Source organism: Aythya fuligula, chromosome 2 (assembly GCF_009819795.1).
Source record: "Aythya fuligula isolate bAytFul2 chromosome 2, bAytFul2.pri, whole genome shotgun sequence".
Lineage (NCBI taxonomy): Eukaryota > Metazoa > Chordata > Aves > Anseriformes > Anatidae > Aythya > Aythya fuligula.
The window spans coordinates 76666421-76738509 of record NC_045560.1 but is presented as its reverse complement, the minus strand read 5'-3'; positions in this window follow the sequence as shown (position 1 = coordinate 76738509).

Sequence of the window (72089 nt, the reverse complement as noted above, 5' to 3'; positions counted from 1 at the left end):
CTAAGGGATGGTGCTCTAGAATCAGAGGGACTGTGTGCTAGTGAGGTCCTTCTGTCTGCTCCACAAGGTACTGCATGCAACAAGGTGCGTTTGAAGTGCTTCGACACAAACGCATACAGTATGAGGAATAAAGTGGACAAGCTACAAGTCTTGACCCAGTTCCACAGCTACCACATCACTGGCATAAGTGAAACTTGGTGGGATGAGTCCTGTGACTGGTGTGTCACCTCAGGAGGGACAGGCAGGGCAGGCGAGGTGGGGGGGTAGTGATATACGTGAAGCAGAGGCTGAACTGTGTGGAACTTGAAGTTGGTGATGGCAAAGTTGAGAGCCTCTGGGTAAGGATTAAGGGACAAACAAATAAAGAGGATGTCATTGTGGGAGTCTACTACAGACCACCTGGCCAGGACTACAGTGTTGATGAATTATTCTTGCAGAACTAAGAGATGCCTCTAAATCAACTACACTTGTCCTTATGCGGGATTTCAACTTGCCAGACATTAACTGGGATCAGTACACAGCATACACAAGCAAGTCCAGGAGGTTCATAAAGCACCTCGGTGATAAGTTCTTGGTGCAGGTACTAAGGGAGCCAACTAGGGAAGGTTTCTTCCTAGATCTGTTGCTGGAGAACAGAGGGGGTCTTTTGGGAACGTGGTAATTGGTGACCACCTTGGTTTACATGACCATGAAATGGTTGAGTTTAAAATTTTTGGTGACAGAAGGAAAACTGCCACCAAAACTTCAGCCCTGGATACAGAGATAGCAGACTTCAGGCTGCTCAGGGAAATAGTTAGCAAGGTACCCTGGGAAACTGCTCTTGAAAGCATTGATGTCCAGCAGTGCTGGTCAGTCTTTAAGCATTGCCTCCTAAAAGCACAGAATCAGGCAATTCCAAAATACTGGAAGTTAATCAGGTGGCGCAGAAGGCCTGCCTGGCTGACCAGGGATCTTCTGCTGGAGCTTAAGTGGAAAAAGAAAGTGTACGGATGATGGAAGCAAGGTCAGGCAATGTGGACGGAATACAGGGGTGCTGTTCAAGTTTGTAGGGAGAAAATTCTTGCAGCCAAAGCCCAATTAGAGTTGAAGCTGGCCAGGTCTGTGGGAGACAATAAAAAGATATATATTTTTAAAATATGTGAACAGAAAATGGAGGACCAAAGAAAACATAGGTCCACTACTAGATGGGGAAGGTCACCTCACAGACAAGGACATAGGCAAAGCAGAGGTGTTTAAAGCCTTCTTTGCCTCCGTCTTCAACACTGATGATGGGCTTCAGGACCCTGGGTGCCCTGAGCTGGAGGACCATGATGGTGAGAATGATAAACTCCCAACTGACCCTGAATGTGTGCAGGATTTGCCGCTCCACCTGGATCCATACAAGTCCATGGGTCCAGATGGGATTCATTCCAGGGTGCTTAGAGAGCTGACTGATGTCATCACAGGATCATTGTTCTCTCAATTATTTTTGGTCTTGGGAATCTGGAGAGGTCGCAGTAGACTGGAAGCTGGCAAATGTTGTACCAATTTTCAAGACGTGCAAGAAAGAAGACCCTGACCCTTGTCAGTCTCACGTCAGTGCCTGGGGGACAATGCAGTCATTGGTCCCAGCCAACATGGGTTCACAAGGGGTAGGTCCTGTTTGACTAACTTAATTTCCTTTTATGATACGATCACCCATCTAGTTGATCAAGGGAAACCAGCTGATGTGATCTTTTTGGACTTCAGTAAAGCTTTTGACACAGTTTCCCATAGGACCCTACTGGACAAAATGTACAGCATACAGCTAAACAAAAACCTCATACAATGGGTGAGCAATTGGCTGATTGGCAGGGCTCAAAGCGTTGTGGTAAATGGGGCCACATCAGGATGGCGGACTGTCTCTAGTGGGGTTCCCCAAGGCTACATATTAAGACCAGTCCTCTTCAATGTCTTTATAAATGATTTGGATATAGGACTAGAAGTTGTTTTGAGCAAATTTGCTGATGATATTAAACATGGAGGAGCTGTAGACTCAGCTGAGGGTGGAAAGGCCTTGAAGAGAGATCTGGACAGATTGGAGAGCTGGGCAATCACCAACTACATGAAGTTTTAACAAGAGCAAGTACCTGGGATGGGAAAACCCTGGCTATATGTACAGACTGGGCAATGAGACACTGCAGAACAGTCCTGCAGAGAGGGATTTGGGGATTGTGGTTGCTAGCAAGCTGAATATGAACCAGCAGTATGCGCTGGCAGCCAGGAGGGCCAACTGTATCCTGGGGTGCATCAAACACGGCATTGCTAGTTGGTCAAGGGAAGAGATTGTTCCACTCTACTCTGCACTGGTGAGGCCTCACCTCTCCCCTACTTCTAGGGTTTATGTGGAAAGATTAAGCAGATAAACAGGACATAATTACATGTAATTATGCATGGATATAGAACAAAGCAAGGGAGAAGGAGGAGAGGAAAACCATCTTGAATCTGTTTATGTATTTGTGGAGGAATATTGGAGGTTTTCTACTCTTATGACTGAATTTGGCAGAATGGATGTTTCCCACTTACAAAAGAATAAGTACATACTGGCCTTGGCTATAAAACATGATCCAAAAGATCTTAAAGGAAGCTTGAGTAACTCTGAAGTTGACAGCTAGAGGGCTGAATCAATTCTTACAGGGTCTGAAGATGTTCTCACAGAAATCCTCGATCATTCTCACCACAAGTTTTTACATTAAACTATAATCTGTTCTGAAGTGCACTTTTTTCCTTTTCCTTATTTGAGTGATGTCACAGTACGACTGCCATGTATCAGCTCTGAAAGGTCATGGTAACTGAGGGAGATTACTAGTGACCAGAAAAAGAAAAACGACACGTCTTGAAGTAGGTGAGGAGGATAACTGAGGAAACTATAGGCTGGTCAGTATCACATCAGTCTCTGTGAAGGTGGTGGATCAAAATTCTCTTTGAATTTATTTCTGAACATATGAAGGGCAAAAGGTGGCTGGGAACAGACAGCATGGGTTTAACAAGGGAGAATCATGCACAACCAACCTTGTTTCTTCCTGTGATGAGATTACAGATCCTGTGGACAAGGGGAGAGCAGTGGATGTCATTTATCTTTATTTCAAAAAGTCTTTTGATAAGGTTTTCCATAGGATATTTACATCCAATGAGATTAAATAAGTACTTGGTAAATGGATGATAGGGTGGTGAAAATTAGCCTAAATTGTCAGGCTCAAAAGGTTATGATCAACCATACAAATTCCATATTTCAGGCATTTACTAGTAACATCCTTCAGGAATTAATAACAGGGAAAACTTCTCAAATCTCTCTGTATTTATATAGATATATCTGTCAATCTATACAGATATCTATAAATATAGATTTTGATATCATCTGTCTCTCTCCCTGTCTCTCTATATATGTGATTTACTGTCCCCCATGAACTTGTATATGTCCATAAAGGTACATAGATATAGAAAGATATAGATAGATACATCTTTATGGATATCTCTAGATACAGATATACAGCCAGCAATGTGTCCTTGCAGCTAGGAAGGCTAACTGCATAGTGTTTATCTGCATTTATGTAGCCAGGTTCTTACCTATTTTTGGCACTCATGAGACCCCATCTAAAGTATTGTGCCCTTGTTTGGACTCCCCAGTACAAGAAAGACATTGCCCTACTGGAGTGAGTCCAGGGAAGGGCTACTGAGATGACAGGTGATGGAGCTGGAGTACTTGACATATGATGAGACTGAGAGAATGGGTTTGTTCAGTCTGGGGAAAAGAAGATCAGAGGGGGTCTTACTGCTATCTACAGGTGCCGATGTAGAAAAGTGTAGAAAAGATGAGCCAGAGTCTTGAAGGTGTGCAGTAATGTGATAAGCAAAAAGCAATTTCCATCTTGATTTAGAAAAAAATATATATTTCTCTATGAGAACAACTTAATAAGTTGCCCAGAAAAGTGGAGGAATCTCCCTTGTTATCTGAGGCTCACCTTGACCACACACTGGATAATCTAATCTAAAACCTTCTTTTTAAGAGGGAGTTGAAGAATGTCCTCTCCAAGAGGTTCCCTTCCCTGAAGAGGTTCCTTTCCAAACCAGATTTTTGTGCAGTTCTAGGATTTTAAGTTGGAACATGAGAAATTCCACCTAAATAAAGGAGAAAAAAAAAAAAAAGTTAAATAACAGATCAGGTGTCCATAGAATCTGTGGGATCTCCATCCTCAGACATGTTCAAAATTACAACCCTAATCACTAGCTCTGACTGGACTTAATTTGAGCAGGGTGTTGGACTAGATGACATCCAGATGCCCTCCCACACTAAATAAATCTGTGATTCTATTGCTCTTCACATGAAGATCACTTATTGTGTTACCAATTTTTCCTCCCCAGCTTTCCATAACTGTCCAGTCTGAAACCAGAGCTACTGAGATTTCTAGACATTTACAGTGTAGCTACGGCTGTGCAGTTTGAGTGTGTATGAATAGCACAGTGATGCACTTCACAGGCAAATACAATGCAATTTGATATTGACTTTTTGTTCCCCGTTCCATAAAAATACTAATGTAACTGAAGAAAATTAAGGTAATAATATGTATCACAAAGTGATAAAAAATATTAAATTAAGGAGGTGAAGAAAATTGCTTTCAATCGTTATCAGTAGAATTGGCAATTAAGCTTGACATGTCTTGCAGTTTGAACACAAATTGCCAAACAAAACAGAATTAATTGCTCAATTCCTTAATAAAGTATACAAATACAAGGTCAATATGTTTCTATGTTTATTAATGTTTGTAAGAATTATATATTTGTTACTGTCTAATATATGAGATTTTTCATTTTACAATAAAAAGGGGAAGAGTCAGGTTAAAGTTGTGGACAATAATGTAGAAATAAATAATAAAGCTTTATATTGTCATCATTTTCAGTTTCTTCCTTTGTAGTCATACCAGATTCTTCAGGAATGGCCTGTTTATGTTTATACAACACAGAGAAGCAAATCAAAGGCTGCAGCATTTTTACATCTTATTTACAAAGTAGCCCTAATATAAAAATGTTGTTACAAAATGACACTCATACCTAATAATCTCAGCATTAAATTATTGAAGAAAAAAAAAAAAAAAAAGTTTAGCTAGCTTAATAGCAGCCTGTCCAACTGCAAGAAGACAAGCTCAAAATTGTTTTTTTTTTTTTTTTTTCTCTCCCCCCCCCCCCCCCCATCCACAATACTATATTACAGCACCCTGCAGTCAGTAAAGTATGTCTTACTGTGAATAGTTATTGATCTTCTTTCCTCTGAGACCCTACCAAGTCAAAACTGTAGCTTCCTAAAATGTACTGGAGTGGTACTTTAAAAAGGGCCACAAAGTTAAGAAGAAAATTGCTCTTAGTGTTTAGCAGGAAAAAAAATAATGACATTAGAATAGACCTATATATTTTTCAAGATTTTCAAGCTTATTCAGCTCATCAGTGAGCAGTGATACCACCTTCTCCCCCTGCTCCCTGTCCCCCATCAAGAGTAAACCTGACCTAATATCCTAAATTCTGAAAAAGGTGCAAAGGTAAAAGAAACTTGGTTATAGGGAAAAGTTCAGTTTTCCCAAGTTTTGGAAAGGAAAAGATCTCTTCTGTCTTAACAGAGAATTAGATAGAAATTGCTGTCATCCCACTTATTCCTCTTGCTTTAACATCAAAAATGTGATTTGACTGCACTTGGGAAAATGGAACTTTTTTGCCAAGATGCACAAAATAGATTTTGTTGATGATCAGAAAGTGTATCTGAGGTGAGGCTTGAGAGGGACAAGTTGAGTTAACAGGCTTAACAACCCACTGAGACAGTCATTACTCTGTTGCCCACAGACAGTGTCATCAGTTTCTGTGGAAAAATCCTTTTAGATTCGTTCAGCTGTAGCAAGTATAAGGATTAATTAGAGGGACATGCATGATCTACCTTTATCTCAAACAATAATCTCTGTCCTTTTAACTCCATAGTTCAGTGGACAAAACGGTGCATCTACTAAAGCTCCTTCTACTTTGAATGCTGCTGTGACCTGTCTTCATTCCCTCAGATCACCATCTGCTCTGAGCTTAGAGAATGCTATAGTATTGTGTAATCTTGGTATTAAAAGTGAAATCAAAATTTCCTTTTAGTATCAAGTTGCCTTTTTATTGTTATAAACAATTTAGTCATTGCAGGTAAATTATCTTAAGCATCATTCCACATGCATTGACTTTTAAAACAGATCATAGATAACAATAATCTTCAGTCTACAGGAAGAGTCCTGAAACCTAGTATAATTGAATTGTCTCTACAGTAGCAATTAGATTGTAAATGTCTTTGCAAGTCCAGTGCAACTCTAAGCTAAGCATGCAGATGTTTTGCCAAGTTTTTGCCAGATTTCCATTGTGAGACTAAAAATTCAAATATTCTATTTTAACTGCTAATAGTATAGAGTTATATATTGCTCTGTCATTACAATGCACTAAGGTAATACTTGCAGATTCTCAGCAGAACTCAGAACTCTACCATGTGAGAAAAGGTGCAAATGTGAAGCAAAAAGAATAACAACTATCACAACTATCTGATAGTTTGTCTTTTTTGACAAGATGCAAGAGATGGCTCAATGAGAGCACTTGGAAGCTGGGAATATAGAGGTGAAAGAAAAGACTGTGAAACAAATATACTTCACACAATCAGTGAAGCATAGTCTTAACCTTGTCTCCTGTGTAGTAGTGCTAAATGGTTTTGAAGGTGTCACTGCAGTAGAGAATTTTAAGGAAGGACCTGAGGCAGGATAGCATACTTTTGTGTTATACATCTGTATGGAGGGGAAAGTGCTTAGGATTCTATGACAGAGAAACTTCTGCTATATCTTAAAGCTGGAAGCACTTCTGGGGCTAGGGCTAAATTTTGAAATGTGTAAGGTATAAAAACAAGATGCAAAATCTGACGTAGAGGAAGTCAATGGTAATTTCTCTATTTAGTACATTTGGAATCAGGATTTTCCTGCAAAGGTTTTACATGATATGAAGGCAAATGGGGAATACGTGAAGAAGGTGAAGTAATCTGAATAATTAGATGGAAATAAAATTTCTGAAGTCATTCACAATTCTGCTTTTAAGTGAGCAATATTCTCTTACAAAAAAAATATGAGACACTACCACCAGGATATTGGACTTGTGAGAAGGACATTCAGACTAGTTACAGCCTGGGTGTCTTGCCAGTTTGGTCTAAAAGTCATAACTCATTCCTCATGTAATTGTGAAAATGTAGCTAGGGTCACACACTCAAGGCCTGATTTCCAGAAGTGTCATCTGTCTTCTTTTGATATTCTGGGAGTTCTAGATCCCAAGAGGCCAAGGCATTAACCTGGCAGAACTCATTTCTTATGAAGAAAACATTTGGTCTTGGGTTTATCAGCAAATGTGACTTGGCATAAAAGATATATATATGTATGTGTGTATGTATATACATGTGTATATATATATATAGTATATATATATATATATAAATCTTTATTAAGGAGTAATTCATAGCTACTATTTATTTGTTTGCCTGTTTGTTATTATGACTTAAATTGTCCCATATCATTGTTCATGGAAACATATTGGCACAGATAATGAAGATGTACACTAGAATTCCTGGAGTCTGCTTTAACAATCTTAGTTAAATTTTAAGATTTAATTAGGATTTAATGGATTTAATAGTCTAATTAAAATTGTTTCAATCTGTATTTGTCTGTACTTTTGTTAAAGTTAGACTTATCTAATACTGTAAGTCTCTTGTGTAATAGCAAATGTGTTACATCAGTATTCAGTTGCCCCCTCCATCATCACTAAACATTTCTTCAGGGGTGTATATTTCTCTTTAAATTAATTATTATGCTACATGGAACTTTTCATAAATAACCACAAAATCAAACAAATAGTTTCTGGTGTGGACTAGAACCATTGATATTACTGGCCTTTCCCAAATATCTTTACATAAAACTCAATGTTGTCAATCTGCTTGTTGCGTTTAGAGGGGGACGGAGTAATGATTTGGAAAGAGGAAGGAATGTACAAGGCAAAACCTCTGCTACTCCACTGGTTCACATAGCATTGAGATGTATTTCAGGGCATTTCAGAGCAAACATTCAGGGTGCTTCTACACTAGTGAATTGAACAAGGATGAAACACAAGTATAGGAGACAACGTGCTATCAACCAAACAGTTAAATTGTTAACATAATACCTCACACAGATTTCAGCTGGCGTAATTAGCACTAGCTGGCATAATTAGCACCGTCCAAGCCAAGAGCATGCACCTCACTCTAGTAGTTGCACAGACACTGGCTGCACTGTACTGCCAGGCTCCTGGAAATGATTACTGTATTTATTATTACAGATGTAGGCAAAGAATCTTTCTCTTGCCTCATATATCACCTATTTTCTTTGTGCTGGTGGAGAGCATCAGAAAGTTGAGAGAAGGTAGTGGATTTGTGCTTAGAATTGTGTGCCTGCATCTCAAATTTTATGTGCAGCCCACCTCAAAAACAGTATAGAAGAACTAGGAAATGTACAGAAGGCAAAAGAAAAAATAAATACATTGAATGGACATTGTAAGAGGAATGACTAACTATTCTCTGACTTTTTAGCTTGGAATGATGACAGCAGGAGTTCATTACAGACATCTACAAAATCATGAACATACTGGAAAGGATGACTGAGAGAACCTCATTCCCATGCCTTTCTTCTCCCAGCACGAACACCTCAGGCATGTACTTCAAACAGCAGGAGGGAGGGAGTTTCACAGAGCAAACAAAACACTTTTTATTATACAGCTTATAGTTAAGCTACAGTAGTCCTTGTTAGGCTGTTTACTCCACTTCAAGTGGAGACTGAATTTATTTCTGGGGAAATATATTATTTGGGGTTTATTACATAGGATCTACCTCTGGCTCAGGAAACCTCTAAAGAAAAAATTGTTAAAGCCTGAAAGAGTTTTCAACAGTATTATATGCATATCATGGTCTGTGCTCCCTGTGCATCTATTTCAGTTAATGCTGGAAGCAGGACACTGAGGGGAGTGTACCTGTGGTCTCACACAGTTCTTATACACTCTTGTTGAAGTCCAAGCAGCCAAATTCAAGATATGGGAGTGGTAGGTGCAAGGAGGGCAGTTAAGGCTGTGTATGGAAGCTTCGTGTGACTGAGATGGACTGTGCCAATGAGTTCAACCAATAATTATATTCTTATTCAAAAGAAGCATAATATAAGAGAGACCTGAAAAGAAGTAAGTATTAGAATAATACCAAAATAAGACAAAAAATAATGGACCTGTGTTTACTGCTCACAGAAATGTGATCATGCCCATTGGATTTATACAAACCAGTGCTGATATGCTACAGCAAGGCACTTAATGTAATGACTCAATCCAGAGAATTTCTTATGGTTCTTTTCTTGATTGAAATCAGCTACAGAGAAGATTCAGTTTTCTTTCAGGCATGATTTGAAAATTCCTTCTATAGGTTTAATATAAGATTTATATAGTACCTCAAAGACTTCTTTATTCATGAAGACAAACTACAGAATTATTAAGTAAAGAATATGAAAGTGCATTTGTACTTTCCATACATTATTTGAGCAATCTCACTAAAATTAAATGTAAGTTTATATGAAATAAGCATAAAGATAATATTAAGATTGATAAAAGACAAGTGTTTTTGTGATTTATTACAATATGGCTGCATAATGACACTAAACATGCTGAAAGATATGCATGCAAAGAAAGCCATTTGCATCAAAATTGCATGGTCACCACTTGAGATTTTACTTATCAGGGATGTAAGAAAGCTATTATAAAGCAAATATTGACCTTTCCCCACAAAACTATTGCTCATGAGTAATAAAATTTCCTTTGACTGTGAATTACTCTTATGGCCTTTTGCTCTAGGCATTGAGGTAGCGGACATGTAATTTCGTGTTCCAGACAGCATTTAACTGTTGTTATTCTACTGTATGATTCATATTTTCTTGCTAGGAACAAAGTCTTTTACTTTCTTTGATAATTATGTTTCTAATTAGCTTCTCCCATTTTTTTTTTCTGTATTCTTGTCAAATCCCCAAAATATGCATTGCAACATGAAACTATACTCTAAAGAGTAATTATGTAGCATAATAGTGATTATCTGTATTACAGATATAAATGTTCTATATGGGGATTCTATCTACTCAAGATTTTTTTAAGAGTTTATATTTCTGGAATACTAAATATCCTCCTCCCCTTCCCCCTCCTCCCCCCCCCCATTTTTTCCTTTCTCCCAGTCATAAGCCTAAGAAAAAGGAAGAGAAATATTAACGATTTCAGAGAGAAAATAAATGTCCTAGTCTTACAGAAGTTGGTGGATCTTGACAAATGCTGCAGAGGAGGTATATTTGAATGTCTTTTAAGTGTTACTTACGAGGAAGTTGGGATGTAACGAGGGCAGAATAGAACACTTATTTCCCATCACCACATCATTCAGAGCTGCAGTCAGTGGCTGCCACACAGAAGGTGGGCACTGTTTGACTGTGCCTGCCTGTTTCTGAACACACTGGCCTTTGTGCTGTGCAGATCTCAACAAGGTGTGTGAGTTTGTGCATGCATCTGTGTGGGTTCACATAGACAATACAAGCACAATGAGCACAGCTACAGGTGCAGGTTCTCTCAGCATACAGGGAGTCCTGGTCTGTTTATGGATGTCATATTGAGATGTTCAAATCAGTGAAATAGAGGTGGTTTTGGGCATATTCAGGAACAAAATTCTTAGTACTTAAAGTACACCCACCTTGCATTTCACTTAAAAGCATATGATCAGACTTAGTGTTTTGGGTACACTTTAGAAGTCATGAGTTTCAAACATAACAAAAACATGCAAGTGCTTGCGTTAACAGTGCAAACTTTTTTACAAGAACTGGAATTCACTTCAGGATTGTGAAAAATGAGCAGAAGGTCTAACAAATGAGAAAGATTAAAGGGGATAAGTGACTATAATGAAATAAATACTTAAAGGTTACCTTCTAAGATAAGAAACATATTAACACTGATGAAATACAAATGAAATAAGGCAAGGGATAAACTGAAGCAATACTACAAACAGATTTCACAAGCATGCCTGTAAGAAAAAAGCCCCTACAAGTGACCTACAGGATGTACAGGTCATTGCTGGCAACAGTACTCAGAATGTTTTATAACCCCACAGAGAACATTCATGATAAAGCTCCAGATTCTGTGCAACCAAAAATTAAATAGTTGAGATCCAACCTGAAGTGAAAGGCCATAACAGACATTTCTATTTATACATGTATAATGAAATGCCACAGGATGTGGTACAAGGGAAAAAGACTTGGAAGAACAGGTGCACATAATAATTTGCTTATCAGCATACCCAATAAACAAATGGAAAAAATAGAGGGAGACAATGATGCAAGGGCTCTTATAAATCAATCAATCAAATCAAATCAAGGCATCCTGCAAAGAGATGACACATTCTCTTTCTTTTTCATTCCCAACATCTCTGAGGGCAAATAAAAGCAACAGACACCAAGAAAAAGAATAGTTTGAAAGAGAAAAAAAAGTTAATAACCATAGGGAGTCTGAAAAAAAGTATATAAGGATGTAATGGTGTGGCAGTACATTAAAGACAGATTTGACATTAATTTTATTGGTGAAATAAGAATACATAAGCAGAAATATAATAATTAAAAAGGTCATGGATTATTGCATTTGAATGAATTACCTGATGCAGAACAGTGAAAAACAGGTGACAATTCATGATGCATCTAATCAATCCAGGCAACATTTTGAAAATGATTTATTCATAAGGAGTCTCCATAAGCCATCAATAGCTGATAATTAGTGGTTTTTTTTGTTTGTTTGTTTGTTTTAATTATTATTTTGTTTTTCAAATAACTCTACTAAGTTACATATTAGCTGGCAATGTATCACACTAAGCCTAGGCAATATTTAGTAGACATAGTTTTTGCAATGAGTTTCTTGTACTTAACAGAAGACAAGAGATATCTGAAAAACTGTGAAGATTTGAAAAGGATTGTCTTTTGCATATAACAAGCAATCTGTGCTACCAGAAATCCAATAATCAGAGCAGCTGAAAACTGAATAAACAAACAAACAAACAAACAAACAAAACATGAAGAAGTAGCCACCAAGCCAAAAGAAAAGGCAAAACACGTCTTTTGCTTTACTTTGCTGTTGAAACACCCACAATGCCAGAGACTTCATTTGTATAATACTGAATGAATGGATAGTACAGATCAAAAGTACTATTTAATGTCTGCCTTTATAAATCCAGTCAGTTGGACAACAGAAGGCAAGAAGTACAAGGATCTCTGACAGAATAATGAAATGTTGAATTAGCTGAATGCACCATGGCACTGTAACTGAGAAGGAGAGGTCAGGGGTGTCACAGTGTGGAATGGGCAGCCAGGAACAAGCAATCCTACGTACTCGAGGCCTTCTGTTGGCTACACAACCACGGCTACTAATGAAAAGATGACCTGTTGTAATGAAACTGTGATTGAAATGTGAACCTGCAAAGCCTTTTGCACTGCTGCAGAGCAGAGGGAAATCAGAGAAAGTCTGACAAGCACTGTCAGCAACAGTAGAAAGACTGTGTTGTGGGAGAAGAGTAAATTAAACCTAAGAACAGGGCAAAAAAATACATCCTGATTCTGCTAGTAGTTGAAAACAGTAGCAACAGTGTCTACAAACTTAATGTGTTTAAAAGGGAAAATGGTATTCTCTAAAATGTTCAGCTTCTATCTGACAAGAGCCTAGGACACGAATTAAGATAATATTTCTTGGTCACTGTTTCATTTTATGCTGATTTGCTGAAACAGAATACACATTTTCTATTGCTCTGACCTGCTTAACCTTACCCCTCTCTCCCTTGCCAACAGAGAGAATGATACACACACACACATACACTTGCACTCACACACACACAGATAACATCTATTATCAAATAAAGAACTAGAAAGGAATCTGAGCACAATGAAAACATTTACAGGGCAGATCCTCATTTGGTGGGAATCAACTGAAAGCTGAAATAGCAATTTTGACTAGCTAAACACCTGAGCCTTAAAATGTCCACCACAGTTTAGAGCAAAAAGCAGATGAAGTATGGGAAAAAAAAAAAAAAAAGCTTCAATATCATAGTATTACAGAAATATTTTGAATCAATACACTTTGTACTGAACAATAGACACGAGCTGAAATAGTTCTCACCAAGGAGAATATTTATTTCTTAATATTTTATAATTAATGGTCGATTATCCAGGCCAGTCATTTGATAGAGTTTCTAACTTTGTGTACATTACAAAAATAACAAATAGTTTGCTTTAGATGAGTGTTACTTAAGTCATGAGGCAGGCACGCTAAGAAATATTACCATGTCCATCATCCAGAAAAGGTCTGCAGCTCAATACGCTTTCACACTAAAACTAAAAATTATATATTTTAAAGGATGAGAAAAGAAACATGTTCATGTTTATGATGTACTTGTGTATTGAGGACTGAGGACAGGGTTACTTAATTAGATAAATAAATTAGTAAATCACATAATGTATCCAGAGAGCTGATATAATTTTGGTGACTAAACCCTTGAACCTCCACATTTAAAAGTCTTGCAGCCTTCCAGCAGTGGAGTTAGATATGGGTCTGAATCGAGGTGCAGAGGGGCTCAGCTGCCCCATCTGGAGCCTACCTGTGTATCCTGCCAGCACACTGATGGGCAGCTCCATGACTGCAGAGAGAGGGGTTGGTGAGGGATGGTGGCCCTTGTGAAACATGGTAAAAAAAAGCAACTGGAGAACTCTGAATGAGATTTAATCCAATTGTCATGTATTTATCCATACAATTTCTCAGCTGACTTATTATGTGAATTGATACAGTAATTATGCACAAACGAACAGCCAGATGTTAGGACATGAAGGATGAGTCCCTAGTTCCTTCCAAGCAGTGGAGTGATGCCAATGACTAAGAGAGCATTACCAGCTCCTGCCTCAGTCCCACAAAAATTGCTTTAGGTCAGCAGGGCTATGAGGGTGGTGAGGCACTGGCACAGGCTGCCCAGAGAAGCTGTGGATGCCCCATCCCTGGAAGTGTTCATGTCCAGGCTGGATGGGGCTTTGGGTAACCTGGTCTGGTGGGAGGTTATGGCAAGCCTCATGGCAGAGGCTTGGAACAAGTCTTTTAGGTCCCTTTCAACCCAAACCATTCTGTCATTCTAGGAGCCTGTATATTCAGGAAACAGCTTGTCAGATTGAAGTGTAAGACAGAGGTTCTATGTTCCCCACTAAATGCCTGAGCCTCATGTACATGTACATCTTCACTGCACAATAGAGATCTCTATTCTTATCTATGCTTATACAAACATAAATACAGTACCTGAAATAATAAAAAAAAAAAAAAAACATTTTTATCAAAGCTTATAAAATACATATTGTAAAGAACAATAGTGAAGTTATTGTCAAAATATGGAGCTTTTTAGATTCTTCTATTAAAGATAATATTCAGCCCTAAAATACAGTCTCAAAGGGATCATCAATACAGACTGTGTAACTTGAATTATGTCAACTTTCAGAATTAAAAAAAAAAAATACTTATAAAATAATTTGTTTCAAATTTAAAAGCAGGGTTTAGCTGACATAGTAAAATGATGGGATCTATGACAAGGTTGTAACAGAAATGCATAAAATATACAGAATTGTGGTTGTCTAGATATGATTATTTCAGTCCTTGTGTCACTGCCACTGGTTCTCATCACTGTAAATGAAATGACTTTCACCAGAAATTCAAAATTACACCAAGTCTTAGCAGATGATTAGCATCTTTAAACTTCCTATTAAAGATAGCATGTATTTCATTTTATGATTGTTATTAATTCCCTAATTTAGAAAAAAAATGCAGAAAAAAAGGCAGAATCCTAGCGTAACAATATAGTATGCACACTTTCAATAATGGTAAGTATTAGATCTACTGTGATATGGATCCAGTACAAAAAGCATTACAACCATGTTTTAACAATTTATTGACTCTTTTAGATTGGTCAGAAAGTGATTAATCTATGAGGTTATTTTCCAAAACATATAAAATTTCAGAGAACCCCACAGACACAGGATATATGGGTCTGGGGTGGCCTGAAGGAATTCTCTAGTCCAACCTCCTGCCCAGGGTCAGCTGTGAGGTCAGACCAGGTTGCTCAGGACTTGGTCTTTCTCTCTCTCTGAGAAAATACTTCTACGTTCCTCTTTGAAAGATGTTGCCCATCTACAGCCTCTCTGGGCAACATGATCCGCTACCTGACTGACTCAGGGAGAAAATGTTATTCCCTGTACACTGTCTGAAACTCTCTTGTTCCAATTTACTCCCACTGATTCTTGTCCTCCCAGCACACCGCACTGAAGACCCTGACTCCATACCAGCACATTTTAGGAGACCATGTGAGAAGCCTTGCTAAAGTCAAAATGAATGACATCCACTTTCATGTCATTTCTCTTTACCCTCCAAAGTTCTACATTCAGTTTATTTTCTCAATATGTTGCTGTCACACTCAGTGAGTGTCAGTGGCTTCATGTTTAAGAGAGTTCTGGGGAATGTAGGCTTTTATTTTTATATTTTAATTTTAATTTTTATTTATTTATTGTGTTCTAATTTCTTCTTTTTCATGATGAATCTTTCCAAGTACAAACAGTAAATTTTTATGTCCCATTACTACATTTCTTTAAAACCTGTTTTGGCTTGTCTAAGCCTGTTGTCAAGATCACAGTTACTTATCATCTGTTGTCTCTGTCTCACATCTATTATCAGAAAATACATTCAACTATGTTTTTATAACAGTCATTTCCAAACTGCAAAAACCATGACTTTTCAGCTCAATAGTACTCATTATGGCCTTTCATTTGCAAAGATGCCCTTCAGCTAAATATTATCTGTACTCCAATATAAATGTTTAAAGATTTTTTTTGTTTTGTTTTGTTTCCCATAATATCCTGGAAATTTGGGGTATCTTACCCACAAAGGAAAAACATTTCAAACTTTGATCAGATATGAATGCCAATGGACTTTTTGACACCCTCCCCCCCCCCCTTTTTTTTCCCTAAAATATTTTAATCATGCTTTATGTTTTAAATGATTACATTTAAACATTGCAGAGATTTATTTATTTATTTTTCATTTTATTTCTTCACTAATTTTCTATCCTTTCTCACTGTTTCTGCATCACTTTTAAATTTATTCTTAGAATAACAATACTTGGTCCACATTTTTCAGTTGCATTCTCTCAAAATGCCTTGTCTATCCCTACTCTGCAAGCCTGCAGTATGACAAAGCTATGTACTTGAGCCATAGCTGATGAACAGATAGGCAAAGAGCTGATTTCTCTACCTTCTCACATGGTCTCCAGAGAAATTCTTGCTCTTACTTCTTTCTGCTATTTCTCCTTCTCTGAGGATGGAAGTGCCACCCAGAGAGATACCACATACACAGAAAGTCTTCACAGCAAATCCTAAAAGAGCCTGAGCTCAGAGGACAAAGACTAATAACAAGAGTAACACTGGTACATAAGAATACATACATTGGCCTGCATATAAGAATAGTTTCCAACCCAAAGTGGTAGAGTTACCTTAATTTCAACCCAGTTACTTCTGATAGAGAATCTGATTTTCATTTCAGGATGTGTGATCTCAACATGAATAAATTCATCTTGATTTGAGTAATTTAGTCAACTACATTGTGAAAATAGGATATCTTGGACTTATTCTACTGAACCTAAGAATCAGGCAAGATTCTGCAGCATGGGCTGAAATCTCAGCATCAGAAAATGTTCTCCTTGTGTTATTAACCAAACCAAACAGATTGATTTTTTTATTATTATTTATTTTTTTCTCTCTGCTGCAAGCTCAACTCCAGCTGTGGTGTACTCTCCATTAACTAATTTTGTTTCAATGATATTGCCTGAGTGGACAGAGGTATTGACTAGAAAGTTTGATAGTGATTTCCTCATTAACCTGTTCATGTATAGAAGCTTCACAGGTGGAACACTCAAAATGTGAGTGTGGAAAGTATGAGGTACTTGTACATTGTGATTATGCATGTGGGCGATCCATCCATTATCTCCATATCTTTATATATTTCTGTACCTCATGTTCCATCTGTTAACGTATTTGCAGTTTGCCCTAGCATTACACCATGGGAGACAAGGACAAATAAGATTTTTTTTTTCACCCTTTTTCTTTTAAGCAGAGAAACACAAAATTGGCACCCCTGGGCTATATGTAAGTCAAAGGGAGGTGACAGCTTTTGCTTAAATAGGGAGGTACCATTCCGCAGTGTCCCCCTACAGGAATTTTATAGCCCTGGCTATCTTAAAGAAAACAAGCAGTACTACTCTAGAAGGTCTATGAAGAATTAAGTAGAAAATAGACTTGTGCCCTTTTCAGTCTCTGTGTGCCTTTTCTGCCTTTTCTTGCTGCTGCCCTTGTTTTTATCACTGGCAGCCATTAAAGTCCTTTGAAACAATACATCTTCCAGTCCTTCTTTTGAAGTTACTGTTGAAAATTTAATCTATTTCAGCAGGTCAATGAATTGCAGCATTGGTGCTCATGTCAGTACATGCTTGAAATCCTTGAACTGTTTTTAAGGCCTTGCCTCCATTCCCACTGTCTTTCTTCAAGAGTTTTTTGTTTTCTTAGATGAATTGATCAAGCTGCATACCTTGCCAGAAGCTTAAAATAACTATTATTATTAACCAAATTCAATATGACTTTTGGTCTTGTTGTTAAAATTTAACTCTTCATGGCACAACCAGTCATAAGGCAGGGATTTTGGTTTTGCAAGGGCTTTATTTTTGGAGTGATACATTAATTTTGAGTTTGACTACAGTCAAAGAATGCTAAGGAGCCCACCTCTAATAAGCTATGATTTGCGATATATGATCGGAACTAAGGAAATTCCTAACTTGGGGCTTTTTACCTTTTTTAAATCAAAGAAAGACTGTTGATGGATGGGAAGTCACTTAGCAAAAAGTAAAGATGATTTGAAAGGAATAGCTTTGAAGTAGATGGCAAAAACTCAAAAGGTTCCTATGGGGTGCAAATGGTTTCACCAGAGAATTTAACAAAGTTTCATTTGTTCCACATAAGTCTGCTTCAGTGCTCCCAGCTCATAAATAATAATGTAGGTGCTCTAAAAGGCAACCATTCCTCTTTGTTCATTTTCTTTCACCTACAAAGTGGGGTGAGGACAGAAAAAAATTCAAAACACACAGAACATGCAGTGGAATCTGTAATGCCTGGAATCAGATGAAATTATAATCTCTTTCTGAGAGCATATCACTGAATGTATGCATGATAACTGTAATGAATATGTGAATAATATGCGAATTTTGAACACTTTTTTATTTCTTTTGTTGCAAAAGGAATGGTTCTGTTTGGTATCACTTGGTATTTGGAATGAAGTATTTAAGACTGTTCTGTGCATATATATATTTTTAAAAAAAAAAGAATTTAAAGAGATAAATGACCATTTGAAATACATGCTAACCAGTACACTTGAATGCAACTAAAATTAAGAGAGAATCTTGAATTCAGGAGATATTTTTGTAGCATATATTTTAACATTTCAAGGAGATTTATACATATATATATATTGTCAGGAATAGTGCCAAGTTACCTTTTATGGTGTGTGTTTCAGTTGCCATAGTAACAGTATTACTTTTGTTAACAAAAAAAAATGCTTAAAACTTCTGCATAACCCTGAATGGACAGACTCCTTGGAGATAATTTCTACATTGGATCCCTCTCTCTCTGAGAAAATACTTCTTTGTTCCTCTTTGAAACATTTTTCAGCATGTTTATTTAACTGACATAATTTGAATTGAACAGATTTTTGTTTGTTTGTTTGTTTTTCAACTATTTTTAGAATAAATATTGTTAGAATACAAAATGTGTTGTATCAGATTAGGTTGTGCTACATATAGTGGTCCTAATATAAAACCTGAAAATAAACAAAAGGAAAAATTAAACAACTCTGTATGTTCTTGTCTCAAGTTGTCCTGAATATCAAGGTTTGTGATCCTAGACACTCTGGCATGACTTATTTCAACAATAACAAAAAAAATGCTTTTTAATCTGAAAAAGACCCATTCTATAATAGAAATCAGAATTCATAATTTCTTACACAGAGAAAACTCAATGTGATTATACTAGACAAGTAAAAATAAAATCACCTCACACACAACTCTCTCCTGCTTACTGTTTTCTTGCAGGTAAATCCTTGCCCCTGTGCTTAGCCAAATAATTTGGAGAAAACTTTCACGGTTCCCCTTGTTTCCTAGGAAGGTTGTCTTTCAGTCTCCACTGAGATGTGTCACTGTTTCCTGCTCTTCTCACTAATTCTTCTCTTCTGCCAGACGTTTTTATTCTTGCTGTGCTTTGCTCAATGCTGTCTTCTTTCTGTTACACTCTACAATGTCCAGAATCTTGCCTCCTGCTTTTGCTCAGTTGTTCCTGAGCAAATCAGAAATATCCCCCTCTCCAGAGAGTTACCCCAAGCCACAATTGTATTGCAAAGAACACCATGCAGCTGAAAGCAAACAGATCAACCTTACAGATTTTCGCACTCCTATACATTTGACCAGAGGCATGTATTTCCTCATCTTCAGTGTCACAATCTGTGGAAGAAACATGTCACAAACACAGCTCTGCTCCGGTGGGGACAAGAAAGAGATTCATCCACCATTGCTGCCAATAGCTCCTTCCCTTACTCCATTCATCCATTTGTACTATACCTGTTCTTCAGTTCCAGAACTGAACACGTTGTTTAAGTGGTTACAGTCCTGAAAAGCTGTCAGTTTCCTTATTAGAGGACTCTTCCTTAATGTCATGCAGCCATATCAATTTTTTTTTCCAGTTCAAATTAGTTCATTACATCATAACCTGAAACCTATTAATTTTCTTGAAGAACTTCAAGTTTTGCCTCAACCATATACTAAATATTTGAAAAAATGTTATTTGAAATATTTGAAATATATATATTATACTACTTAAATCAAGTAAACAAGGTGCAAAACAGATTTACAAGCTTTACTTCAGAGCTACTGTGAGCTTATAAAGTCAAACTATTAGTAGCTTCCATAAAGTCAAGCATACGAGAACAATATTTGTTTCTGTAACAAGATCTTACAACCTATTATATCTTCACCAAGATTTAAGCAGAAATTATAATTCAGTTTATTGAAGGATTTCATAAAAATTATTTAGGCAGAACTCCTAGTGAGCGTCTATTGAGGTTTTGGTTCAGTTAAGACTCATCAAAAGGAGTGAATTGTATGTTTTATTCATATAATCCTAGCAATCTCCAGCATAAAATGCTAGATAAATATCATAATATGACAGTTTATAAAACCAGCCTCTGCTCAGCACTTGCTTGATTAATCCGATTCACCAATCAATGTAAAATTTATGTTGAAATCAAGGGGGTTTCAACTGATTTGCAGTAAACATTTTCTTTGACTGTGTTTGCTTTATTTTTTTTTTTTTTTTAATTTAATGATTTTATTTCTACTTAAATTTTATGTAATTTTGTTGATCCTTATAAACACTGAATACTAGTAAGTGATTTCACTTTAACAGTAAACTTTTTTTTTGTCTTTTTTTTTTCTTTTTTTTTCCAGAAGTTAAAATTAAGTCAGAAAAATGAGCTTTTGCTATGCCTTCAGAAGGATTACTTGCATTAAAATAAATAAATAAATAAATAAATAAAATAAAACCACCACCAACAAAAAAATCAATTTAAGGGAGTTTGGGTGTGTGTTTCCATAGTTGTTTTTTTTTGTTGTTGTTGTTGTTGTTTGTTTGTTTGTTTTTTATTAATGTCTTCTTAAAAATATACCAGAAGAAAGCAGAAATATTAAAGATAAAAAACCCTCACTAAAATATTTTTTTATTTTGGAAGAAGTCCTTAAAAATTGTCACACCAACACCATCATTTGTTACACAGGAACACGGGGAAAAAAAGAAAAAAAGAAAGAAACCTCTTACCAAATAGTTGCAGAGTTAAAGCAAGATACTACTGTGGAAGCACAGTGGGAGGGTAAAATCTGTTTATGGCAAGATAGGTAGGCATGCTGTGAAGAACCCAGCTACGGTTAAATGAGGAGAGATTTTATTTCAAGTAGCCCACAGGAAGCAATAATGTTCTTTTCTTGGGGAGGAGTGGGAGGACTTTGACAGAGAGAATCAGAGAAAAAGTAGGCTTTTATTACTGTGGATATGGCTAAAGTGTGTTGTGTTCTTCAGAAAATAAGGCAAGCAAAAATTGTATTTACAGTGTGCTGGCTGTTCTCTGTTGACTCTCCAAGTCCATACTCATTGTTTGTGCAGCATGAGTTAGCCCTTTTTAACTGGGGAATTTTATACTGTATATAAAATACTACTGTGTAATATACTGTAAATCCATGCTCTAGCTTGTGTCACAATAACTCAACTAATGACACTATGAGACACTTCAGGAGGAACATATTATGTGTGTTACAAGAGAAACAATGGACAGAGCCTCAGCAAAAAAGAGACAATAAATTTTTATTGTAGCACATGAGTATGGGTTGATTACATCTCAGTTGAAGCAAACATTCCCCAATAATAGTTGTTTTCTTTTTCTTCTCAAAAACAAAACAAAACACTACAAAAAAAAAAACAGGTAAAACCATCCAGTTTTAAAAACCCATTTTGATGTTGCTAAGTTTCATAGCTCTATATCAAAGACAAAACATAAATCAAACTTTCACTTTAGTTCAAAATGTATCCCAGTTTTATGTATAAAAATTAATGACTTAACATTCTAAATCCAAATGACTCGTTTTATTTATTTATTTTTTCTTGAAGAAAATCTATCACGTGTTGACAGCAGAAAAAGCCAGGATCTGATTTCTCTGAACATTCTAGAGGCTTCCTTGTATTTAACCCAGAATAATGCATAAAAGATTATTTTGTTGTCCATTTTGGTAACGTAAAACAGTGATTATGCTCAAGATATAAAAAGGCTAAATCAGATATAAATGGGCTAAAAAAGGTACATAGGCATTTTTTTATTATTTTTTATTTTTATTATTTTTTATTATTATTTATTTTTTTCCATTAGACACAGAGGAAGATGACTGTAGATGAGAGGCTATCAGGCTGGGAGTGATGGTATTTACCACACAATACAAATACAACCACATATGAAAAAGGTAACATACAGGTAACCTTGTATAATCTCACTCAATCAATGGCACATTGGTGAATAAATGAAAACAATTGCCTGACATATTACAATATCATCCATCACTACAGTATCTGAATACTATTTCTTTGTCACAGGCTTCACACACATACAACAAACAAACAAAGAAACAAAAACCATAACATGCTGAAACTGGAATGGGCAGTTGATCTCAAGTGCTTTACAGCAGTTCAGACAGGCTGAACCAGCCAAAAAATAAATAAATAATTAAACTTGAAGCCCATAGTACAAATGTGGTACAAGGCACCTTTATATAGCCCCTGAAGTGAAATTCACATTTTAACTGCTCAGCAGAGGTATCAGGAGGCTTTTTTTTTGTTTCTTTTCTTTTCTTTTTTTTTTTTTTTCCACTTGCACTATTCCATAATATTGTTGATTTGTTAAAATTTATTCTGTATATTGGAATCAGATAACTTTCATCCTGTATACAGTGTAAAACTTCAAAATATGAACTTGACTGAATAGCAGGCTAACATTATCAATTTGATGAATGTCATATTGACTAGAGGAGTACAGAAATAAACACAGACAAAGTTAAAGCAACACTTTCTGATTTTCTGTGAGGATGATGGTGAGAAAGATGGCCTCCACTGAAATGGAAAATGCCTTCCTAGAGACAGCTATTTCCAGCTGTAATAATCTATGAATGTTTTCTTGGACATATAGTATTCATTCATAATTGCATGGTTAAAAGATTGTGTGTAATTCTAACCATTTCAAGAGGAGTAATTTCCAATGGGAGACACCTGTCTAGAAATGCTAGCGGGATTTAATAACACAGTACAAAACAGCTTAGATTATGAGAGGGAAAATAAATAAATAAATAAATAAATAAATAAATAAATAAATAAATAAATAAATAAATAAATAAGGTCCTGACCTGTTTAACTGACCTGTTTAACAGACTGAAGATTGAGGGAGGATGTCCATCCAGAGTTTGACTGACCTGTACTGCAATGAGATCTCTACTGTAAATTATACAAGGCTGAAATTAGCTGGAGGTAGAAAGAAAAGTTTCAGAACAGTCTTTCTATAAAAACAACAGGGACAGGAAATCTTATAAAAAACTTTTAAACTTTTATAATCTTATAAAAAACTTATAAACCAGTTTTAAGACAAGATCTACTCCCTGTGAAGAGGGATTGTATGTGGGGGTTGCTTGCTCAAATTCTTTTTATGGCCTAAAGGTTACACACAAAGTATACAGAGCCAAGACTTTCTCTAAATAAAGTCTTTCAATCAAAACACACTGAATAGTTATTATCTCTCCAACTACAGTACCAGTAACATTTACAGTCCAAATTACTAAGGAAATAAATCATTATTAATAGTGTTAAAAGTGTGATATGCAGAAATCCTTTGTAGTCTCTGCCCATTTTCCTCAGTGCTATGCTCACCCTTTCAGGTGGCAGTGTGGATTGTCCAAGTCCTGAGCTATTCTCTAACAGTAGCTCAACTGCCAGTGTTGGGGTCCCTTCCTTCTTGGTACCAGGCTCTGCTACTGGCTGTATATTTACATTTTTTCTTAACAGTCTGCTTCTTATCCTTGGTTCTTATCCTTACAGTTTGAAAGTGGGACACTAGCTTTGCCAGGCTCAGCATGAAAGTTTAGTATATGTTATGCAACAACTGCTGAGGTTTCTCAGACTTTTAAGATACATATAGCATTCACAGAGCTAAGTAAAGGTAAATAATGATTTTTTCTTAGACAGTTGTTATCACAACAATAACAAGGTCAAGCCTGTGAAGGCCAAGGTTGGGCAAAACAAATCCTGAGGCCCAACTGTACTGGGTCAATACAAATGCTAGCGTTTTACTACTAGAGGTAAAACCATATAACTTGCAATAGCAGGAGACTGAATTCCCTGCCTGGAACAAATGTCACCACAATAAAAACAAGGTATATAATTTTAGTTTGCTGTTTTCAGCAGGTAATAAAGTCCACAGTCTTAACTCAGGAAAAATCTCAAATATATATATATATATATATATATAATTTATATTATATTATATTATATAATATAATATATAATATATTATATATTATATATTATTTATTTATATTATTATTGATATATATATCATATATATATATCATATATATCATATCATCAAATATATATATCAAATATATATATATCTATATATGTATATATATAAAAAATATATATATAATATATATCACAGAGAGATAAAATTAAGAAGCACATTAAACAGGTTTGCATCCAAGTTTTTGATCTCTTTGAAGGGATCAGCTGTCTGCATAACAAGAATTTCTACACAGTACTATCAAAGGTCCATCTAATGACTTCCTCTCTTCAACAGTGGTTGACACTTTCATGTTTTCTATAACCGCTTCACTGTTGTGTTTTTTTTTTTTTTTCTTAGTCCATATAGATTCAGTCTATATTTTAAAAGCACTGTAGTCTTTTCTGTCAGAAGAAAGTTGAGGAAAATTCTTTATTTTGTCTGTAGCAAAAGAATTAAAGCATGATAAAATAAAAGAGCTGACAGACATTTGTCTAGATTCTGGCCCACAATGAAGGGCAGTCTTATATGGTATATAAGACCATGCTAGAAATCATCACTAAAGAAATATGTCAGAAATCTTGCTGTGTTCCATTTTCAGATCAATCCACACTTCAGAATAACATGTGGCACAATCAACATCTGAGAAGCATTTCAAAGCAGATTTCTAAGACTGATCTAAAGAAGATCAGTTTTAGTTGATTAGGTGGAGTTTGATGTCATTTGGGTAGGGACATTTTCTTTTATTTGGATGTGATTAAGTTACTAAGTCTGAATCAACAAAAACAAAAATTAGAAATATTTTATGAATAGGTTCTCATTTACAAGTAGAATTTTTGTAGAATATCTTCTTATGTCCCATTTTTGAGGCATTCATTGTCAACAAAGAATAAAAGTCCAACAGTTTTGATCTCAGACTCAGATGCTTCGTAATAATTTCATCAGGAAATAGTTAGTAGTGGAAGCATTTCTGCTAATTTGTGTAGGGGGTTTATTAATATTTTTGAATTTACAGGACAACATAATCAACAAGTACATTTTCAGAATACGTAATCAGCCCCAGAATGAATAGTTGCCTAGTGAGTCAGACCTCAAAAGCATACTGTACCACAGTGCTAGGTAAACTAAAGAACACCAGAAGATGAATCAACATAGCAAATTTGTTACATTTTTCAAATGCTGAAAAGTGCATAAATGAAAAGTAAAAACATTCTTATTTCTGTGAGGAGAAAATAATATAAATCAAAATCTCCCTCCCCCACCTCTGCTATCTACAAAACAGCAAAATGTGATTATTGAAATGTGGTCCATTTCAATACATAAGAAATAAAAGCTGCCTGTCAATCTTTTTGATAACATCATATTGGAAAGGGGAGGAACTGGAAGATATTTGTCATACAGGATCTTCTAAGCCACTGCTTAAGAAGATAGTGGCTAAGAGAAAAACAGTAAGTAAAGACTGGGATAAAAACTGCTCAGAAGATAGATGAAAATTGTCATCGCTGGGAAAAAAATAAATAAATAAATAAAATATGTATTTACTAGAAATACTTTTAATTAGTGAAGTACTTATATCCAAAAATACTGTGGTCATCTAACGTTTTTGGAACCTAGTGGTTTACTAAGCCTTTCTGATTAGTAAATGGCAATATTTTTAAATTAACATGTGTTGGTTTTTTTTTTTTTTTTCAAAGTTGTTATTTTGTACATAAGAAGTGACTTGCAGACATACACAAAAGCAAACCATCAAAAAAAAAAAAAAAAAAAAACAACAACAAAAAAACAAGCAAACAAACAAACAATTATTCCTAAAAAAGGGAAACATATTTTTCTGATTTTAATTGAATAGTCTGTGTGAATAAATCTTATGGCATATAGATTAAATCCAAAGCTGATGACTAAAGGAAGGGTAAGCTGTCAGACTTTTTTACCTGCTGTGGAAAAAACATTTTTTTTTTCCTTGCAAGGTAGGGCTGACCTATAGTAAGGAACGGTAATAATAAGTTTATATAATTGAAAACTGAAAATGAATTCATTTTGATAACTGGCAATACTTTTGAAAGTGTTAAAATTACGTAAAACACTCTACTCAGTTCCAGTAAGGAAAATGATCCATCTCACTTTTTTTTTTTTCCTATTGCATACATTTAGTTCATAGCTCAAATCATAACACGTATGTCAGTGACCTGAGCTACCGTTTCTCCATGTGTTTACTTCACTCCATTCATTCCTTGAATAAAACAATTACCAGTTATTTTAAAAAGAAGCCAGTCAAACATGTTTTCTGTTATAGAAGAAAAGGTTGGTAAAAGGGAAGAAGAAGGAAACTTACTGAATCTCTGGGATGCCAAAATTCTGCAAAGTAAGATGAAAAAGATGTTGATTGAAATTCAACAGTAACATATTGGTGGTGAGATTTCTGCAGCAATAAAGAGATGAAACACAGAGGAAGCAAAGAAACCACACAGAGGTCCCTAGATAAAGGTAATTTGCAGGGAGAGGCCATTCAATGGGGATCCAGGGTAACATTGAAGTGTCACAGTTGCTTTGATGCCTTAGAAAGTGAGGAGCTTAGCATTGAATACTATGCTAGTAGTAAGAGTACAAACATTTATACATGGATATAATTATATATGCATATATAAAGATAATTTGTTTAAAAAAGATTCTTTCCCTTTCCCTTTCCCTTTCCCTTTCCCTTTCCCTTTCCCTTTCCCTTTCCCTTTCCCTTTCCCTTTCCCTTTCCCTTCCCTTTCCCTTCCCCTTCCCCTTCCCCTTCCCCTTCCCCTTCCCCTTCCCCTTCCCCTTCCCCTTCCCCTTCCCCCCTTCCCTTCCCCTTCCCCTTCCCCTCCCCTTCCCCATTCCTCTATCTTAACTAAAAGTAGAGCATGTGTTTGGGACATCTGTTGCTCATTCTGAACATAGATAAGGTTGCCAAAGATTTTTTATTCTAAGTATTATTTTTCTTTAATGTTAGATATGTATTTTGCTAATTATGTACTAGATTATGGATTTTTATTTTTTTTTATCATCATTTACTTATTTATTTATTTATTTTACGGTGGGATGGAAGCAACAGTAAAACCTCTCCGGGGAAAAAAAATCCAAAATCCAAATTCTTATTTTCTCTCTAGTGCCAGCCCCTTTCAGCGTATTAAAAATAAATATAATAAAAAATAAAATAAAATATATGTTTTCTTAGAGTTTCACAGAGTTCTTAGTCTACTATGTTCTGGGCTAATGTGCTTTTTATTTTTCACATTAAATGTGACAATAGTTGTTACTGAAAAAAGAGCAGTAGAGGCAAATCCTAAATATTTATTACTGTGTCCAAATGTAATATCTTTCATTTTTAATAAGTGAAAGTTTATAGAAAACTGAAATTTCATGAAATAACAGGCCTTTAAGAGGAACAGTGCTTTCAGACATGAAGATGAAAACACATTTTGAGCTGGCTATACTCAGCTGACTTGACTGTCATCAGTTTGTGCGTGTGAATTAGGTAGTACTTGCAGCTGTCACCAAATTAGCTGTGTACTGAAAACAAAAGAAAATTCTGGTTTTGCAGGAATCAGCATGCAGGATCTCTAAGGCACAGTAGGCAATAGTGGTTGAGTTTAATTCCATGAGAAGTAAATACAAGTTTAATAAATTGCTATTGGCATCAAACACCTCACCCTGGTAGAATTTTTGATATCCATGAAAGTTCAGTCAGGCAATAGAGTGCCATATGGGGAAATTTCCACAAAATCTCACAAGTTCTGCTATTCAATCTCCTGGGTTTTACTTTTGATTTTTAAATGGGCAAAACCAGGATTCATGCCACATGTTCAGCTCTAATGTGTCCAAGAACCTTCAGATTTTCACATGTGCAGTAATTATAGTCTAAGATCATTACTCTTATTGAAGGAGGACCTAAGTACATTAACATTGATGTGGAAGATTCATATCATGCTGCTATGTGCTTATACTCTTTTCTCACAGTTTGTTCTTATTTGACACATTTTGCCTTTTATCGGTTGACATTGTAATCATTGTGCATCTTAGCCACAGTCAGGGTGAAGCTGTAGTGGGTTTATGTGGCAAGGTTTTGGTAGCAGGGGGCCATAGGGGTAGCTTCTGTGAGAAGAATCCAGAAGCTGCCCCATGTTAGATAAGGGCCCCGCCACTGGCAGAGCCAGGCCCTGCTGGTGGAGCAGGCTATCCCCTTGCAGCCCATGGGTCCCACATGGAGCAGATCTCCACGCTGCAGCCTGTGGAGGAGCCCCTGTGGAGCAGGTGGATGTGGCCTGGAGGAGGCTGCAGCCCATGGAGAACCCCCACAGGAGCAGGCCCCGGGCCGAAGCTGCAGCCCGTGGAGAGGAGCCCATGCAGGAGCAGGGTGTCTGGGGGAGCTGCCGCCCGTGGGGACCCCAGGTTGGAGCAGTTTCCTCCTGATGGATGGACCCTGTGGTATGGAGCCATGTTGGAGTGGTTTTTGAAGAGCTGCTTGTGGGAAGCCACCACAGGATCAGTTGGGGAAGGACGGCATCTTGTGGGAGGGACTCCACGGGGAGCAGGGGCAGAGAGTGACCATGAAGGAGCGGTGGAGATGAAGCATTAGGGACTGACCACAGCCCCCGTTCCCTGTTCCCCTGGGAACATGGGGGAGGAGGTGGAAGAGAGTGGATGGGAAGGAGACATTTTTGGCTTCTTTCCTTTGTTTCTCACTTCTCTAGCTTGCTAGTAATAGGCAATAAATCTTACTATCTCCCTACTCTGAGCCTGTTTTGCCTGTCCCAATAATTGTTGAGTGAACTCCCAGTCCTTATCTCTTGAGCCCTTTGCGTCATATTTTCTCCCCCTTCCCCTTGAGAAGGGGGAGTGCCCGCTTGGCTGCCTACCCGAGTAAAACCACCACAGCAGCAAATACTGGCTACTTCTTCAGGGAAAGGGAGCCAGGAACACAAGGTGACCCCAGTGGGGCTCTGGCTGGCAGTGCCCTTACTGACTGGCATCATCTGTCAGGGCCTGACCACAGCGGGCAGCGCTGGATGCTGTAACAGGATCCATCAACAGCCCCAGGCATGGCAAGCAGTGTACCAGGGCCAGGGTCTCCAGCAGCATGAGATGGTGACAGAGATAGGGCTGGGGACATGGCTGCAGCCTGGGTCCAAGGTCCAGGTCCAGGGGCTGAGCCCAGGCATTCCTACAGGGACCAGGCTGAGCAGAGATGAGCTCCTGTGTCCATACATAGTGGGGAAGGCCTCAGGGGAGGCTGGGCAGGGACAGTAAGACCTGATATTGCACTAAGAGCCCTTACAATGATCCTCAAAACATTGGCCTCACCTATTTTATTTATTTTTCATTTATTTATTTATTTATTAAACACTGCTTATGGGATTTCCCACTAACACTGCTTCAGGGTGGGGGAAGTTTGCCATACATATCCCAAAACTAGGCAGAACTTGCTAAGGAGGGGTCATACACATAGATCGGCTACTGATAAGGATAGCAATTGCAGTTATAATTACATTCCTCCATCCTTCCTCCCTCTGATTTTGCCTGGATTTTTTTTTTTTTGAGTGTGAGGAAATCAGGTAGATGTGAAAATAATATTATTTTCAGTTTTTCAGGGTAAATGCACCATCATCATTCACAATCCAGGTTGACAGATTGTGGCAGAAAGTGTCTGTGATTATATAAGATAAATGAGAGATGAAGTGAGCATAAACAACAACAGCCATTGCTTCAAGACTGTATGGAATCTTACAGTGAAATAATTTTGTTTTATGAATTTAAACCTTTTTGTTTAAGAAGAATACAACAGGCTTAGCTACACAGAGAAAGCAGGATGTGGCCCTCATTATCCATGAAGAACTGGTTGGTGACCTACTACGGCACTTAGATGTGCACAAGTCGATGGGGCCAGATGGGATCCACCCAAGGGTACTGAGGGAACTGGCAGAGGAGCTGGCCAAGCCACTGTCCATCATTTATCAACAGTCCTGGCTATCGGGGGAGGTCCCAATCGACTGGCGGCTAGCAAACGTGACGCCCATCTACAAGAAGGGCCGGAGGGCTGACCCAGGAAACTACAGGCCTGTCAGTTTGACCTCAGTGCCAGGAAAGCTCATGGAGCAGATCCTCCTGAGAGTCATCATGCAGCACTTGAAGGGGAAGCAGGCGATCAGGCCCAGTCAGCATGGCTTTATGAAAGGCAGGTCATGCCTGACGAACCTGATATCCTTCTATGACAGAGTGACGCGCTGGGTGGATGAGGGAAAGGCTGTGGATGTGGTCTACCTTGACTTCAGCAAGGCTTTTGACACCGTCTCCCACAGCATTCTCCTCAAGAAACTGGCTGCTCTTGGCTTGGACTGGCGCACGCTTCGTTGGGTTAGAAACTGGCTGGATAGCCGGGCCCAAAGAGTCGTGGTGAATGGAGCCAAGTCCAGTTGGAGGCCAGTCACTAGTGGCGTCCCCCAGGGCTCGGTGCTGGGGCCGGTCCTCTTTAATATCTTCATCGATGATCTGGACGAGGGCATCGAGTGCACCCTCAGTAAGTTCGCAGATGACACCAAGTTAGGTGCGTGTGTCGATCTGCTTGAGGGTAGGAAAGCTCTGCAGGAGGATCTGGATAGGCTGCACCGATGGGCTGAGGTCAACTGCATGAAGTTTAACAAGGCCAAGTGCCGGGTCCTGCAGCTGGGGCGCAATAACCCCAAGCAGAGCTACAGGCTGGGAGAGGAATGGTTGGAAAGCTGCCAGGCAGAGAAGGACCTGGGAGTGATGGTGGACAGTCGGCTGAATATGAGCCAGCAGTGTGCTCAGGTGGCCAAGAAGGCCAACAGCATCCTGGCTTGTATTAGGAACAGCGTGACCAGCAGGGCTAGGGAGGTGATCGTCCCCCTGTACTCAGCTCTGGTGAGGCCGCACCTCGAGTACTGTGTTCAGTTTGGGGCCCCTCGCTACAAGAAGGACATCGAGGTGCTTGAGCGGGTGCAGAGAAGGGCGACGAAGCTGGTGAGGGGCCTGGAGAACAAGTCCTATGAGGAGCGGCTGAGGGAGCTGGGCTTGTTCAGCCTGGAGAAGAGGAGGCTCAGGGGCGACCTTATCGCTCTCTATAGGTACCTCAAGGGAGGCTGTAGCGAGGTGGGGGTTGATCTGTTCTCCCACGTGCCTGGTGACAGGACGAGGGGGAATGGGTTTAAGTTGAGCCAGGGGAGTTTTAGGCTAGATGTTAGGAAGAACTTCTTTATTGAGAGGGTTGTGAGGCATTGGAACAGGCTGCCCAGGGAAGTGGTGGAGTCACCATCCTTGGAAGTCTTCAAAAGACGTTTAGATGTAGAGCTTAGGGATATGGTTTAGTGGAGGGCTGTTAGCGTTAGGTTGGAGGTTGGACTCGATGACCTTGAGGTCTCTTCCAACCTAGAAAATTCTGTGATTCTGTGATTCTGTGACATGGGAGTATAATTTAAGCTATATTTAAGGTATGAATATTCTGCTGTAGAAGCAGATAAAGCTAAACTGTTAAAAAAAAAAAAAAAAAAAAAAAAAAAAAGATATTTGTCCTTGAGAGATCATGTTCACACTGAGAATTGTATTGCAAAGCTAATATTGCTGATTGGATATTGCTGATGCTATTGTTTAGGCTATAGCTGAAGTAACTACATTAGTGACTGTCTTCATGTAAAAAAGCACTTCATGCAGCACAGTTTTGGAAGGAAATTAAGCAGAATGAAAACAAAAGCAAGCCAATATATAGTAGAAGTAAACTTACAATGATATGGGTTATTTGTTGCATGGAGATCTCCTATGTGCAGATCTGAGGTTGTTTTGCCAAGCAAACAGGATGACACATCATGGCACCTGGCAAAGCACTGAAAAAAAAGTATGTTAGCTCAGAACAATATTGTTCCGAGTCTTGGTCACCTTGGACTGTGGGCAGGATGAAATATAAGTTCATAATCATAAGTCTGTGTGGACATATATACTCAGTTGAGTTGCATAAGTATTACTTTGGTATCAGTGAACTCAAGGGCACAGAAAGGTGTGGAAAGATCCACAAATATTCAAGGAAATGTCTCCCATGCTCCTATTTAAAGGAGTGATTTTATTCTTCACTTGTATTTTTCCCAGTATGTCAAAGAACATGCAAAGGTGATAAATTTATAGTCTACTTGCCAGCATATTTCCTCTTTTTTTTTTTTTTTTTTGAGTTTAGCAGCTCTGTGAGGTCTACATGATATTCAGTATTTACACTCATGGATAAACCCAGGAAAATTATGAAAATTACCACGGATGTATGTGGTGTGGAAGTTACAAGGAGGGAGAAGTCTTTCCTGATTGTTGTTGTTCTTGTTGGTTTGTTTGTTTGTTTTTCTCTTCCTACTTCTCCATATATATTCTGGTACACAGGTTTCAGCTTGCAGGATTCCTCACTGCTGCTACACACACTACTGGAAAATGAATATACACTTACATCTTCAAAATGGCATCTAGGCTAATGGTCATACAATTGAAATAACTATTAACTATATTCAAGGGAAAATTTTGATTTAGTAAAACATCAAATTATCTATAAAGCAAAAACAGAACACTGGCAGCTGAAAAGGAGAGGAAGCATTATATTTATCCAAAAATATTATGTCAAAACTAAACATCTGAGATGAACTTTCAAGGGCTGCACCATTACATAAAACTGCAGACTGCTTTAAAAATGATTCTTTATACATACACATATATTTGGGGAGAGTGGGGAGAGAAGGCATGAGCAAGAATATACAAAACTAACCCAAAGATTTATTATTATTATTATTTTTATCATTTGAGTTAAATGTTACAGAACTTTGTAGGGTAATATTGGTATAAATCAGCAGTAATCGATGGAGTTACTTTGGCATAAAATTGCTGCAAAATCAGAATGAAGCAAAAGGTGTTTATGGACCATTAATTTTTAAGAAAACAAGTATCTCCTCTTTAAGTGTGAAATGTTTACCTGAAAGCTGTCTGAGATTTTGCCAACTATTTGATTCAACTTATTTAACATGCACTTTTTAAAAAGCTAGACCTACAGGATTCAAGCAGCTCTGGCATCTTCTGCATAAGCGAGCTGTGCTGACTCTGTGGGGGAGGCAGGCTGATATTGATGCGGCTCAGGAAGGACTGATCCTTTCAGAAATGTCAGTGCTTCAGAGCTCCCACCTTCCCCACCACACACACGTACCAGACAACAGCATTTTCTCCTCTCTATGCTATTTGCAGGCTGCAAAAACTGTGTTATTATAAAAATGACTTAGAGTAACACCCCAGATGGTTGGGGTCTTTACATAAATGGAAAAACTGAGTGGGCCCTCTATCTGCTTGAACCTGATGAAACCTCATGCTGCATTCACCTCAATTATTTTCACAGCAGAAATAAATCAGGCCAAGTTTTGTGGAAAACTTTTGAGGCCTGCCAAGCTTCAACTGAAAGTTACTTTTTTATGTCTCTGAGGAATTGATCTATGTTTTTTATTGTTAAAGCAATGAGTTGAAGTGCATCATATTGGCAGCTTCTCTAGGCTAGTTCTTAATCTCTCCTTTGAGTTTCTCTTTCTGCGCAAAAATTTATGAGCTCCTCTCTTGGGGCCTTACATTTACCTGTATGAACGTATTTCACAGGCAATCTGCAACTCGGATCTGCAAGTGGCAGGCTAAACAGACCGGTATCCAAGCTGGGAGCTGGATGCTAAGGTCTTGTTTAACTGATAAATAAAGTACTATGGAGACAAAGAAAAATGTTTTTATTTTTACTTTTTTTTTTTTTTTTTTTTTTTTAATACAATGGCTCTTATGTACCATTTTTCAACACTGATGAGAACTAACATAAAAGTCACCATGCTACCTACTTAAGTAGGTAGAGTTCAATATTTAGCTTACTGCCTAAATAGACACAGTAAGTAAGATGAAAAAAAAAAAAAAAAAAGACACATAAAATGATTAAATAAAATATCACATAGAAAAATATAGAAGAATGGATGTCAGAACTATGGAGGTCTTACCATAGCATCATACCAACTACTCTATCAATACAGATTTAATATGATGTGCATTAATATTTTTCTACACTGACCCATACTTACTTTTCTATTTACCTTAGCATTCTCTGTTGTTCCTTAAGTCAAAAAGCATCACTGACTGTCTGCAATTACATGAACACAAAATGAATCATAGAATCACAGAATAGTTTGAGTTGGAAGGGACTGTAAAGATCACCTAATTCCAAGTCTCTTGCCTTGGGTGGAAATGCCTCCCACTAGACCAGGTCACTCAAAAACATTTAAAAGATGCCCCAAACATCTGCATTTTATAAAATCAGAGCAGATTCCAGGCTGGATTTTTTTTTTTTCTTTTTCTTTTCCACCAAAGAGATGTTGCTCCCCACCTCCCCATTAATATAATTTCTATATTAAAACAGTCATTTGAAGGCTTACTATTACAAATTATTTCCCTTCCCTCCCCGCTCCTCCCTCCCCTCCTCTCCCATCCCCTCCCTCCCCTCCCCACCTCTCCTCTCCCCTGTCCTTCCCTTGAAAACACAGCCTTCAATATCCTCACTACTTCACGCTCCTCAGAAAAGGAAAACAATTTCCATTATTTTCCAATGGCAGATTCCTTACAAGGGGCTGGATTACTAAAATTGTGCTACAGAAAATTGCCTGGACTGCAGACCCAAGGGCACTAGCCAGGAGATCATGATTCTGTTTCCAACAATCTGAGCAGGAAGCTAGGTAGAATTACCACTATCTAAAAATCTCCAGAAATGTAAATAGATCCATGCACAAGATTGTTTTGGGCAAGAAAACGTAATTCCTAAATTTAATTTTCTGGCATTTTCCAGAGGCCACAGGAAACTGAACATTTTTGGAAAAAAAAAAAAAAAAAAATGTCAGTCAGGTAGACTTGTGATATCATGTGACAGCTGATACCCCTTTTCTGATCTTTTTTCATAGTGCAAGTGTGATTTATCTAGGAAGGAGAGCTCCTTAAAATTAAGTAAGATAACATATCCTAATTGTTTTCATTTTAACAACTTTGATGATAATAACTCTTAAAGGAATGAAAATCATTTACTTGTAAATAGTAATGATTTTCAGGCTACAATTTTAAAATTTTCTGGTCTAATTTTTAAAATTTTAAAATTTTATTTAAAAAAATTAAAAATTTCACTCATAGTAGCTAAACATTTCGTTAAGGGGGAAGATGCTCTTCTTAAGATCTTTCCTTTGTTCTTTACACATTTGAAAGCATTTAAATATAATATTTTTCTTACATATGACTTTGTTTTGAGATCTTTCCAATGATCTCACCTGAAAGCTCTATTATATCCATTTCATACTCACAGAAAAGGTACTGTAAATATAAGCAGTTAATTAGGAGATCCTTTATAAAATATTTAAGGATTTAAAATACCAATACAAAAGACTACTTAAAATATGGTCTATCAGAAACAAGATTAAAAAGAAGATAGTCCGTTAAGAAATTTAAGTTGACAATGTTCCTTTAATCTTATAATTTTAGGCTTGAGATAACTCACTCAATTAAGTATTTCAGATGTGATGTATAAATGCTTATTTTTGCTGTCCAAAAGGACTTTATTTTGTGCTCCTTGAGGCTTAAAAAAATAAATGAAAAAAAATTTAGATGAATTGCATTTAAATAGATGAATCCTGTGTTGTTGTTGTTTTTCCTAGCCTTCTTTCACTAGTTCTAAACTGAGTTTTCTGGTTTCACAGCTTTCTAGTTAGCACTCAAATTTATAAGATATGATTAACAGCTCTTATCAAAAGAAGTACCTCTGTCAAAATAGATTAGGCACTATCATTTGTCCATCGCGTCTTGTGAGCTATCTTTCCCCAAACTTGGCTTTTGAGTTGGAAGCTGATTCTAAAATGCTCTGAGTGCTTTGTAGCACTGCACACTTCAAGGCTGAATTCTTATTGTTCACACATAAGTGTATTTATGGAGACATAAATTCCCCTGTGACGTTCTGGTTTGTTGATGCCTCTCAAGCTGCAATCTGGTTGCAATTACACAGTGGAGAACTCCTTGCATAGGGGAACTCTGACAAAAGTTTTGTCAGACACTTTTGCTTAGGCCCTGTTTCTGGGGGTGGAAAGGGTGTCTGCAGTATCTTAACACTAGGCTATGTCCTTTTTTATCAGTCATGGGGTCTGATCAACTCTCTTTGAAAACAAGAAGACCATATAACCTTAACAGAAAAAATGTATGTGGCCCTCAATAAACTCCTTTATCTTGAGATACATCCAATCTCACCAGTTCATGAGCTTGGAAGTTAATAATAACTGAGATGATAATGGAGACACAGAAAAATATTTATTAGAAAATTTTATATTTAAAGGGAAAAAGGCTATCTGAAGGTCTCCACTGGGAGCTGTGTGATGATTAACAAATCTGCATACAATATATCTTTTTGTATGATTTGCTTCCCAAAACATAAAATAGGCTTGCAATTCTTTGGTGATAAAATTCGAACTTACCAACCATCTTGCAGGAAATAGTTGCTATAGGCATTCAGGGCTATTTTAGTTGGCTACCAGGTCTGATACAATTTCCTTTAGATGTCGTAGTGCAGGGGTATGTAGAAAACTGTGTGTCAGCTCTCTCTGGTTCATGGCAGGTAGACCAGAACTATGAGCTGAAAACAAGTTTTTCTCATTTTAAAGTAATATCTTAACAGATTAGGGAGAGTGCTCTTTCAACAGGAGAAACCTAAAATGCCTTTGGAGTGCCTGCATGAATCAGGCCAACCTGTTTGCTTGCTCTCAGTCTGCTTGCAAGCCAACATTTAAGAGACTGATATAAAAGTCCTGATCAAAGTGCCCTGTCTTGCCTGAGGAGATGTGGGATTTCACATAACTACACCCTATGGCTTTGATAAAGGGAGGATCTTTCACAGACTGTTAATGTATAGGTTAATTTTACCTCCACTGAGCAACAGGGTGGATGAAATACCTTAAAAGATATTTTCCCCTTAAGTTGGTGACAAGGGAATCATGCTGCCATGAAAAGGGAAACAGAAAGGGAAGAGAAACAACCTGTAGTGATGAGAGAACATGAAGGGAATTAGGTGAGAAATAACACCATTTGATTTCATGCTTCCAAAAAACTCAGAGAAAAAATAAAGGAGGAAGAAAAGAAATGCACAAAATAAGAATTAAAAAAAAATGTTTGTTTTAAGTTTGGTGCACTGAAAGAATGCAAAGTTTGTGAGAATGTAGCTTGTTTGCCAATTAGATTGCCATCTCCATGGCTAGTGTAGGATACTGCAGCAGATGCAGTTCTGCTCTATTTCCTGTTCTAAACCACAATCTTGTTTAACACAGATAGCATGGTATGCACATGTGTAAAGCTCCTAGCATTCAAACACTAGCTAATGACTTACTATTGAGACATAAATACCTGAAGCAGATTATCTCACTGAAGTACCATTTTAATTTCTGTATCCAGTTATTAATTTCAGTCTAGAGTGAAGAATAACTGTGATAGTTCTCCTTGCTTCCCTAGTAATAAGGAAATTTACAATTTTCTGAAATAACATTCAGTAAGTTCAGTATCACCTTAATTTGCTTCATTCTAGAATTGGTGTTGTAAATCCATATAGAATCATAGAATATCCTGAGTTGAAATGGACCCAGAAGGATCACTGAGTCCAACACCTGGCTGCACACTTGACCACCCAAACCTTAGACCATGTGTCTGAGAGCATACCCAAATGATTCTTGAACTCTAGCAGTCTTGGTGCCACTATCACTGCTCTGGGGAGCCTGTTCCAGTGCCTGACCATGATCTCAATGAAGCTTTTCAGCCCAAATTGCCCCTGTCACAGATTCAAGCTGTTTCCCCAGGTCCTATTGCTGTTCACCAGAGAGCAGAGATCAGCACCTGCCTCTCTGCTATCCTCAGGAGGAAAATGTAGGCTGCCATGAGACCTCTCCTCAGTCTTCTCCAGGCTGAACAAACCAAGTGACTTCATCCACTACTCATACATCTTGCCTTCCAAACCTTTCACTGTCTTTGTATGTAGGACTTGACAGTCCTACATCCAAATTGTTTATGAAAACATTGATGAAGACTGGTCCCAAAATGGGGCCCTGGGGAGCCCCACTAATGACAGGCTGACAATTCAATGTAACCTGATTTACATGAGGAATAAATAGTCTTTTTTGAAAAATGGCTACTGTACATTTGCATCTATTGTTTAAAGCAAAATTAGAGGGAGATCTGAAGCCAATGGATATATTTGTATAACATCTGTGCATTTTTGTTTGAGATATGATGACTGGATGTCTAATAGAACCAATACTATTCTGTAGTCAGTAACTGTTGAAAAAGAGCCATTATGTTCTATCATGTGAGAAATTTGTGTACTTAAGGACAGTTTCCAAGGCAGCTTTCACACAAAAGTCATTAGCCAGCAAGTCCCCAACCATGGATTTCCATGATAGAATGTAACAGTTCTGAAGAAGCCGTTATGGTCTATTGGGCCAATAATTTGCATTTTAAGTAGGGCCTAAATATGTATTTCTCTGACAGATTGGAGCTGTTATGGCTTACTGGGTCAATAATGTATTTTGTAAATACTCCCCAAATAGACATTTACATAATTTGTATATTTAAAAGTCTGTAATTTAGTATCTACAAAACAGACTATAATGTCTCCTTTAGAACTAGTATTATCTTTTGTGTGTGTGTTGTTTAAAAAAAAAAAAAAACAAGAGAGAGTTTTAAAAATAGTATATTATAATATTAATGAATGCTACAGATATTAAGTTGTTCAAAAACTGAATTCAGTAAAAACTGGTGTTATTCATGTTCCTTTTTTGTTATGCTTTTTTTTCTTTAATGTAAGTTAGCTTTTATGCTTACTGAACTGTAACAGTATAGTGTGCTAATTAAGTATGTTTATTTATTTATTTATTTTGTTGCATGTAAAACACACTGTTTGGTAGGTAAAAGGTCAAAGCAACAATTTAAGAATATAATTTTTATCAGTAGACTGATTTTAGTCATTTCTATGGTCACCATTCAACTTAATTACCAAATACTTATTCAAAAATATTCTTTAAGACAGTTGTAAGAGTTAGTAGCCAGCAAGGCATTGAGGCCTGAATAGATCTCATCAAACTTCTACATTCCTGGGAAATAAGCTTTTAATCCATGCTATGATCTCTACAGTAATGAGTAAGTACAGTTTGTAGATAGTTCACACTGCTTGTCTTAGTCTGCCCCTTAAAGAGATTATTCTCAGGAGATGTAAGTAGTTCTCATTGACTTTAGAAGGAACCCTTCTAAAGGGCTTCTTCTAAAGAACGTAGCTTAGAATAGAGACCTACCCTTCAGCTGGGAAAAGCTAATTCTGTCCTTACAGAAACCCATTAAATGAATCTCGCAAAATTCTTGTGGCCATATTGCAAGTACCAAGACAACTCTGACATATTGCTATTCTTGTATACATTAATCAAAAGACATATACATAATGTTATTTGCCATACTTTCTGCAACACTTTTTTATTACTTAGCTTGGTTGCACACTGGAGAAAAAAAAAAAAAAAAATATATATATATATATATATATATATTTTTACCATTATATTTAATTCAAAGTTTGCAACAATCTTAAAAGTAATTGTAATTTCAAATTGTCACATTCTTCCTTCAAGCATTTGTTCAGTAAGAACACTTTAGATGTGAGCTGTTGTAGGTTAGTGACAGTGGGATTTTTGGATTTAATAACTTCAGTAACAAAAAGAGCTTTAATTAAAATTCAAGTGAAGTATAAAATTCAAAATGAACAGTCATTGTAAATCATCTAAAACAATTCAGGATTGGGTTTTTAGCTTTTTTCCTTTGTATGAGCAATACAGATTCAAAATAAGTTCATGGTATTAATAATGCCCATGAAAGATAAACTCACTCTCCATGAAGAAGGTCAGCACAGTCTCTAATGAAGTCTTCAGTACAGGATAAAGCAAATTTTAAATAAGATATAAAACTTGTCTGGGGTTTCTGTACACAGAACTTCATCCTCAAAACTGTGTGGAAAATGAACACATAAAGGAATGCAGCTGAATCCAAGTTGTTTATTTACCAGTGAATATTCATGTAAAGGGTTTTATTTCCATGTTTTGTCCAGTTTCTCCATATCACTGAAACACATTGGGACAGATTCTTCCTATCTCTGATGCCAGTGTCTGAGAGAGTAAAAAAGGATGAAGAAATTTAAGTCTTTTTTACCATACAGAACTGAAAAGCAATTACAGGTTCATAATCCTGTATTTGTTGTTGGTTTTATGCATCAAAAAGATTGAATCATTTAACTATTGTCAATTCACAATCACAACTATGCAATGAAAAATTGCATTAGGATCAATTGAATAAACAAAGTTCAAAGTAGCATTTTATAGATTTTAGCTAATTTTGTTTCCATATTGGCAGAGAGGAGCCCAGCCATGTTTCACACAGCTGTCCAATTAGAACTTCCCTAGAGTGATCATCAGTACTGAAATACAAAAGAGAGGTTAATGCAGAGCTTGGCAAAACTATCACTGATGATAATAGATATGGACAGCTCCATCACTCTTGAGGAGAGACGTGATTTTTGGTTCCTTCAGATTTTCCATGGATATACACACTGATTTGTCTATACAATACAATCTGTTACAATTTCTATTGACTACCTTAAATAGCATATCTATGTACTCAAAAAGCTTGGAGAGAAAGATAAAACTCAAATTAACAAATAGTGATGTTAAGGGTATGCTAAATAAAAGATATTCGACTGCAAGTCAGTACAGTTAAAGAAGCTGCATTTGCAGATAATGCAAAAATGCATTATTCCATACCCCATCCTACCAGCTGACAAAGCACTACTTCTGTTCACTTTGGACAAATGGTGGAACTGTGTGGAATGTTTTGCAGGTAAACTGAAAACTTTAGGCTTCAAATGAGATAAAACAAAATAAAATTAAATTAAGATTGATATTCTGTCAGTTATGCTTTGATCAAAATAAAAGGTATATTTTGGCTTGTTTCTGAGGAGCTCTCAGCAACCAGTCCTTTAAAGGACAGATTTATTCACTTCTGCACTTGTGCAGATGGAAGTTTGAAGCATAGAAAACTTTCATTTCCTGCTTATCAACCTGTCTTCTCACACTTTCTCTTGCTGAAGCAATCTTCTCTAGACGTTCTCTTCTCAAGAGAATCTGATGTATTGTACTATGGAGATAAATGTCATTTCTCTTGCTTTTTCTCCCACCAGCTCCCACTTTGACTGATTACTGTTTTCTTCATGTTGAGGTACCTAGATCATCTGTTATAACATTAATGATGAAATTATAATAAAAATGATGAAAAAATATGAATCCTTCCTTCAAGTGAAAATCCTTCTCTCCACTGAAACCCACTTGTTTAAAATATACAAAAGAGATGAATAAATATACAAAAAGAGATGCATAAAAAATAAAAATTAATAAACTTGGCAGTCTGTGCAAGCCTGGAATATGGAAGGATTAATACATGTTGTACAATAATAAAAAGTTAATCTCATGTCTTCTAAATGTCAGAAAGAGATGCAGCCAAATTATTAGGTAAAAGTAGGTAAAGAATTGCTGTGTAAAGCATCAGATTTGACCCAAAAGTAAATAGCTGAAAGTCTTTTGGGTCAGTTATCAGGGAATAAACAAGGAGTCTCCTTGAATAGCAAAAATATTTTCATTGTTGAAATGTGGGCAATTCAATAAATTGCCCACAATTTATTTCCCAAAGGAACTGGTGGAGAATGTTATTTAATAAGAAAGAATCTTGTGATATTTCTTGTTCTTATTATAGTTTTAAAATTTTTATAATTATAACAAATGACTAAAAGTTATTAGCTAATGAGAAATTAAGACAACTACTGAGATACCAGGCTTGATTTTATTTTCTCAGTAATATCAAGGTTAACTTTAAGACTGTTGCACTTAGTTTATCAAGTTCTTACAGAACCTCTGGTTCTCTAAGGAACGGAATATACACAACCTTTTTTTTTCTGCTCAATTTTCACTGAAGTGCAATCAATCAGAAGTTACTTTCTGAAAGAGAGGAGCAGTTTATCTTGACCTCTAAGTGACTAAAGAAATCCCTATGCACTATCAAAGGTTGTCACAAAACTGACATTGACAAAGAGTGCAGTGCCAGCTGCAAAACGTGCTATCCCTTCTACTGCATACATCTGCATAGATTTTACAGTTTTGCATACATTGCAATATGCATGTATGTTGAAGTTTGTGATGAAAAATATGCTTTTCTATATGCAGTACAAATTTCCAACAAAAAGCCACATTCTGTTCATCTGTATTCATTGCATTTTAGCCTTTTAATTTAATATAGGCCCCCTCAAGGTGATGATAAAATGGTAATTTCAGGCCATGTATAGTTCATCTTACCCAAACTAACACTAATTCATGCTTGCAACTTCAAGAGTTCCTTCAGACACCAGAATCATCCTGCAGTGTTGTAAGTATGGTACAGATAAACTTCCTAAGACCGAAGAACATACCACCTAAATGAAAGAAAAACAAAAATCAAACATCAGAAATTAGCGGCTAGATCAGAGAATTGTTTGGTCAACGGATGCAACTTATATTACACAGGGGACCTAACAGACCTTCCGGGTATAAATTCTATACATTTATGAAACAGGTACAAAAAAACAAATGAATAGAAATGAAAAGAAATATCAGAAATTAGAAACATAAACTGGCTTTTTGATGGAACTAATCACTGGTGTCTTACAGCCTTGCTCTTTATATTGGCTTCTGATTAGCAATTATTGTTACTTGACAGAATGTTACTTGACAGAAAAAGTTATTAATGTTACTTGACAGAAAAAAAGGTCATCATTACAAATATATTTTGTGCTTTATTTTTGCAGCCTCTTTTCTTCCTCCCATCTCTTAATAGAAACCTAACCAATTCAGATACATGTATTCTACTCTACCTTCCCCTTCTGTCATCCATTTTCATACAGTCAGAAGACTGTTCCAAATTAGGCTTTAATATGGTAATGCTCACACATACCTTAGTAGTCCATACCTTGGTAGTCCTGCTTTCTTCATTTTATTGTGTCTTTTCTTTTTTGTGTCTTTCTTGTGTCTTTTCTTTCTCTCTCTGCCCTTCTTTCTTGGACAGAAAAAGAAAGGCCATCTCTTGGAAGGAAAATACTCCTATGACTCTAGAAGAATACATAACCTACAAACATTACTGGGTAGGACTTGATATTATGTTATTTTTATCTTACTGATTTTACAAATCTTTGGTGCTCTTTAATAAAATTGTCCATTGAAACAAGAAGGAAAAAGACCTCTAAAGATTCACTGACACATGACTAAAACGGTTTGAGAACCACATTATCAACATCAGTACTGACATTTGGTCACAGTAATGCAGTTTATGAGTAGTCCAGATTTTCTGGGTTATAGATTACTCCTAGGTCCTTCTCTGCCAGGCAGCTTTTCCAACCACTCATCTCCCAGACTGTAGTGCTGCTTGGGGTTTTTGTGCCCCAGGTTCAGGACCTGGCACTTGACCTTGCTGAACTTCATACAGTTGGTCCAGCCTATCCAGATCCTCCTGCAAAGCCTTCCTACCCTCGAGCAGATCGACACATGCACCTAATTTGGTGTCATCTGCAAACTTACTGAGGGTGCACTCGATCCCCTCATCCAGATCATCGATAAAGATATTAAAGAGAACTGGCCTTAGTACTGAGCCCTGGGGAACTCCACTAGTGACCGGCTTCCTTAGTCCACTTTGCAGTTCTTTTCATTTTGGCCTGTTCACCCACTTATTTTTTATTATCTTTCATTTTCTTACTTTAGAAAGAACTTTCATAACAAAAGGAACATCTTAAACAGTTTGTGGCAGAGAATCTTAGTGGGTACTAGATATGAATTTCTTCAAAGGCTATGCTTGAGAATTACTGTAGTGAAATTTCTCCTGTTTGAGAAAGATCTGCTCAGTAAGACTAAAGACTAATTTTTTTTATTTTTTTTTAACATCTAGATTATGAAAACCACATCTGTCTGCTTAAAATAAAAATAAAATAAAATAAAATAAAATAAAATAAAATAAAATAAAATAAAATAAAAAGCAAAAAGCTCTCATTTTTAAGTTTTAGTACACCAGGCTCACATTTTATGCTGTTGCCATGCTAGAATTTGATGCTGTAATCAATGGCAAATCATTTAGTCACTGTAGTATTACGTAACATAAGTTTATAAAATGTAAGTTTTATTGATTATGAAGACCATCCCTGACAAACCACAAAGCACTATCTTCAGGAAAGTATCTTTTCTAATGACCACAAACATGTATTTGTATTTACTACTAGAATTCATGCTTCTGAAATTCAGGAAATGCATTATCATTTATCAAATTTTGAAGTAATCATCACCTTTTTGCACATTCTTTTCAGTGTTCAACTCCTAAAAGAAAATGTTCTTTTTTTTTTTTTTTTTAATACCATAAGAAGTGTTGAGCCTTCACAACCAATCCTCAACAGCTAGCTCTGTGCTAGTTAGCAATACATCACAGGAAAGATGTTACTCTGATAATATATTGCACTAATATATCATCACTATGACAATACTCTATGATAGATGAACAATACATCTTCCAAACAAAGATGTCAAATAAAGACCTACTTGTAAAAGGGACAGCTCCCCTCCCCATTTATTCTTCTAAGTTTTAAGATAATAAACTTTTTAAAATGCTTTTGAAATTCTTCTCAGGTTATTCATTTGGGCAGCCAACACATTCCCACATAGTCAGGGAATTTTGTCACAGCTCTTAGATCTGTTGATTCGTTAGAGCTTTTCTTCACTTTCAGTGTGAGAGATGATGGAAAGTAACTCCCTTTACATGTAACATATGGTGTTGCATAAGGCAATAAATGTCACCCTATAGAAGCTCATTAGTAGATTAAAAAATTCACTTTCTTTTCAGAGTCTGTTATTTCCAATTCAAAGGTAATTTTTTTTTCCTTCAACTTTATGCCATTTTCCATTTCCAAACAGCTCTAGAAACTCAATTTTCATTTCTTTATGATAAATAGAGTTGAAACAATGCCATCATTTGAGAAACCAGTTATTTAAGCAACCTTTGGTTCTTCTCTTCTGTTAAATTTCATTGGGAGAGTTATAAATTAACCAGGTTAATGTTTTTCTTCCATATCTTGCATAATGTAATTCCTATATATTTAATTTCTATAGTACTGTAATTTGATTTTTCTTGAAAGTTTTATATTTTGCTCTTGTTTTCCTTTGGTACAGAATTAGGGATCTGTTCAGAATGAAGATAAACAATCAAGAAATATGCTGTCATTAGATTTTAAACAGGCTACCTGACTGATAACAAACCTTACTTCTGCTAAAAAATGAAGTCATCATCTAGACTTCAGAACACCTGGCTGTGTGATAGGGTTATAACTATTAATAAAGTAAAATCTTCTGAAAGGACCAATTTTTTTTTTTTTCTCATTTAATAAGCTAACTTATTAAATTCACTGAGAAAAACAGTGTAAATAAGTTGCATGAGATATTAAATAAAACTATATATAAAAATATTATGAAGGAAAGATTGTTTTGTAGTTGCATGGAGTACTTAGCGATTCCTCAGGAGACAGGGATTCCACTGTTAATTCTGCTATAGATTGCTTCCTTTGTAATCTTATTGAAATAACTTTTTAATAAGTGCTTCAGATGCTATAATGATGGTGAGGATAGAAAAAATATGAAAATATGGAAATATATAAAAAAGAAGACAAAAAGAAGACAAACAGGATGTGAAAACATGTAATATGATAATCTAGCTAATATTCCCATATTAGCAAGATGCGCAAAACTAGAAAACTAATATATCTGTATAGTCAATATACAGAGGCAGCAGTCACCAGAGAACATATCAGAATACCTAAATTGCTTGCATCCCCTGTCTTATAGAGAACATGGTATGAATTTCCTCCTCACCATCATAATTTCTTCTAAATTTCTCAGAGGTGCAGTCATTGTTGCTATTACTATATATGATAGCAATGAATAGACATAGCTGCTGAAAATGATAATATATTTGAGAAAGAAAACAATCATGACTATTATAATAATTATTTTAGGTCTCTATGTCCAAACATTGCATGATATTTTAAACTCAGGCTATCCTCTCTTTATGTCATAATACTACAAGAATGAATACTAATTATGATGATCTTTCTGTTTTGGCATATTGTACTGTAAATCAAGGGAAATTGTGTTATATAAAATGGTTGGTTCAATAAATCACACAGAAAATAAATGAATAAATAAAATGAAACTGGAAAAAATATTATTTTGCATATTTCCATAACACAGAATGGTAAGCTACTTATTGTAGAAACATAATTAACAAAATAAATCCTTATTTCAGAGTATAAATATAGAATCTAAAATGATTAATTAGCTTTAGAGATACTATGCATTTTAATTAATGCTTAGTCTCTCATAAGAATAGAATGTTAGTGGAATCTAAATGAAAAGTTACACTATACGAATAGGAAATAGTCCCTTCTAATTTTCTTAACTAAAAAAAAATTTCATCTGTAATTCCATTTTCTTACTTTATCCAATGGTATTATATATTAGCCTTATTAAATTTGTATAATTGTAGTAATCTTAAAATATTTGAGAAGCCATACTTCATTTAGTTTAGCATTATTATTAAATTTAGAATCCCTAGTAGGACTGAGATCAGATGTAAAAACTCTCCAAGGAAAGTGACATATCATTTGAGAAATGCTTCTTGGGGTTGTCATGAATAAGAAAATTATTTTGCCCTTTTAAAATGAGCTCAAGTCTTATCTTTTACCTGGTATCAGAGCTCCAAAAGCTCATGTCACAGTTTGCATTTCATAAGATCTGGATAATTAATGTCAGTATAAATCTTTATTTATGGTTTATTTATAGTGTGTTTATCTTGCAAGATGCTGAGTATTTCCAAGAAATATTGAACAATTTCTGCTCTCATTAGACGTTAATGAAATTGTACTCATTTCACAGCAATTTTAGGCCAGACTCATAGTGTTAGAATTTAATTCTTTCACATTAGCATATACAAGATTTGGTATTCAAATTTACTTGAGATATACGTTCAAAACAATGGATTCCCATCTGAGTGATTTAGACTTGTGTAGGCAGCTTATTTAGATTTGTAAACTTGTAAGATTAAAGATGGTGTGAAATTACCTACATTTATCAATGACCTCTCTTACAAAATCATATTCTTCTGGAGTCTGGACCCAAATATTAAAAAAAAAAAAAACAAGGAAAAAAAAGGAAAAAAAAAAAAAAAATTAATATATTTTCTCCAATGGGCTGAGTTTTCAAAAATGTCCTTTTATATTTTAGATTATAATCATTTAAAGGATGAGTGGAGTTTGGTGTGAGTGTGAATGGATTTTCTTCCAAACCTATTTCATAATGTCTTTCTCAAGTTCTACTATGTCTTTCTCAATTTGAAAGAAGTTTTGTACAATAAATGAAGATCTTTTTTTAAATTATTCCATCTTGGAATTTCACTGTTTCACACTAGCTTGCTTTATTTTCACTATATTTTTGTAACCTGTTAAGATAAATCAACTTTACTTAAAAATCATTACTGGTCCATAGCACTAAGCACTTAAGGGGTAGAAAATCACTATTTGTTCTATAGCTGAGAAACATTTTAGTCTTTTCTGGCTAATGTAATTCAGAGGCAACTTGATCAATGCAATGTAGAATAATGTGAATTTGTTCTTATGAGTACTTCCCAAGATAGAGAAAATGTCCTGTTCATAAAATCTAGGGTAGTTTAATTTTAACATAACTTCCACAAACACAAAAACAACCTAAGATCAATCAAGTGTCTATTTGTGAAGGTCATAGATTGTTTTATCTTAATTTTTAAAGATGGGCAATTGTCCCTCACTTTTTAAATCTCTCTTCTATCCATGAAAACCCTCCTTTTACTTTTAATGAGTAAATCCATATCATTTTACCTTCTGAGTGTTTAAATGGCCTGTTTTAGTAACGCGTAAGTGGAAGTTTCTTATGCTGAACAACGTTAATCAGATACAGTATAAATAAAGAATTACTATAAACTAATTTGAAGCAGGTGGCTTATAAAAGGAATACTTGCTATGGGGAAAAATAATTAAATAGTATAATTATATGTAACTTGAAAATAAATAAAACTTTTTATTAAATGTTATTTTAAAATACTATTAATTGTGAAAAGTAAAAATATAACTCAAAACTACTCAGCAAAATAGAAAAAGTAGATGTAAAATTCCCCAAGAACATTGAATCAAAATAACAATTACAGTCAATCTAAAGGAGACAGAACAAAATATACAGAAGGTTCAACTAGTAACTCAAATATACAGAAGGCTCAAGTAGTAAGTCAGATTATGAAGCAGTTTCATCTTTCCCTGCTACCAGAGCTAGAGCTTACATGCCCATTTTTTTTTTCATCCTAATATCATATAGATAACTACTAGAATTACAAGGCATGATTACTGGGTAATGGGTAGTAAGAGATGGTTGAACACTGCGAGTTATTAATCTAGTAATTAATCTTCCAGATAACTAGAACACTCAGACAACATTCCTGGGTTGCTGATGATTGTTAATATAGACTAATAATATATGAATATTATATCCTGTAAGGTAGGTCAAACTGCTGCTTGTTGAGCTGTTCTATTCTCTAATTTACAAATTTATTTCTGTATATGGACATTGTACATTTCTAGATGTCCCAGAAGAGTCAGATCACAGGAAAAATTAGGAGCGTTAAGTGAGATGTTACTGGCTATCTGCTTCTTGTAAATGTCCAAAATTTTTGGAACATTATGTAGTTTGAATACACCTTGGAAATTATTCTAGGCATCTTGTCTACTTCACAAAATAGTCTTAACTATTTTTAACTATTTTTAACTATTTTTATTTAGTTAAGACTATTTTGTGAAGTAGACAAGATGCCTAGAATAATAGTTAATAATAGTTAAGACTATTTTGTGAAGCTTACTAACTATGCTTGCCTATGCTCTTGCTTGTTATTTCCTTTTAGCACAGATAAATGCAAAGACCCTTGAGTAAGACTTGTAGGATATACTTAGTAAAGGGTCAGTTACGGGAAAAAGGGAAGGGAACTGTCCTCCAAACTACAAAAAAAAAAAAAAATAAATAAATAAAAAAAAAAAAGTTCTTTGAAGTATTTGAGATCTTAATGGGTGAAGAACTGAAGAATTCCACACGAGACAGGAAATGCAACCCCCTTCAACTACTATAACAAGTAGTAGAAGGAAGCAAAAGATATTATTTTCCCTCTGCTAATCTCACTGGTGAAATGACATTTAACATACTGTTAGGAATGTTTTAACAATTTGTGTCCATAAAGAACAGTCCTGTCAGCCTCTGGGCCCTGAACTGGCAATTTAATTCTTGAACCACAGATGCAGTGTGTCCCAGTCTCCCCCTCATTCTAGTCAATTTATCAAGTCTTCAGAAAATACTCCTCAAATTTATGAACCTGTTTGCTTTTGTTATTCCGGACTTCTATTTCTAACAGTTACAGCCTTTTTTCTGTCTTCTTCGAGATTAATTTAACACTACTATAGGTGTGACTGTCCCTGTAAATGGCTGGTGAAGAATGTTTTAATTACTCGTGAAGTGTCAATAAGAAAGCTATTTGTGTTTGTATGAAATCTTTGATGTCTGGGGGTTTCAGAACAACTGATAACAACTAGTGACTGTTATGGGATACTATGCAGGCCTCTGGTATCTGGCCAGGTGGCCAAGAGATTAAGAAGAAGAAAAAAGAAGCTGAAGGATGGCTGGGAGACAAGACCTGCAGGGAATGTTCTATAAACTTGATACGGTGCCAAGGGAGTACAAAGGGGAAAGATGAGAAAAAAACTTGGAGAGGAAGACTATGAGCCTTCAGCATGAAAGACCCCTAGAGACCCCCAGAGGGACCACCGGAGACTGATGCACATGCTCCAGTAGGAGGGACTGGACCCCGGAAGCTAATTATAATCTATTTTTTTAGAAGTAGTAATGAATATGTATTAGTCTAGGAGCATAAAAATCAGCTACTTGATGTAACTGGTGTGCGTCCTGGTGGAGCGGAGACTCTTGGTGCACCCAGTGCTGTTTGCTTACCTTTATTCTTTTATATTCTTTTAATAAATCCTATTTTTTATTTAATCCTATACTGAAGATTGAGCAATTTCTAACAATTTGGGGGCTCGTCCGGGATGGCTATAGTTCCTGAATTCTGATTTAATCTAGGAGAGGCGCCCCACCATTTGATGGCTCCTGTTTGAGTCGGATCGGGACTAATGCCATCCTGAACCTGAATAAAGGTAAGCAAAGAATTTGTTTTTTTTTGAGCTCCCTTGCCGGCTGTTTTTTTGCCCGTAATTCTGTGCGCAAAGATCCGGATGAAGACGACAGGGTCGTTTGGATACCGTTCGGTTGGATTCCAGTGTCCAGGATTGAACCGGACGAAGACGACAGTCGTTTGTGGATACTGTCTGGTTCAATCCCAGACGAAGACTGCAGAGATGCTTGTGGATACCGTCCGGTTGGATTCTGGACGAAGACGACTGATTCGTAAGTGGATACCATCCGTTGTCCACAGTTTTCTAAAATAAAGTTTAAATAAAATATATAAAAGGACAGATTACAGAAAGAAAAAACACAGATGGTAAACAACTACTGGAGAAAATGACCCCGGGTAATGTGTACTCTGAGACACTGATCTGTTTATTAAAGAGATGGTTCAATTAGCTTGCTGTACATAAATATTTTCATGAGAAAAAAATAAAAAATAAAAATGGAGTACTATGAAGTTCTTCAACTACTAGAGAAAGGAATAAAAAGAATTCATTTCTGAAAGCTGAGAGCAAATAAACTTACCTGCAAAGAACATTTTTCTTTCCTTTTGACTAATTAATTAAAACAATGTGAGGCACAGAGAATTTAACCTTGTTTAACCTTGAGAATTTAACCTTCTTCTCAAACAGGCTTGCTGCTTGAGAAGAAGGAAAAAGCCTTCTCAAGAAGAAAAGCCTCCTTGTACTTTGGCTCCAGCTTTGCTCCACAACCTCTTCTCTGCTGAGTTTTATCTTGTTCAGGATTTACCATACTGAATAACACATGACTTCTATTCCCTACATTGTATACTGTTCCTTAAAGACGTTTTTCTTAGAGAGAGAGCTATGATCATAGGAAAGAGCTATCCCCTTCTCCACACAGAACGCCACTACACTGTAAAACCCAAAACAAGCTTTGGTCTTGAAACCACTGAAATTTTAATGAAATCATTTTAAAAGAAACAAAATTACTGAACTATTAAAAAGCTCAAATGCAAGACCCATACATCATAAAAATACATACTTTGGTCATTTCTTGTCACAAAACTAAGAGCTAGCTTACATATTTTGGTTATAAAAAAAAAAAAAAAAGGTATTTTTCATGAATGAGCTGTTAACAGCATGAAGAACTGTGAATTTGGATTTTTTGTGTATTTGTGAAGCATGTTCTTTTTTTTAGCATGCTCAGATATCATCAATTTCTCTGGTTATTTTGCAGTTATGACATCCTCTACTGCACTGCTTTGTGATAGGAATCCACAGTGATAAATCCTGAGGTCCAATAACATGTTTTATGTTCAAAAAATGACATTAAATTGCAAGACTGGTCTTGTATTCCAAGTCTAGACAAAGTAACGGTTAACCAATTAGCTATCTCATTTCTGAATGAGTATGTCAAGTGTAGACTGACTTCAGCTCTTCTGCCCAGATTCAAGCATGTCTAAGAAAAAAGTAGCTGCAGCGTGGGGGCTGGATAGCTCCCATACCAAGGCACTTTGCCTACACAAGTATTTTCAGTTGGGCACAGTACCGCTAACACAACTGTCTGACTTCCGGGTAGACAACTTGGAGTATAGGAGATTTGGGGAAGTGAAGAAAGGGAAGAGCAACCCACAAAACCAGTGCTAAAGTAATGGACACTGGCATGAATAAGAACAAAAAAATAAAAAAAAAAAAAAAAAAAAAAGAAAGGAAAGAAAAAAAACAGTAACAATTCATTGTAACAAACTGATGTCCATTGATGTTTTGATACAGACAAGATACAGATATCCCCTGTTAAGAAGAAAGGGTATGACTATAGGGTTATGATAATGAATCAGTCCATCCTCTTTTTTTCTCCAGCTTTTTCCATATATGCCTCAAGGAGATAAAAAGTTATGCAGTTGAAACATCATAAATAAAACTGAAAAGTCAGTCTAAGCAGTCTATTATGGGTGGTGAGACTTGGGCAGTAAGGAACCTCATGAAGTTCAACAAAGTCAAAAGTAGGATCCTTTGCCTAGGGAGAAATAACCCCATGCACCCGTACAGGCTGGGGGCTGACCCTGCTGGAAAGCAGTTCTGTGGAGAAGGACATGGGTGGGAGTCCTGGTGGGCAGTGAGTCAACCATGAGCCAGTAATGGGCCCTTGTGGCCAAGAAGGCCAATGGGATCCTGGGGTACATTAGGAAGAGTGTTGCCAGAAGGCAAAGGGAGGTGATCCTTCTCTCTACTCAGCCCTGGTGAGGCCTCACCTGGAGTATTGTACTCCCCAGTACAAGAGCTACATGGAGTACACGGAGCTACTGGAGAGAGTCCAGGAGAGGGCTACAAAGATGATTAGGGAACTGAGCATCTGTCATAAAAGGAGAGGCTGAGAGAGCTGGGCTGGTTTAGCTTGGAGAAGACTGAGAAGGGATCTTATCAGTGTGTATAAATATCTGAAGGAGGATGTCAAAAGGATGGGGCCAGACTCTTCTCAGTTGTGTCCAGCACAACTGAGTACAACTGAAACAGAGGAAGTTCTGATGAATATGAGAAAACAGTTCTTTACAGTGAGAGTGACAGAACACTGAACAGGTTTGCCCAGAGAGGCTGTGGAGTCTTCTTCTCTGGAGATATTCAAAACCCACCTGGATGTGATCCTGTGCAATGTGCTCTAGAAATTGATGATCTCCAGAGGTCCCTTCCAACCTCAACCAATTCTGTGATTCTGTGATTCTATTATGGAAATGGCTATAGAGTACCTAAAAGTTGTCATAGTATGGTGGGAAATGCCTTGAAAAAACCTTGGTCTTCTGAAGCAGAGAGATGGACTTCTGTGGATTTGCAGTCTAAAAGTTATGACTACAAATGTTCACTGATGTACCAACTTATACATCATCTCTTACTCTTCATCACCAAATGGTCCGTTCCACTCAGAGTAGCTTTAAAGAAGTGAGAAAATATTGCTGTTTACTATTGATGAGCCTTAGCACAAAAGAGTACCTATTGTCTTGTAATTATTATCGTCATATGTCACTCTTCTTAGTTTGTATTAAAATACTCAATTTTTATCACTACAAAATAAGTCTAAGGAATAACTTCAGCACCTGCACAACTAGATTGTTTTTGTATTTTTTGTGTGGCTTTCTCAAGATCTTTCCTTTTTTTTTTTTTTTTTTTTTCTTTTTTTTTTCTTTCTTTCCGGATTATTCTTGAAATAACAAGCATACACTGTGAATATGCAAGAGTCTGTGAGCAGACTGCATCTGTAGAATACAGGATATAGATTCAGTTTATGGGTATGAGTCCTATTACCTTTTTTTGCCCCCATTATATCAGTTTATATCACACATATCATCCAACACAAACACTTAGTTGTAATATTGTGTAAAATAAATAATAGACACCCTTGACAACATTCTCTGATAAGATTAGCCAAAAATGTGCTATTAAAAAGTACACAGAAAGATTTGTGAAGTACTTCAATGTTTTCACCTCACTGCTTGCAAACTCCTTAATATTCAAAATTATAGACAAACTAAACAATTTGATTCAGTTTACACACTAACAGTATTTATAGCTGTAATTTACAAGAAGGAATTATTTAGCAGACTCCTGTTTTTCCCCTCCTGTATATCTCTGTTTTTGTATTAAAAAAAAAAAAAAAAAAAAAAAAAAAAAAAAAAAAGTACCAAAGTAAAAATACTTATAATTGCTTATCTTTTAGGTTATACAATAAAGCTATGCAGGTTTTTCTGCTATGCACAGTCATTCCCTAAGGTAGAAACATAATGTTCCACCACCCAAATCCTGAACAAATGCAGTAGTAAAGTTGATTGGTATAATGTTGCAATATGTCAGCTGTCAGGTAAATGTACTTGTTTGGAATTTTTTGACTGGACAAAAGGTCACAACTCAGACATATTTACACAGTAGATCCATTAAGTCTGCCACACCAAACAGGGGACACTGAACTTACCCTCTACTTTAGGCTACTTTTCCCTGAGTCACCTCTAGACATTTTCCATTGTTTGATTCCTGGTGTAAGTTAACTCCAGGTGTGATCCTGTGCACATTGCAAAACTACACTTATTGTTCAGGTGCATGCCACAGGATATTTGGGAAAAATAAGAGAAACTTGAGAAAACTTATGCCTCTCCTCCATTCTTCTCTCCAGATGTCCTCTCCCATCCCATTCCTCAAACATGGGATCCCACATCCCACCTCTATTCCAGTCCAACTTTCGCCAGCTAGCTACCAAGGAAAAATAAAGCAAGGAGACAGGTAGCCAACCTGTCCTCTCCTTTCCCACACAGCATTAAAATTATTGAAACCTGTGCCAGATAGAAGTACTAGATGGCAAAAATGACCCACAAGGTCAGACATTCACCAGTCAGTATCATGCTGCCATAAAAAAAATTACTATCACCAGCTGTACCACGTTTCCATTATTTAAGACTTCACTTAAGCACCATTTCCATCGTTTAAGACTTCACAACAAATTCACTGTACAACAGATACACAGAATGTGATTTTATATTCAATTTTTGCAGTTTCTTGTTTGGGGTCATGGAGTTTCTCATCTGCCCCAGAATGCTATCATGACCTTTCTTCAGATAAACAATCCAGAAAGAAAGCTACCACCAGAAGATATAAGAAGCCTGAATTCTTCTGTACAAGTATGCTGTTACAAGTTTATCTGAATCCCGTGCAAGACGCAAGAAATCATCCTCTCCTTGAGTTCAAAATATTTGGAAATGCTGCCTAAGGACATTTGAATTGGAATGGATGGAAAGATCAGTAAATACAAGTGTAACCTAATGTGCAGATCTTGCCTTTTTTCTTTCACTGTAGTATTCACATAGGGGTAGATGAAAAAGGACTGTCAGTATCATGAATTCTCTTTTGTATTTGAGTGAAGATTGCAGAATTTGGAGGCAGGAAAGGAGGACAAAGGAAAAAGGGAGTAAGGCAGGGACAGAAATGATAGTGTTTGTTCATAACATTGCCAAATAAACTCAAAACTTATATTTTGACTTGAAGATCAGGATCCAAGTTCAGCATCTTTACATACTTAACATCATTGTCATGCTCATAATTTGGATGACATAAGTTGATAATATTCATCAGATAGGTTTGAAAAGAAAAAAGAGAAGTGTTACTAGAAAAAACGTTTCCTCATTTTATCATTAGATAAAGCAGAATAGTAAAGTACTTAATGCATTTTTTAAGGCTTGTCTCCTCTGTATTGTACTGCAATATCACAGCAGCAACCTTGTTCTCTCTCTCTATCACTAAATAAAAGTGACTGTATATTTAATAGATTTCTGGTTGAAGTGGTTTTGGTCAAAAGGTTACCATGTACTTCTGGCTGGCAAGCTAAACTCTTGTTTTCACTTCACTAGAATCTTGTTCAGAGGACATGTTTCAATTGAACTGAACAAAAGCGTTATGATCATGCGTAATGTGCTCACAGTTCTCAGTAGTTAAACAAAGGTGATCTGAAACTGTTTCTTCTGGAACTTTGACCTTAATATTGTGCAATAGCATTCTAAATTTCTATAAATCTCAAAAAATCATTATCATTCATTCAAAACCTTCACATGGACTTTACTTTGAATCATTCAGTGTCTTTTAATATTAGCTCATGCTTTTAATTAAGATATGCACAATATATTAAATTTCACTAAGTGTCTTTCATGAAGCTTTGATGGTAATACAAAATGATGCAATGAAAAGTCTTTGCTTTTAATAACTCCAAAATTATATTATTCTGGGATACATTTCTGAGGGCATGATTCATTTTGGAGTTCGGGGTGGGGGGGGTGGGGGGAGGGAGAGATGAGGGTATTTCAGCATTGTTAATTAAGACAAAAATTCGTATTAACTGAAGAAAATGTTAAGTGGCCCAAGGGAGTGCATAAATAACAGTCTCACTAATAAACTGTAGTATACTGAAGCTGAGGAAAATAACTTGAATACTTCTGCAGATTTCCTAATTACAGGAGCTTACAGTAGTGCCAGATCAACCTGTGAAGAACTTCAACTACCATTTTTTCTGTTTCCAGAAGTGCTTCAGAATAATTAAATTATTTTGAATAAAAGTTGTTCAACCTGCTTATCAAAATAAAAATAAGCAAAAGAGTTGGTATAATATTGTGGATTCCTGGTAGCTTTATGTTTCAGAATTGAAATAGCTGCTTCCTAAAAGGATAGTACTTCTGGAAATGGAATACATTAATATGCTTACATTTTATTCTAATTAACTGTAGTGGTTAGCAAGTGCTTTGTTGTTGCAAGAAGATGATTTTGCCATTATGAGAGCTATCCTGGGAAACAGTGGTATTCATCAGTAGTTCTAGTCTTTACAAAATGACAGCTCTATAAAAAGTCAACATTATGTATGGATCTCGTTTACAGAAGAACATAAAGTGTTTTGTATGTGTTTTGAAGGTGTGTGTTTGTTTGTTTTGTTTTGTCATTTGTTTGTTTGTTTTCCCCATGTACAAATATATCATTATAAACAATGCATGGAAAGATTGACTAAGTTCCAACACACTCAAGAGCACAGAAAATTGTAGAATCACTGTATTACCTTGCTTGAGCAGCATCTATGGATATTACTTGGTTTAATCCTTTGCTCAAAGCAGAGTCATCTTCAAAGATAGATCAGGTTGCTCTGGGTTTTATCCAGGCAAGTTCTGAAAATCTCTACATTTTCTGTTGTCTCTCACAATTTTCAGTATTTTACCATTCTCATTGTGAAAAGCATTTCAGCATATGCAGATGAATTTTCTCTTTTTGTAATTTATGACCATTGCCTCTTGTCTTTTGGCTTTGACTTTAAGAGTTAGTACTATAATTCATCATTAGGGAGTTAAAAACAGCAACTAGATTCCCTCTACCCTTCCCATCTCCAGGCTAAAAACATGCCAACATGAGTTCATGAACTCTTTACTCACATATAGTGAGTAGGGAGGGTAATCACAACCCTTTGTCTGCTGATTATGCTCTCACTAATGCAGCCCAGCATAAAGGTAGACTTTAAGCGGCTTATTAAAAAAGGACTAAGCTTATTAATGTAAACATTAACCTTTTCCTTCCTTCCTTCCTTCCTTCCTTCCTTCCTTCCTTCCTTCCTTCCTTCCTTCCTTCCTTCCTTCCTTCCTTCCTTCCTTCCTTCCTTCCTTCCTTCCTTTCTTCCTTCCTTCCTTCCTTCCTTCCTTGTAATTTTTTCCTTTTGTGTTGTTGTGAGTATAAAAACAAGCTTCTCTGCATATGAGGCTTACTTTCAAGGCAATAGAATTATAAAGGGAGAGAAATTCCTTCTCTGCTTACTTTCCTTATGCTGTTTTGAAACACAATCATCCATAAAACAGACAGCTGTTCTGCCTTTTTCAGCCTCCCATTACTAAATTAATAATCTAATTGTGTCCTCCCTAAAGCTTTAGAAACATCTGTTGTCTGTAAGTTGGACATCTACTTACAAGAAAAGCTAGGGAGAACAGAAAGAGCAGAGACTGGTTCATTTGTTCATTTTGAAAAGACCCATCTTGGACACTGTCTTCTACAAACAACAAATGATTTCCAATATTTTTGGTCTTTATTACTTCTAACACTTTTCCTACGTTCTGCAAGAACTGTCTGAAACATTTTATGAATCTATTGCTCCTTTCATGGCTCAGTTTGTGTCTTACATTTTCCATCATCAACAATTCACGAGCAATCATCATCAGACAATCTATTGAAATAATTACCTTTTCAGAACTTACGTTGATTTTCAACTATACAACTTTAATTTGATACAACATTCTTCTGAAGGATAGATCATTCCATTTGCTTGTAGTTGATATAATCAGAAGGCTCAAATATCACCTGTAGTGCAAATAAAGACACTGAAAGATATGCTTTTATGAAAACTTTCAGTTTAATGGTTTATCTGAGTACAATCTATAAAACTTTGGTGAGAGTGAAGTTAACATAAATTTCAGGATGATGATGATGAAATGTTGATAAAACATCTAAAGCAACATCTTCAAAAGCACATGAAGTTGGTCTACTATAATTTCTTATACATGAACAAATTCTTTTAAATAGCAAATTAATAGGGAACAGAGCTAGGCACATTGTTGATAGCTTTTAAATAACATTATTTTTTGTTAACATTTAACACTGTGCAGATAGTTTGATCAGTTATCTACAGCTTCAATGGTGTAAAAAACAACCAACCAACCAAAAAAAAAAAAAAAACAACAAACTTACAATGCTTTAAAAACTGTGTAAGAGGAGATCAGAACCAGCTTGTAAACTTTACTTTAAGTTTCTTCTTGACCAGGAAATTTCTTCAACTTAAACTACATTAGGATTTCTATATACATGTATGTGTACTGGAGAATTGGAAACACCAAAGACAACAGAAAGTGACTGGTTGCTGTTCTACTTGTTTGCTTGTTTTGTTTTGTCTGTTTGCTTTGCTTGTTTGCTTGTTTTAAGATAGGTTAACAGTGAAGATTTGGCAGAAGGGATGATATTTCTCCTTATGAAATTATAAATACTGAGCCTTATAAATGATAACCACACCTCAAGTTTACACTTCAAAGAACTTTTATTTGGAAGAGGAGATTTTTTGCTATGCCATTAATTCCTCAGTACTACTATACTGTAACTATTCGGAACAGTTTTTCCTTGTTTGTTTTTGCTTTTCTCTTATCCATATACAAAAATACTTGTATTATTACAAAATACTTGCTATTCTGACATGATGAACCTGAGGCAGCTATACCCACACATTGGCTTTTAAAGAGTATACATGTCTCAGATGTCAGGCTTTTAAAAGGCTTATGCATTTTTCACTGTCAGAACTGTTCTCTTTTTATTCTTCCTTATCATTAAATCTAGTCTGACTTCCCTATTAGAGGAAAAAATAAAATAAAATTTAAATGATCATAATTGAAGTGCACAGTTGTAAATAATACTCATTATATGGATCTTTGAGTAACTTTAAACAGCCACTCAGTCAGGCAATATTTTAAGAAATAGTAAAGAACTTATGTTAATTTAAACCAAGACCTCCATTAAAGTGCATTGTTTTCTTTAGCAAAGCAGTCAGATATATCTGAATTCACATGTATGGCAACATCTCACTTAGATTGGGAAGGAGAAACACACATGGAAAGCTCGAATATGGTCAAATATTTTCTTGAAATGGATCTCTGTATTTGATAACCTTTCAAGGATCTATAATAATGAAGCACTCATTTATTTTTTATAAACAAACAAAAAATTATCACTTCAGACAATTACTTTTTTTCTGCTGCTTTAGTTTTCATTTTTCATTTCCCAATGTATGTGTGTGTGTGTGTGAAACCACATTCACAGATGTGGACACCTGTATCCTGACTCATGCTGAATTGTATTGTTTAATTTAGCTAGTGAGCTAAAACAAAACAACAACAACAACAAATAAAAACAATATCAACAAAAAAATAGACACTTTTTTTTTTTTAATTATTACGTAAATTACAGATTACCAATCATTTTGCAGCTATCATCTCATAGAGGTATCCGCAGACCCCATACTGTTGGTAAAATAGCTAGTTTAACCATGTCTATGCTGACTATACAGCTATATCTAACAGGACCTACTGCAGTTGAATCATCTTTCTCACTGAGCCTAGTCTTTTTGACTCTCCTAATTAGAAGAAACAACAATCTACAAACCTTTGCCTGTCCAGTCAATGTGTTTTTCAGCATGGGTTCTGAATCAGACAGACATAGATCTGTCCCAGTCCTCTTCCTTGGCTCCAAAAAAGAGCGCATCAGCAGTCACTGGCATCTTGGATAAACAAGATTCACTTAGTAACCATTGTGACAAGATAGTTTAATTGTAAAATATTGTGTGTTGCTGACTCCTGAAGCGGCAAAGAAAGCAATTAATGTAAACTTAGCTGAAGAAGCACCTGCTGTGTATGTTTTGAGAGTGGTCTTTTCCAGGCAATTAATTCAATTGCCCAAAATGTAAATATCTAAGGAGGTAAGCAAAGCAGCATGTGAAAACACATGTGATTCAAACTGCTTTTCTGTCAAACACTGAAACATTCTGAGGCAGATTCCCCAGCTGGTGCAAATTGTACACTTCACTGATTTCAGTGGATAGTTTTCCCTATGCAATATGTGGCTAATTCACTTTTTCACATATAGAACATAAAAAGGAATAGAGAAACAGAAATACAAGCTGAGGAATTTACCAAACCTACAGCTTTCTGACTTTTTTTGATCAATATATGAACACAAAGTGTCAGGGTGTTAGGGATATGGTTTAGTGGGGACTGTTAGCGTTAGGTCAGAGGTTGGACTCGATGATCTTGAGGTCTCTTCCAACCTAGAAATTCTGTGATTCTGTGATTCTGTATGTTCATGACTGTGGACATCCCTTTCCTTCCTCTTCAGAACTCGTGCATCATGTGAAACTGGAAAAGAAGGGCTCTTGGTCAGCCACTTGCTCCATCCTTCTGTCAAGACAACAGCTGTGATAACAAAAAATTGCAAACAGGTTTTTATCTAAAAACATAAAACCCATCAGTGATGGATCCTCCACAGATCCAAAGGAAATCCAAAGAGGCTACATAAAACAGAACACAAGCACTTTATGTGGAAGTTCAACTGCAAATTTAATGTGAGCAGAATATATTGATAAGAGGACTGTGGACCAAATCAATCCATAATTTAATAACAGTGGAAAACAAAAACAAAAAAAAAAAACACAAACAAACACAAACAAACAGGGGATTATGTCTCTATCTTGGAGGTGTAACTTCCATTAAACATTTTTTAACATGGTGTGCTGACTCTCTTTAAAATAAAATTTCACTTTCCAAACAATGGTTTCTTTCATTTGTCCAGTCATCAAGCTTACCCAGGCAACTCAGAGAACCCCACAGTCCCAGCCCTCTGGGCCACATGCATGTCTTTGCAGGGCCTACCAGACCTCAGGGCCTCAGTTGCTGGGCTCAGGCCAGTACTGACCCAATGAACAGAGGCAGAAGCCCCATCCATGTTGAGGGGAGGCCACTGCCAGGCCCATCCTCTGACACTGGGGGCTTCTTCCAGCCCAGGCTCTGATGCAGGGCCTGGCCGGTGTGGCAGAAGCCACCATGTTGTGACCTGCCTGGGGATGCCCACTCCTACCTGCAGATCTGTGCCTGTCCCCATCTCCAGCAAAGGGCTTGGGGCTGCCCTGGTGTCCCCCGTGCCCTGCTCCTGGTGGGGTGTTAGAATGGTCCCTGCCTGCCGGGCCGTGCCTGGCCAAGGACACCCCAAGCTCCTGGTCCCAGGAAGCCACAGGCCCACACAGCACCTTGACATGTTACTGTCAGTAAAGTACAGAGATGTGTTTCGAGATTGCAGATTTGCCCACCAAGTTACATGTAGTACAACACCAGTATTTGCCTTGTAATTAAATGACACAAATACAGACTCGGGTATTGGAAACAAAAAGGCAAATTCCCACAGGAATGAATGAAAGCAAGTTTAAATAACCTTTAATACTAGTTCTTGGGCAAACAGCACTTCAATTTGTTTTACATCTCAGTTTTCTGAACTGCTATGAGATCCTATCCTGTACCAAAAGTAGAGGAGTGAGTCAGGAAGTCTTTTTAGCCTCAGATTCAAGTGGGAAAACCTCTTTGAAAGAGCCCATTTTCCATTTCCTAATTGATTTCTTCACCACCACCTTTAGTTTCCTTCCTTCCCTGAAATTGTGTTGCCGAAGATACTGTACTTAGACGTGATAGCCTGTGTAATGAACTTTAAAAGTAACATTTCCAGCAAATTTTTGTGTATGGAACAATCAAAATTTCATTTAGATTTGGTAAGAACCAGTAAGAAAATTGTGCAGGTTCAGTTAAGAACATCTCAGCATGGCTGATACACAGTTAACAGTCTGCAGCATCACAGAGTAGCAGTTTGCAGGTGTCTGTCACCATGGTGCTCCAGGTTAGAATAACCAGATTCAAAATTTCCTGTCAACTGCTGAAAAGCTGTATCAATAAATGTTGACTTGAAGAAAGATTGTGAACAAGGGGCTATACAAGACATCCTTACTATGAATTCATTTCTTCTTCTCCCATACACAATGTGAATCCTTAAGGCTCTTTTCTGCATCTGTAATCCATTTAAAGCCCTTCCTCAGTCTCTCCTGCTGACCAGATAATTCAGACTTTCTGTGTTCTTCATAAACAAATTTCTAAAGCTCTCCACATAGGCAATTGGCTCATCACTGGTCTCTGCACTCCCTTTGAACATACCAGTAGGATTCTAATCAAGATGAAACATAGACAGTGGTGATGTGGCCTTGGACTCTTTTTACCTTATAGCATGCTGGTAAATACAATCCCTTTTTTGTTCAAAAGAACTGAAATCTGAATTTGCTGTTCTTCAGAAAAGTGCCTTACCTACTAGACATTAGGCTCTTTCAATTATTCTTTCTCTCACTTGCTTCATCTGTTTCCTTTTTACATAGAATAATTAAATCTTCTTTAGCCAGACAATGGATATTTAAATAACAAGCATGTCTTTGGACACTTGCACTTCTTCTGACAGTTTTGAAATTTAATGCAACTCTATATCAACTGGAGTCTTCTCCATGTTGCTTAACAGTACTGCAGCTTTAACCTTCTCCTGAATTCAGTATGTTCCAGGAAACACTTACTTTGTGTATAACACACAGGAAGGACTCTGTTGCTAATCTGATGCTTGGAAGTTCCTAGTGGGCTGTTACTTTTTTTTTTTTTTTATTTTTTTTTCACAGCATATTATATATAATGTGAAGTACATGCAACAAAAGTAAAAAAGAGATCTAAATTACACATAATAATTATTATTATCCTTCATTTAATCCTAAAATAATATTTAGAATTAATCTAATGGTTTTTAGTTTTCATCTGAAATTGGGGGACCTGAATTACAATTTATAATCAGAAAATATAATGCCATGATAGGACTTTATTGGTACTGTAATTCAGTTACTCTCTGCCATTATTGCCTACTCCCAAATAGGACTCATAGAAAAGAAAATTTGCAAACACAGCAAATTAGGCCAAATATTATTTACATAAAGTGGTCATGAATTGTAAGCTCAGAATAAAAAACTCATCACAGAGAACAGAGCAGAAAGTACTTCAGTTCTTTGTTGTCTCCGATTGCGACAATATAGATGATGAAAGCTTTGAAATTGTCAGCAATTTATCAGTACCTCTGTTTTTCAGACAGAAGCAATATCTTGAAAGTTTTGTGTGAACCAGCTTGGAGGGTTGGCTGGAATCCTTCAATTCCCTGTGAGTGTATAGTCAGGGGCAATGAGAATCAAATTATCGCAGATCCCAGCTATGCCCAAAGGAGTGTTCAGTGCTGGGAGCAATTAAAAAGAGCTGTTCTATCCCTCAGTACTGTCATCCCACACATTGACAAGTCTTTGAAAGCAAAGAATAAAACCCCTCACACATAATTAGCTAGTACAAACTGATGAAAGAATTAAATATAAAGTATTCTGCTCAAAGACATGATCATCAATCTACAGTTCATTCCATCACCACTGATTTGAAAATGCAGAAAGATAGGCAAATTATCCCATCCTCCCACAAAGCCCTTAAGGAACAGAGAAGATGGTCTCAGACCCTTCATAATCCTTAAAAAAATAAAAATAATAAATAAATAAATAAATAAATAAATAAATATTATTGGCTTAGCTTGATTAGGGCAGTCCCAAGTAGAATATACAGAAATAAAAGGAATTCTAAGACTTATTGAATTTATTCTGAAAGTTAAAGTAAGACAGTTAGCCAATTATTTAAAATCTTATGACCTTTCATATAATAAACAATTTTAGGGGTCCAAATAGCCACATTTATTCACTGACCTAAAAACAAAACAAAACAAAAACCACCAAACATATTAGGAATACTTCAGTAAAATTACTGGCATAACTGACTTACAGAACTTTTTTTCCCATTTCTCTTAATAAAGTAAAATTAGTTTAGCAAGACAGTAAAATGATGAAATATAACCTCTGACTAGTTTTAATCAATGTAGGTTTTGACATGATGAGATGAGAATTCTGCTTCTTTGCTTTAACTTACCTGTCAGTTAGAGATTTCAGACACAGACTGTTGAAACAGAAGCTGAACATGAAAAAAGCTTTAAGCTTCAACTGTAAATTTTCAGTAATTTTGCATCACTTATGCCAAATATAACGAGAACGGACCAGATTCAGTTCACTATTTCATCAATAAAGCTAAACTGGGCTCACTGACTTCAGGAGATTGCAGAAGGGTAATTGGAGATACATTTTGTCCCTTAATGCTTCTGCAGTTAATCTGTTAGTAGAAACCTGCATAATTTTCCAATAAATATGCAAGATGAGCAGCAGTGGCTGAATGAATTAGAGAAACAGAAGTACCATACTCTACAATCAGTTTGTTTTTCATCTACTGCACACCTGTGGCAACAGCATTCATAATATATGTGTTGTATTTTGGTAAAATAATAATAATAATATTTTTAAAAGCACACACAAAATAAATAAATAAAGCCAACTATGCAGTAGCCCTCTTCTTATCCTTGTAGAGTGTTTTCTTTTTTCAGGCTGTGCATATTCAGCTTGTAGAATTTTGCAAATATTTTAGCATTAAGTACTTCCCTGTCATTTGAAATCAAAACTTTTAAACATGTCAAAAAAGAAAGTTTGAGTTCATAACTTAGATTTTTGAGGGAGAGTACCTGAGATGATATCAAGTTCATCCATGTAAACATGTAAACATGCAGTTATTCTCTTTATAGACTGTGCAGGTGCTTATAACTCTTGATAGTGAATTTTAGACTGAATATGGTGTCTTTCACGGGCACCATAAAGATTTCCCATTGCCACACAAAACACCAGGGTTCTCTCCTTATGTATGTGTGTTCTCCTTATGTATTCTCCTTATGTATGTATCTTTATAATAGACCAATTTAATTTTGAGGGTTTACCAGGATGTACCGTTTTCCACCATCACAACACTATTTCCAGTGTAGGAAGAAGTGCAGGGAGAAAAATGTCCAAATCCAATGAACAGATTTCTGGAACCAGAAAGACACTTCAGTGCTAGGCTAGGAATACACTTAGAGAAAGAAGGACCATCAATGCTTCTGCATGGTTCCCTGTATGAATTTCACAGAGGGTGCTTATTTCCTATCAAGAAAGACAGTTCAGAACTATGCAGAGCAGAGACTGAGAGGGCTGGAACAACATAAAAATCAGCTTGATTTACCATTGTTAAGGTATCCTGGTGATGGGCATTTTGCAAAAAATTATTTTGAAAACGAAAGGAGAATGGAATAACTCTTTTTTCTAAGTAGGAACACACTGTGCCTCAGACAGCCACTTACATTTGGCAGTTACTCTTTACTGACCAATGCTCAGATTACTTTCTTTAGGAATTTAAAATTGTTGATTAAATTAAAAATTTAAAAATTTTGATAGGTTCTTCAGCCTGACTTTATTATTGTTGTTGTTGTTGTTATTATTATTATTATTATTATTATTATTATTATTATTATTATCAATAATTTTGCTTAGGGAAAGATCCTAGCCAACCAATTTTGACAAATGTGGGATCTGTTTTTCCTTTTTTAAAATATCCATCAACTCAGCCCAAGTGGGAACATGATTACCTTAGTATAACTCCTGAAACTTTGCAATGATGAAAATATACCAAGCTCTTTTGACACCTCAGCTCTTTCAAACTCTGTCAAAGTAGACAGATATTTGAAAGAGCCTCCTTGAGGTTACACATGGGCATTTTAATTAGAGGCCTAATGAAATAATGTTCTATCAAATTATGTTGGACTGAAACTTTACAGTACAATCCAATTATAAAAAGATAATTGCCATTTCAAAATTAGATTAACATATATTAAATTGTATTGACAAAATAACAAATACAGCTGCTTGTTTATGAAATTTTAGGTAATTTTTTTTTTTTTTTTTTAGAGGAATCAACAGCCTATTAAACATTTCTGAAAGAACAAAGTTAACAGGGTTATTTTTTCAATTGTGTAAATAAGATTGTAACAACATCAGATTGTTCAATGGTGCTCAAGATATCAAGTATATTTGCAGTTTTACTAGGACATTGCAATGGAAAATATAGGTCATTTTGGAGCATCCTGACTGACTGGCAGGGTAAATGCTGCACAAAATATCTAGGGTAGATAATGGCTTCATTCTCCTTTGTCAAAGTGGACTTAAAGACATCAGGAAAGGAATGATTTTGGTTCCAGTGGAATCTCTTTCTCAAAAGTAGCTACAGTAGGTGAAGTAAATAGAGTACAGTAGGATGAAGTAAAAGTAAACCACCCTATAGAGAAGAAACCTAGAAAGTGATTCAATAGCTTTGAAAATCTCACCCAGTAATCGCTGAGGGAAAAGTCTGGCCTTCTTTAACACAATAACAAGATACTCATGTCTTAAGCCCTCTATGCAAGTGACTAATAAAGTTTTTATTGTCAGACATTCATCCAACACCAATCTACAAATGAACAAATCTTACCCTTTGTTTAAATACAGGAATAGTAAGCCACTGTAGTGCTAAAAAAAAATAATTAAACTTTGTATTTCTACCACTTAGTACATTTCTTCTGCTTCTTAGGTGAAATAATTTTTTTCTTCAGAAAAAAAAAAAAAAGTTTTTATACTATATAAAATTAACATTAACAGTCTTTCTTCCTCTCCTTTAGTCCTTTGACCCAAATGTATTTCTCCAATTAGTATGCGTATAAATTATGAAGCATAGCTGCAAAAATTATGAAGTATAGCTGCAAAAAATGTTCAAGGGAAACCTTGTGTTTCTCAGTCAGCACCTTTGCTTTGTCCCCATGACTCTGGCAAATAGATGTATGGTAGGACAGCTGTCCTGCTGTGGTGTTAATCAGATGAGAAGGACCCTGCTGGGAGTTGTGGTAATTACAGTGGGATAGCTCATCTCTTCTTGAGCTCTCTCCAGACCTTCATTTTTCTTAATAGCAACAATGATACTACTAATTAAAAACAAATGTTAATTGTGTCAGTTTATCATGTACCTCTTTCTGACAAGTTAGCTTAAACCATTAAGCTAACTTGTGTGCGTACTGACTCACTGATAACTTTTTCTGTTCGGTAGTTCCCTCCTTTCTTTTATGTCAACGAAGTATTTTTTTTCCTCATAACATGAAGGTGAAAAGAAACATAAGATTTTCACATGTATCTTGTTTGCTGATATTCAGAAAGCCTCTGTTGTCTATTGACCTTACTGTGCCTTTTACAAACCCTTCCATGGTGTTTATATTTTCACCATTTTTTAGAGACAAACATACCAGTAGGGTTTAAGGAAGTGTAAGTCAGAAACTCAGATACTGATATAGATTCTCTTAGATTTTTTTCTACCTATGTGCAAAAGAGTCTAGGTTGATGAATTGTGTACATCAAAGAGAGAGAAAAATTTTAATTTCAGGTAGGCCCAATATAGTTAAACAGTTCATTCAACTATTTTTTGAATACCTTACCTTTCACTTTTTACACAGATTCTTTAACAAATCAGTCACACGGGCGCAAGATATTATAAATGATTATAATTTATATCTTATCAATCATCACTTCTATATATTTCTATACATTCATACTTCTATACATTTCTAATAAAAGTAGGTACATCATTACGTCTCTTATTTAATTTAGGTTTCCAGTAGTCCTTGCATGATTAGAAATTCAATAATCAAAATCTTTCAATGAAGTCTTCCAGATGAAGGTATTCCACTGCATGTTTATTTACTCTAGGAGTACCCAAGTCTTGTAGAGAATTCAGTTAAAATTTCTGAATTATCTAACACTCATGATATAGATATAAGATCATAACTTTTTACTTTTATCATTATTCATATTAGGATCAGATCCTTACTTTTGTCTGCACTTGTGAAATACTTAGTAGAGAAGCTTGAACTTTTTTTTTTTTTTTTTTTTTTTTTTTTAAATCGTTTTTCTGCTGTAGCCAAAAACTAGGATAGCAAATCTAAAAGCCAGTCATATGTCATTTGTTTTATAGTGTCTGTACTTTTCTTAACTACAACACAATCCAGTAATCCTCTCTGATAATTTCATCTGTTGCTTCACCTGTGCATTTAATCTGCAGAGTTTATCAATGTACCCATCAACACTGTATACATATGTTTGTCAGATAAAAAATTAAACCATATCAAAATTCAACTTCATTTCAGACAGTCTTAGTTACTAAAACTGAAATCCAGCTAGGGAAATGCTCTTCTACAAAGGCTATAAAATGATTATATCTTCCAATTACAGATGCAATATAAGCACAGAGCATTTTGGAGCATTTTTAATTCCATAATTAAATAGATCAGTAATATTTAATATCATTGAACACTTTTTTATTCTAACGATAAGCAAAAGCCCACATTATATTTATGATGAAAGAAATAATAAATTTATCATTCCAGAAATTATGATTAAATTATCTTGAACTTGGTATGTAAAAGTGACAGCATTAGCCTCTGGTCAAATTGTGACTTGCATGAGTCTGCCTTTTTAAATGGTTTCAGAGATCTGGGCTGATTATCCTATGGACTTTTTGCCCTCAAATGTATTCAGAGTTAGCAAGCATAGTGAAATCTGTGAAAATGAGGCATACAGACAACTGGAGGGATGGAAAGACAGAAAGAAAAATTGATATTTAATATACAATCTTTTTGTGGGAAGATACTGCATAAAAGTTTTTGACATTCAAAAATAATAAACAGATGTCTACAAATCACTGAATTATAAAGTCCTTCATTGTAACTTAACAGGTAGAAAAGTTGTTTTTATGTGAATATGGAAGTTAGACATTAATGTACCTAACAAACAAAGAGGTTTATAACACAGGTCAACTTTCAATCACTTACAGGCTGATTTAAATTTGTAGACAGATTATACAAATGTTTTTCTCAAATTAAGCACTCAACCCCACATCTAAACTTAGCCTACTGGAAATCATACTTTAGATATTAAAGAAAGTGATCTGAATTTAATTCAGATTACATTAATTATAATAAATAATTAATTATAATAAATAATAAATTACATTAATACATTAATTTCAATGTATTATAGATCATACAGCATTCAGTGTCAATATACGTTGAGACTGTGTCATTTTCCAAACAGTCTAAACTTCTTTGAGAGTAAATAAGATTGGGCTCTTTAATGACTTGTGCACTTTTGAAAATGGAACTTTTTGCAAGCATCACACTACATTTTCTGGGATGTCTTTGTCATGGTCAGATTTCATGCTTGAGGTTTAACCTTCATTATTATACTTTCATGTCAGCATGAAACCACTTGTATAAAAGACAGCACATAAGTCTAAAACTAATATGTTGAATTAAGCGTTCAGTCTCCAACTGTGTGATTTTTTTTTCTCCCTTTCTTTTTAACACAGAATTTATTTGCATACCAATTGGGATATTCACATATTCATATCTTCAATTTCTGGCTTTTACTTACACCCCCCTCCCTTCCCCCCCCCGCCCCCGGTCAACAGATTGTTCAGCTTTCTAGCTGTAGACTTGACCTAGTGCTAGGATTGTTCTCAATTCAAGGTGTACACAGGGAGCAAGACACAGTAACAAATAAGTAAGAAAAAGTCTAATTGTGTAGCAGAAAAGAAAATGGACGTTTATAAACTGTACCTTTTCTTAAAGAATATCTACATTCTGATACACAGTACTACATATTCACTAAATGCTAAAAAATGTATTTAAGTATTTGACATGGACATAAATATATGGATCAGTATCCTGATGGCATATTTGGCACACGTATCTTTGACATGTTTTGATCTACATCATCTTACAGGAGAATTTCTGAACTATGTTATCCTGTAAATCCAGATTAAATCATTTTTTTTTTCACCCTGGAATTACTGTGAAGCACTTTTTGTTAGTATTGGAGGTCCCAAAGGTTAGTTCAATTTTCAAGTGAGGAAATGAGAAGACTAACTAAGACCAACAAATGCTACAAGCATTTGACCTAATTTATCAATAAATCCAGACATTTATTTTTAAGGCCACGATAAACAGGAAAAATGTGATGTGGCAAACATAACAAAAACCTGAAGTGAATGAAAGAAATTACTTCTGAATAATATCTAGGAGTTTATAAAGACTTCTGTGGTATGGAATCAGAGGAAAGAAAACAGCAGAATAGAAGGTCTTGCCCTAATATCATCAATGAATAGCATAACATCAAGAAAAAGCACCAGAGCCTCAAAAGCTCCACAAGAACCTAGAGTACCTCACACCATTGTGTAAGATCTTGTGAAAGCTGCTTTGCTTTGGCTGTGTGTATTCATAGTCAACAAAGAGTTAACTTAACATACCCTGCAGATCTTGATAATGAAGTTGCACCTTAGGTGGCTGGTGACATAGTCTGTCACTCTTACTTGTGCTTTGAACCATTATGGTAAATCAAAAGGGCTATTTGTCCTCACTGTAGGGATTCTCTTGACCTCTTCCTTTAACAACTGTCTAGTGAGCAGAACAAAATTATTGCCTCCATCAGCTGGCCTGATTGGTGAGTTGAAGCAATACTCAGCTGGTGTGTAACATCTTTTAGTTTTTCTTGACTGACCAGCATCAACATTGCTTAACATTATTCACCTCATAACTGCGCTCTGGTTAGTGCAGCTAATACAGCTGTTAATAGAATTTTCTTGTTTTCAGATACAATGTTTATATCTTCTTGTTTTCAAAGAGAATGTTTATGATCAGCTATCAGAAACATGAAACTTGCATTGAGTTCAGAGCATTTATAAAACCCATGGAGAGAGATGAGTAAAGAGTGACATGAAGAGGTAAGCTCCAGGGACTCCCAGATTAGATGTCTGAAGCTAGACCATGGTTTCCACATCCCTGATATCCAAGGACAAATTCAAGACACATGGGGTTTCAACAAGTAGTTAGTAAACTTTTCAGAGAAGAAAAAAAAAAAAAAAAAGAAAGAAAAAAGAAAAGTTTGCAGAAACATGTAGCTTTGCCCAGATTACATTTACCTATTCTCTAAAACTGATTTCAAGTAATTTTTGCATGTCAGTGGAAATATACTTGAATTTTTCACAGTGGAATGCAAATTGCATCTCTTTACAGTCAGTTAACAGTCAAGGAATATATCAAAGCTAGAATAAAAAATTAGCTTCTAAGAAACATGTTTTCCAAATACACTCACTATAAACTATATGAGGAATTTTTTCTC